We start from the raw sequence: 72089 nt of genomic DNA, 5'->3' as shown, positions 1-72089 counted from the left end.
ACACAGCAAACGTAAATTCTTATTTTCCTTATTTATCAATTGCAATAAGTATGCGGGCGTCAATACTAGTGCACGGATCTCGTATAACATTGGCGAACATACAACTTTTGGCTGTTACAATCATTTGCGAATCTCACTTTTAACAAACGTCTTATTGGCAAAGGCAAACTACAATTCCATTTTACGGGCATTAATCGCAAACACATATCACATAATAAGAGGGATATACAATCCACCTCTACACATTAAACACTCAGAAAAGACATTCCCTACTCATCTAGGAGCAAACTAGGTATTCGGGAAATAACAAGGAGTATCCATCTCCGAACGTGAACCGCCCTCTAATGGCCTTTGGTTTCACGTTAAAATACGCATACAACAATAAGTCCATATAAGGATGCCGCTCTATACAGCCTTTGGCATCTCGAGAATAGCCCTAACTCACTCATAATGCTCAATTGCCATTCGGTTGAAAGACGTATACAGCTCAAAATACTTTGCACACAATCATTTTGTTCGCTCGATGACCATTATCAATATCAACGTAACTAACAGATTTAAACTTGATTGCCTCAACACACTATAAGCAATGGAATCCATTAATTACTATTAAATTGTACAATAAACCAATTGCTTTCCATTATTTATTTATCTATTTATTTATTTTATTTATTTTTTTTTCAAATTCTCAATTCTCAAAATTCTCAAATTCAATCTAAATTTCGTTATAGTTGTGTGAGTTTATTGACAAGTGTTGATTCGAACAATATTTTCTCTCCTTGCAAACTTTCGAACATGAAAACAATCAGTTAAACAACAAAATAATTCGTTAATTATGATCATGCTATCCAAATGAACTGTATAGTGGATTCTATAGTGGATTCTATAGTGGATTCCTATAGTGGATTCTACAATTAAGATAGTGCGTTTACATCATTCAGAACTTATGAGTCCTATGTTCATCACGGCCCTGGCTGATTTGTTAGTTTACAAACTAGCATTTGCAACAGGCCCCAACAAGCGAAAGTTATGCAACCTCCATATCCCAAGGGTCGTATTGGTTGCCTAACCATCTTACCAAGTACCTCGAAGTTATACATCTTAATATATTTTTGTTACTTTTTTAAATTCAAAAAGTATCATAAACTAAAAATAGATAAAACAATTTTTGTTTTAATATAAAATCTTGCTTACGTCTTGCTTTCCGTTCGGGAAACATTTTATTATAAGCTTCAGCAAATTCATTTACAAAATTAAAGCAGTAAATAGCTATTTTGGATGTTATGTTACTTTAACATCATTATTTATAGAATCCTTTCTTTTTTTATTGTTATATCGTGTCAAATTTTTGAAACTAAATCACTTGGAGACTGGCCCGTATACAGGGGGTCTAGGGGCCGGGCCCCCCTAAATTTTTCTGGCCCCCTAAAAGTTTCACGGTAGGCTTGCAAATGAACTATAATATGGTGATAAACTATAATATGATTGGATCGGCCCCCCCTAACTTTGCCCCCCCCCCTACATTTTTGGTTGGCTACCGGCTTGCTTGGGGATAGCGTTCCGAACTTTAACAACTCACAGTTTAGTGATCTCAATAATGTTATATATATATATATATATATATATTGTAATCGATGTTTACGTCGTGGTTCGGATTAATTTTTCAATCTCATATTTTGCCCTTTCCTCCTCTTATTTTCCAGCTACTTTACGACGACGACTGATTACTGCCCATGCCTGCAATTTCGTTATGCAGTGGCTGGAAACACAACAGACGAAAATGCAGACAACGTAAATGGGTTTGTTAGGCTACAAATATAATGGAGTTAGATATTAATTTTTACAACAAGTAATTTAAATCACATCTGAATGGAAAAAATATAATATTACTGAATAAGCATAAACATTACATGCATGTGAGCTCAGAATGTACCTATGTTTAACAGTTTTTCATTATCAGTATTGAGGTGGCGTGGCTTAACTAAAACAACTCACGTATTTCTTCGGCTAGCCTGTGTATCACTCCATCGACGTCTTGGGTTTGAATCCCGGTTGCTGCTTCCTCGATGAGTATCCCAAGCTGGTGTCACGGTTATAATTCCTTGTCCATGAGATCGTCAACGACACTTTATCAAACGATTTCACTTATGTAAAGATTACTACGGGAAAGTGCGAATTATCTCTTTTCACATATACAAGACTTCACTAATTCTGATTTGACGCTCGATATATTAAAAGAATGTTTATATGCGTGTAACCATATAGTAGTGCTATAATTATAGGCAGCATGAACGCTGCTTTCGATACAGTACGACGAGCGCAAGAGTAAACGGTGACGTGGAGATGGTCCTTCCAAGGGTGCCGGAGCACTGAAGCTTCTCCTAGTTAGCTTCTTCGTATGAATGCTTGAGACGGGATTTTCCCGTTTATGACGTTTAATGTTGAGTCCAAGCTCTTTGGCTGAAGAGATGAGGATGCTTTGAATTAACAAATCAGAGATGAACGGTAACAAGACGAAGGTGTTATTGCAACTTTCCCGTTTTCTTGACTCAAAGACCGTTCACAAAGGAAACCATTGTCTCTGCAACGTTATGTCCAGATAAGGCTACGAAATCTACCGGAAGTCTACTAACACAGATGAAAAGACATGCCAAAGCGATGACAAAGAGTTTCTAGAACAGTTGGACCTATACGAGGGTTGGTTAATAAAGTTCAGAATAAGTCTATTTTCTCAATGTCTCTTTTAAATCGCAAAAATGAGCTGTAGGACGGTGACAATATATATATATATATATATATATATATATATATATATATATATATATATATATATATATATATATATATATATATATATATATAAATAAAGTATTAGTTTACTCACAAATTTAAATATTTGTGAATAAACTAGAACCGCTAAGTCGCTGATTTAATTATCCTGTATAAGTGATCGAAAATATATTAATTCAGAAATGAAAGAATAGCTTTGGTTTGTGCACGTTTGAGAGGAAATACGTACCGGGAAGTTCAAAAGGACTTTGAACGCAAATGTCATAATGACACTCCCACTAGTGCTAATATCAGACTATTGGTACAGGAATTCAATACCAGAGACAATGTGAAGGACGTGAAATGACCTGGTGGTCCAGAATGTCAGCTGACACTGTGCAACGGATAGCACACCGAAAGCATCAACCAGGAACCTAAGTCGGGAGTTGGGTGTATCAGAACCAACAGTGTTGAGGATTCTCCCCTACATCCTGCAAAAAAAAAAAAAAAAAAAAAAGATCTTACTACATCCAAATCTGGCATAAGCTGTAAAAGTTGGACTACACTGGTCACAAAGCTATGTATGTTGACCTGTTGCAAGCAATTGAAGAGGATAAATTGCTGGCGTATGTGCTCTTTGGCCGTGAAACCATCTTCCATTAATGTGGCATGGTCAACCAACAAAATTCCAAAGTGTGGACGAATTAACAGCCACATTATATTTTCACGGGAAACAAACCACTCCAATAGTTAATGTGTTGTTGAAGATGACGAAGACGAAGGTAATTGAATCATTCTTCTTCGCAAAATCCATAGTGACAGTCATTTTGTATTGAGATATGCTGTGAATGTTCCTTGAACCAGAATTGCAGCAAGATGACCCATTGGATATCGTGATATTCCAAAAAGATGGAAGCCCCTTCATTTCACACTGCTTGTTCGCGAATACTTGGAACAGACACTTATAATCACTTTGTATATAAAACAATACCCAATGGCCAGGACCAGATTAAGGGAGGGGCTTAGGGGGGCTATAGCCCTGGGCCTTCAGGTGGACAAGGGCCTCCACTCTGATCAAAATCTCAACAGACTATCTAAAAAGAATCATGAAGATACTTAAAACTCCTTTGTTTCGTTGGTCAACCACAGAATTCGAAGCTGGAACAATACCAATTCGTGGACCTCAAAGTCAGTAGCGTCCTTTCAGTTTTTTTCGGGGTGGGGGTGGGGGAAGGACAAGATTATTCAGCAACATTAAGTTTTACATTTTATTATTAGTATTAGTGTACGCTTTATTAAAAAAAAGCATGCTTCTCGAACTCAGGGTGGGCAGTTGCCTCGACTGTCCTCCCCAAATGACACCCCTGCTCCGAGAGGCTCAGTGGCAAACACGCGTGCTTGCTGTGTGCATGGTCCCTAGTTCGATTCACGGTGGTGGTATTTGGTTCAGATACAAACCGGAGAAATTGTAGGATCCCACTTTTAAACAGTAGGTCCCGTCTCATAAAATCTCAGTCCGAGGGTTTTCTCGAAGTTCTCTCGCTTCCTCTTACATAGACCTACTTGTTGCACCAATTAATTTATTATCATTCACTTTTATTGATCATCCTCATTTAGCCTAAAGGACAGGCTTGCCAACCGTGTGATAATTTATTTTAAGATAAGGATTAATAAGATAATTTAAGCCTTAATGCGATAATAGGTGAATATATGATACTTTTAGAACGCAGCTTTTTTAACTTTTAGAATGCACATAAATTGTAGATGTGCATTAAATAATTATAAAATACACACACTGAAGTTTTTAACAGTCATTCCCGCTCAAATAAATCAATAATTAACTGAGAACTGACAAATAGCAACGCTGCATCCATTCTCAAAATTCAGTTACGTTTACGACGGAGTGAAAATATTAATTGTTGTACAGAGTAATGTTAATATGGATGTTTTTAGAAATGATGAAGACGGTGACGAAATTTTGGAATTCGAAACTGAAGATTACTAGATAAGTTTGCGATATATTATTGCTGTTAGTAGTAGCTAATATTATACAGTAGGACGTCGATAATCCAAACGGCAAAAATCCGAAACGCCAAAATTCCGAACGCGGTCCGTAGAAGCTTCTTACATTTTGTCTTAGCGCTAGCGACAACTATTCCGTCGGCGTTGTGTGAAGTCAGTGTTTTTACAAAAGCTCATTCATTTGTAATTGTTTGTCATACATATTTTTTCCCTTAGGCCTATACAATTTAAGGTTTAAGTGTGAGTTACAAGAACAGTGTAATTTAGTGTACGAGCAGGTTCTTCAGAAACATTAAATGTAAGTAGTCTTACGTACGATATTGTAATTGCTATATGTACTGTATAACCACTGTACCGATAAAAAAGCATGCCGTACAGTATATTTAAGCCTAAATGACATTTTCTTGGCCATTTTCGAAAATTCGAACAATTTGAAAATCCGAACTACCTGTGGTCTCAATTAGTTCGGATTTTCGACTTCCTACTGTACGATAACTTTTGGTAATATACGATCATTTTAAACACGTAAATCCATAATTTTGTTTTCTGAAGTTAGCAACTCTGCTAAAGAGCATAACGGTAGAAAACTAGAAATTGAATGTCATTTTATAAAACATCGGTGTTGAAAAGGGATATCAAGCTCAAATTATTCCACTTAATTTCGCCTATGCTCATTTTGTAATCGTATAAATGATTGCACTTAAAAGTTCTAATTTTTGTTTTTTAAATTCTTTTGTGTTCTGTGTGCTGTTTCTACCACTATGTATTTGTATTACTACAAGTGAATTAGTTAAAAAAAAAAAGAAAAAAGAAACAAGGAATGCCTGCAAGTGTCATAGAAAAGAATAAAATAAACAAAGAAATAGCGACTAACCTTTTTCCCCGGAGATGAATACTCTACATGACTGATATCCGCATCACAACTGTAATTTTTTTTTTTTTTTTTTTTTTTAATCAGTGTATTTGAGATTAATCTGTGGTCACTGACTTTCAAGGAATCTAATTGTCTTATCAAGTACCTTCAGATGTTATCACTGAACAATTCCGTTTAGTGAAGTCTCGGCGCAATTAATGACATCCTACTTTTACGTTCTTTAACAAAAGATTTGTAGTGGTTAATCAACAAATTAGTCATTGACTAGACAAGAGTGATAGGATATTTTCATTATTGTCATCCAACTAAACTGCCAGGTGACATTGTCTTTGAAACGTTTAAAGTACGGAACAAAAAATAATAAAAATAAAAATAAAAAATAAAAATAAATAAATACACTTCCAAAAACACCGTTGAAAGCAATGACGATTTTGGTTGTTTATTTTTGTCCCGTACATTGTTTACAGATAAATATTTTACTACAATTGATACGAACTGAAATTATGTTTTTTCTTTCTTCTTCCTACATCTTCTACGTCTTCTTCTTCTTCTTCTTCTTCTTCTTCTTCTTCTTCTTCTTCTTCTTCTTATTATTATTATTATTATTATTATTATTATTATTATTATTATTATTATTATTATTATTATTAAGTATTCTGCCTATTGGCAGCTCCTGGGACCAATGAGGATTTTTTCTTGTATCCTTCTTAATTTTCAGTTTGAACCTGGAAACGTTTCTTCCATGTTTCTCGATTTTCAACTTCCTCTTTTAATTTCCAATATTTTCTTATATTTTTCAAATCATCGATCAATTGTGTTCTTCCTATTCTTCGCTTTCCTTCCATCTTTCCTTTTTCGCGGTATGAAGAAGACAATTTCTTCGCAAGATGTGTCCAATCCAATTGCCCCTTCTACAAAGGATAGTGGCTAGAAGCGTCCTCTTCTCTCCTATCCGTTTTAACATCTTCGTTTGTTACTGTTTATGTCCATTTTATCTTCTCCATCTTCCTCCAACACCACATTTCAAAGCTCTCTAAATATTTCTTCTCAAACGTCCGTAATGTCCAAGTCTCTGAACCATGAAGTCCAATACTCCAAATATATCTCTTGAGCAATTATTTTCTTTTTCCAATATTAAGGTACTTGTTAAAAGCGACCTTTTCTTGTTGAATGCTTCTTTGGCTATGGCAATTGAAGACTTTGGGGCAAAAACCCGTCAAGTCCAAAAAGTGAAAGTGTAAGGGAGATAGCTTCACAAGGGTTTCCTTTATCCGATTTTCTTTTTTTTTTTTTAAAAAAAAAAAAAAATTGGCACACATACAGTATACTAGACCGAAAATAAATCGACACGATTTTTTCTTTTTGTTTCTTTCGGAATATAGGTAAAGGGAGCAAAGGGCACCTTTTCAAAAAAGGACCCACTTGATTAAAAGAATCACTAGTAAATACGGGTTTTGCCATTTTTACGAGAAAGGGGTTGTAGGGGCAATGCCTCCTTCGAAATGAGAAAGGACCCCGCACCATCCTTACGGAAATTGCATTTCGGTGGAATTGCTTGAAACTGTGATATCTTGTAGATATAGTGTTCCTGAGAAAAAGTCTCAATGGGCACAACCACAAATCACTGACCGTTCGGCCACTAGAGGGCCACTATTTTGAAAGCAGCCGAAGATAGTGATATTCTGGATTTTGATGAAAATGACTTGCCTTAATCATCCGTCTCTATTAGCCTAAAGAGCATAATCATGGGACGTTAACCTGAAAAAAGATTTGATCCTACTTTGACGTATGTATAAATTCAGTCTCATATAGCTTCAATGTTGAACAGAGATGTTGAAGAGAGAGAAGAGAGATTGATCTATAAACAAACAGAAACAACAGCTCCTGAAGAAAATGAAAAAAGAAGAGGCAAACAGGTTTCGTTTCCGAACGCAAAAGTACGATAGGCTTTCAAACTACGCGGGTTTAATATTGAACGCGGAACGTGTAGATCTATTTCTTCCATTTTCAATAGAAAGGTAAATCAAATACAGAACATGCTCTTAAGACGCAAATTCCATTTCAAAAGCATTTTTCTCCCGCTATCTCTTATATTGTTTATTCTAAGGCAGTAGTTCTGAACCTATTTCCTTTAACGACCCTCATTTTATCACTTTTTTTTTTTTTGCCACTGACCCCTTATAATTTCTGGTTGGTTGCGCCTCGAAGAATCGCTATGTGTTAAAACTAGAACTTTTCAGGAGAAGCAAAAAACATTCCAAACTCTTATAAGTTTTGTCAAATACAAGGAAGCACTTGAAGAATATAATAAAATTGGTTCTGCGTATATTATGCACTGGACATTATTGTAGCTTGCTTCAACAGTATTATATTACTATTTTTGTGTTTACGTATCACCTTTTGCGCCTTTACAAGCACATAGAGGATTTGTATACATTAATCAATACGTACGTGATGAGAACCTGAAGCCTTAAATTTCAGTTTATAATTTTTCATTGTTGTGGCGAAACAATTGGATATTAACTTATCACATTACAAGGGACGCTGCCTGACAGCTTTCACGTTTATTTGCTCGGCATAACTCATTTTCGATCAACTACATTTCGGCAGAACTACATTTCATTGAATTGTGTAGGAAAGTTTTGGGGGGGGGGGACAGAGATCTAAGGTGTCCCGTATTATCATGGCAGGCAGGGTTTAATATTATGCATCACGAAGATTGAACCGGACATTTCCGCACTAGTGAAATTACACCATGCTCAGATATATCATTAGCTTTCAACTTTAATTGTATTTCAATATATACAGTAGGTGTTGTTGCATTTGTATTTTTCTGGTATTTCATTATGCAGTCCTCATTAGCTTCATATCATAACTATTTCACTTAAATTGATTTTTAAACAACTCTGCACCTGTTGAAAATGTTTAATAGAACTATTTTTTGTTGTTCTTAACAATATGTATAAAAATAAAAAAAAATATGGCTATCAGAACAAAATTCAAAATAATATTTAAAAATATTTTCTGGTATTAGATTCTATCTGTATTTTTGCTTATCCTCGCGACTCCTAGAAAACCATCTCACGACCTCCCTAGTGGTCGTGACCTCCAGCTTGAGGAACTCTGTTCTAAGGGAATCGTAACTATTTTTGCTTATGAAGGTGAACACAAAGTGGTTTCAACCTCTTCCGCTTTTAATTCCTCCTTGTTTCGTTGTGACTAGCAGGGATAGTGTCGAATACGAATAACATTACGAATTACGAATAACATCATAATATTTTTCACTATTTATAAAAGAAAAAGTCCTGGTTGACTGATCAACGCCTATATCAAACTGTATAAGGTAGAAACTTGAAATTTGTGACAGTCCATAAGATTTGTGACGAACTAAAAGAACTTTCTTCAGAAATGAAACGTAGAAGGGAGGGCGAAAGGTATTAAAACGATGGGAACGTAAAGAGGTGATGTTGCAATTATTATAATAAAATTCCCATATCTTGGCGTTCTTTAAGGTTAGAGACAAATGTAATTTGGTATTTACACTTCTGAAAATCCAATCGGAAAATGACCATTACGCGCAGATGGGAGAACAAGATAGATCTCACACAAATTAGAATACAAAGTAGAAACTGGATCCTGTTGGCAATGGAGAGCTTTTGTGAAAGCGGCATTGAACCTCCGGGTTCCATAGGCCATAATTAGTTTTTATAATTAAACACGTTTTTCAGTAGTTTTTCATATTTAACCTATAGAATTGAAGAAAAGGGATTGGAGATTGCAATTATTACAGTGAAATATCCATATCTCGAAATCTGTTAAGGTTGGAAACATGAAATTTGGTATTTGAACTTTTCATTTAACATAATTAAACCTCTTTTAGTGTTTCTTTTTTCATACCTTACCTGCACTAAGATTCCATATAAGGGGTTTAAATTTCATGCGAAACTTCGAGTTCAGACGAATTTTGTATCAACGACAGGAGGAGCGCAAAATACTGCTCGCTGTAACGCGTCGGTGGATTTGATATTCATCATAATCATTATAGGTATTCTGCCATTATTGGCAGTCGTCAATTGCCGCAACTGAGAAGCTTCCATGCTCCTCAGTCTTCTGTTAACCTCTTTGTTTTCAGTGCGATTTTTCTGTTTTGATATCGTGTATTAATTTTAGCCTCCTTCAACCCCTCCCTCTCTTTCTTGCTAGCATACCCTCTAGCACGTCCTTCATAATACGGTTGTTCTTAGCCAATGTACCGACCTTCTCCCACTATTTTTTAGGTTCTCTCATTCGTTTTCCGTTCGACTCAGCTAATTCTCTCCTTTCTTCTCCATATCCAAATTTCGAAAACTTCCAGTCGTTTTTCATTATTTTGGAGTAATGTCCATGTTTCTGACCCATACAGTGCAACACTCCACACGAACCATTTAATGAATCTTTTTTTCAACTCTTTATTTAAGGGGCCGCGGTGGCTCAGTGGGTTAACCCTCTCCGCTGGTCTAGTGGCTAGTACGTTCGCCTCTGGTGTACGGGGTCCCGGGTTCGATTCCCGGTAGGAGAACCTTTGTGATTTTAACTGTCCTCTATGTTTGTGTCCCTGTTGTTCTAGATGATTGGAAAAGAGTCGAGTAAAACAAGTAATATTAAGTAATAAGTAGTTCAAGTAAGATACTGAGGCACGTTCGGTGTCAGTTAACTTTTTTTTTTTTAAAAAAAAAAGTAGTAAAGCGTTCACTTCTGGTGCCTAGGATCTCGGGTTCGATCCCAGCTGCTGCCAAGTAAAATTTATGGTAGACAAAACCGTGTGCGTGGGTTACCTAGGGGTTCTCCCGTTTCCTCCTACTTTCTTCATTCCACTATTTCATTCCTTTCTTATAATCACCGTCTCCTTTAGCCTAGCCGGCATAATCGTGGGACGTAAGTCTTACAGATTTTTTTTTCTTTATTTAAGGTCCCACAAAGTAGTATTTTCTTTCTCCTGAAAGACTTCTTTCGCCATTCCTATCCCTGCTTTTATTTTACATTCACACTTCATATCATGACTAATAATACTACTCAGGTGCGGAATCTTCGGATATATCTGATAATTTATTGTCTTCACCATTTGGTAGTTCTCTAACAGCTACTGATGAACGTCCATCATAAAAAATCCCTGGATCAATTGCTGTAACAGAATTACAAAACGACTATAGTAGTTGTCACTTCCGCACTTCAAGAACATAAAAGTACCTGTAAACGCATGGTGTGACATACGTGGCACATACGTTTTTTTTTTCCTCACATTCCTCCAATACCAACATACAAAATTAGGATGGTATTGTTGGAAATACAGCTCAAAGTACTTATCTTGAATGCAATATTTTTTGTTTGGAAAACTGCGTACAATGTTTCGCCAAAAATTATTTTCACTGATAAAAATCCAGTTTGACAAAAACCAAATATCAACGCCCCCCCCCCCTAATACAACTCACAAAGAACATGCCAGATGACACCAAAATCTCTTATTCATACACGTCAATATTTCACATAGCAGACGAAACAATCATTTGGCACCTTTGATAAATTACACAAAAGTTAAAGTGAAAAAAAGGGGGGTGCCATATATGGTACGGCATGCGGCTAAGGGGTTAAACTGATTTGTAAAACATTTTTTTATATGCTGTAACTAGTGTTCTAAAAAAATCATTTTTATCAGATGGAAAATTTGGTGAAGAAACAACGTTTTTATTCTTTTTTAGTTTGGATTTCATTAGCTTTTTCTGCTACTTGCTGTAAAACAGGAAGTGAGATATTGCTGTTAATAAAATAATTATGAGTCACGAATAATAAATAAATATTTTGTCAGGATATCTTAAGGAAATTAAGTGAAATTTGAAAAAAAAATCAGTCGTATGTAGATAGGTTATATGCATAAGGGCTTAAATTGAAATTGTTATGCACAAGGGTATAACATTAGGTCCGGGGCAGTAGTTCTTGGTTAAGCGTAATAAAAACTACCTGGTAATTAATTAATGGAGAAAAAAGCTAAAAGAAAACAGTGCTGTTAGTTTCCCGGACGGAAACCAAAATTTTCCGTTTTTTTTTTCAGCCCTCAAAATCACTAGCTGTAATACAATATTTTTTGGCTTTGTACATTGTAGTTGGCCCCCTTCGAAAACGGCTGGCCTCCCGCTGGCTACACTCCTGCTCTGGGATTTCTAAGGGTTCCCCCTTTCCCACCCACATTATCATTTTAAATGTTCCTTTCATTAATTACCTGGGCCGTTGTTGCTCAGTGGTAGAGGCATCATCTCTGGTGCGCTGGGACCCTGGTTCGATTCCAGTTTCCCCCAAGTGACCTTTGTGGTAGATAAACACAGTGTGCGTGGATTCTCCCGTTTCCTACCACCTCATCACCACTGTCTCCTTTAGCCTCGGTGTGTAACGTGGGACGTTAACCTAAAAGAAAATCATTAATCATTTGCCCTCCTTAGCCTACAGGATATACAGTGAGCAAAGAAAGTATTCATCCGGCCAGAACTGAAGTGTTAGTACGCATATAATTTGCATTCAACTCAGTAATAAAAGCAAGAACGAAACACAAATATTTCATTACACTATCTATATATTTACTAAATATAGAAATTAAGTTATTTCACATTCGAAGCATACGAAAAGGTACAAATAAAATAAACTAAACATATTTCACGCCAAAAAAGTATTCGTCTACAAAGAAACATTATTCATCTGCAATGGCTTAGATTGTCGTCCCCAAAATTTTAATACTTTGTGGGTCCTCCTTTTCGCCGTATGACCTCCTGCAACCTCTTTGGCATTCATCTAAATTTTCTGTTGTTGCCCTGGTAATTTTTCTCCATTCCGTCAACAATGCGTTTTTAAGATCAGTTTTTTTTTTAATGTGGTGTTTTCGTATGTTTGTTTCCAGTGTGTGCCATAGATTCTCAATTGGATTTATGTCCGGTGATTGTGGAGGGGTTTCCATCCACTTCGGAGTATTGCATAACAGCCACAGCTTCGTATTCAGGGCAGTGTGTTTCGGGTCGTTATCTTGCGTTAATATGTAATCCCCTACTAGGCCCATTTGCTCAACACTCGTGGGAAGATGTTTCTTCAAGATGTTGATATATGCTATATGATCCATTATTCCCTCAATGAAACAGAATTCCCCAACCCCGTTCGCACTCATACACCCCCATACAAGTACTGATCCGCCCCCATGTTTCACTGTAGCTGTAAGATTCTTTTCCTCCAGCTCACAATTCTTTTTTCTCCATACCAGAACTCGTCCATCTGATTGAAACAAATTAAATTTGCTTTCATCAGTGATAACCACCTTTTTCCAGAAGTCGAATGTCTCGTTTCTGTGTGATTTTGCATACTCCTGGCGCTTCTTTCTGTTGGTTTTGCTGATATATGGTTTTCTGCGGGCTGTTCGGGCTCTATATCCAGCTTCATGGAGGACGTTTCTCACAGTTTGACCTGACACTTTCTTTCCAGACTCTTGTTCAAGCTCCGCAGCTATGACCGGTGCACTCATTTTCGGAGTTTTCTTAACTTTACGTAAGATGAGACGTCTATCTTGCTGCGTTAGTTGTGATGGACGCCCCGATCTCGGTATGTTTTTGTCTTTTAAACTTGTATATAAAGCTTTTAATGGTGGTAATAGGCCGACCAATCATATTACTGATCTCACTAAAGGATTTACCCTTACCAAACAATCGTATCATTATTCGTCTTTCCTCTTCACTTGTTTCTTTTGATTTTCGGCCCATTCTGTCTCCCCTGGTTGATTTCTGTTAGTTGTTCACTCCAACAGCAGCAGCACACACACACTTCGACTAGAGTTCACTAACTGACACAAACGTCTGCAAATAGTACCAAAAGACACGCGTTACGAAGGGTATGTTGCTTCAGGTAGATACAAGACGAATACTTTTTTGGCAGTAAATGTGACCTCTCTCTGCTTTATTGTAACCTGTAGAAAACAAAAGACAAAGTTTCATTTCTTTCTTTCTTTATTTTATGCTGGGACGTGTAGACGAACCTACGGGCATATTATTGTGTGATAAAGTCTTCGTTCCTTAAATATATGATTCGATTTATATTGTATGCGCTTTGAGACGAATACTTTTTTTGCTAACTGTAAATGTCGGACGTAAAACTGAAATATTTCTTTTCTTTCTTTTTTACCACTGTTTGCCTACATTGACATTAGTTTTCCCCCACAAGCGAAACAAAAAGCTAATAACATGTTTCGTTAGTTTCAACTTTTATTATTCATTGTTTTTTTTTTTAATTCCCTTAACAGTTAACGTTAATTTTACCATAACTTTACTCTCCTATCTTTCCCCGCAGCCAAAAATTAACCACTATGTTGTATTGGCCTTATAAGTGTAATGAATAATTTAATTAGACATAAAAAAAGTACAATATAAAAGCCTACATGCAATGTATTACTCTCAAGTTTTCAGTCAAGGCCAATCCGCCCATTGACCATGCATGAACAATATTAGTCGTATGTGGAAGACACTAATGTGTTAATTAATTATCCGGAAATGAAGCTTGACTGGGAAATACCGATGACCGAAAAAAGGAAAAACGCAGCGTAAAGACCCTATTCAAATTCCCAGAAAGAATAGGGCGAATTTCCGCTTGGGGGCAGCACTGTAGAGAGAAGCAATATGGATGACTGGAAGTGCAGGTGGAAGTGAAAACTTTCTGGTAACATGATCGGTACAAAGTAATCTAAGCAACGGAGGTTGACCTCCTCAAGACATGGATGAATCTGAACATTTAAAAATACGTCTAAAACGAAAGAATCTTCGAATTGTTCAAGAAAATGCGGATAAAATACATGCATTATTTGCTGTGCGTCTGACCGAAAAATCAGCAAGTGAGAAACAGGATGTGTCTGGTTGCGATTACGTGTTCCTAAATGTGGAACGAGAGAAAAGTGATAGAAATGAACCAGCAGAAGATACAATACAGAAAGTTAAGGTATGTAAATTAATTGAAATGTCATTGTGATTGATCCAGAATTACATATTATTGAACATAACGTATTTTTGCATACAACTTTGGCACATATCGGTCAGTTCAATTCTGGGTCTAGGGCAAACAGGATTCGGATCGAGGTCGAGTGCGATGTGAAAGTCACTGATCCCAAGTTTTCAATTATTCTTTTTGTACATATCCTTGTAATATTTTATATACACAAGTTTTTAAAAGCATCCAGTGTTATATGTGAAAAATTAACGTTTTCGAAATCAGAATGTGTTGTTTTGTTCTGATAAGCTCGTTACATTGAATGAATGAATTGTGAATGTGACATTTGTGTTTTTTGTTGAAAGTTTCAATTAAATTGGGATTAATTAGAATAAGTAGAATTAATCCTAGTGGTGTGATTTGATTGAAAATACCATAAAATTAACAGGGAGGATAGTGACAAACTATGTGTGGCGTAATTGATTGATTATTTTAAATCCTATTTCGCCAGATATGAAATTCTTAACTCTTACTTCTGTTATACATTGTGTAAGTAGTTATTTGTTTATATAAAAATGTAATCATTAGAAGTACCATAGGGTGGTAAATTGTGCACACAATGAAAGAATATTGGACTCTAGTTACGGGAGTTTTGCAAATCCTTTTGTTTAGTTAATTACGATTTTTTTTTTTTTTTGGGAAATGCTGGCCGACTTTCACTTCATTTTGCCAATCTAATGGAGAAGTGGTCCTTACAGTAGGGTCGAATTTTCCCGGATCTTTATCCAGGTCACAGAATCCAATAAAATATATAGATCAAAAGAAAACTAGTTTCTGTATGCATTTTTTGGAAATACTTCATTGTTTGTTCCAGAAGCTCGGGATGGATTATCAAAACAATAACGGTAAACAGTTGTAGATTTTTGGGACAATGTTTAGTAGAAGAGGTCCAGCTATTTTTTCTAAAGAATGTTATAATTTCGGTAGTTTCTATTCACTTTATGTTTCGGTTAGATTAGTTTATGTTAGATTATATTAGTGTAGGGGTCCAGCATAATTTTCGAAAAAAAAAAAAGATAGTATTTCGGTTATTTCTATTAATATTAGGTTCAAGTTAGTTTAATTTAGTTTAGGTTAGGTTATGCTAGGTCAAAGTACTTGCATTTTCCCTTTCTCCCGTAAATTTTGTATTTTTCACGTACTTCTGGGCCCCTTCTACTAAACATTTGCCGATTTTTGGTCAATTGAATAAATACATTATGTGTACTACAATATCGTACTACAAGCGGAGTGCCCAAATAACCAACGCAGCTCAGCTAACCTGAATTTCCAATGGTGAGAAATGTATACATTCGTAGTTGTATACATTACTTTTAAGCTCGAATAAATATGAAAGTTTGTTCCTATTATAATTTATGGTAAACACGGTTCTGTTTATTCAATTCATTGTTCTTTAACAGTTCTTTCTGCAGTCAGTTTAGGTCTGTTATCATGTTAGATCCTTTATGATTCGTTAATCAGTTCATTTGCCCCTAATCTACGTAGATGCTACAAAATGATTGGTTCTTTAGTGATAAGCTATTTAAGAATAATTTGTATTGGCGTTCTTATAGTAACATTTGAGATAAATAATTATTAAATATATTTGCTTAGAGGTGCGTATCTACTTAACGAATACTACTCTTGTGTGATGGGTTCCTTCCGGGATATAACATCGAGCAGGGCTGCCAATAGATTTCATGGACCGTAGACGAATTTTTTGAGGATTCCCCGAATTTGAAAATTTCGAACTTCAGAAAATCAGAATTGAAGAACACTTAGAAAAAAGTCATCTGTCTAAACTGTCCCAAAAATGAACCTACATTCTGGAGGATGCGTATATTTTGTAAATTTAGCGGTTAGTAGTTAATTTGTTATTGTATTATTATTATTATTATTATTATTATTATTATTATTATTATTATTATTATTATTATTATTATTGGTCATTGGCACGATTGCTTAGATTTATTTGGTTCATTATGCAATCAGAAGATGGGACCGTGTTTGTCAATAACTTTTCTAAAAAAAGAAATTCAACAATAAAACTTCTAGTTTGTAGACGCAGTTATTTACATCTAGTTGTTTGATCCGAAGAATGTTTATGAAGACAGCTTGACATTTAGTTCATATTCAGGACAATGTATTTGATGAAAAATATGTAGAGTCTTTGGAAAAGGGGAAACTCAGATGAAAGTTTATTATTCTTCCTAGTCAAGTATGTTGATGTTCTTTGCATTTTCGTAATGTTTAGTTACTAATTATGACATTTATCAGTGTGGGTTTGTAACACTATATTTGTCATTTCTAAATATATGTATAGTAACTTGGAGCATTATTGCATTCTACATTGACACACACAGTTTTTTTTTTTTTTTTTGGTATAACAGAGCGAACATCAGTGGGAGGTTGCGATGGCTGGGTAGTAGAGCATTCACGTTGTGCATGGGTTTTCTCGGAGTTCTCCCGTTTCCTCTCACCTTCTTTATTCCACCATTTCATTCTTTGTTATTATCACTGTCTGTTTTATTCTTAAATTTGATTTGAACTACTCACTACGCAAAACAATACGTTTACTGTAATAACTATTACCGTGTTAACAGTTTCACCAACTACCTACTTGGGCTTCATCAAACACTATCTAGTGTCTCATAAAGCCAAAGTCTCATAGAGACATATAGTTGGCTAAACTATTAAACGTTAATTAACAATAAACATGTTGTTTTGCTGGATGAATCAAATTTAAGTGTACAAGGTCAAAGCTTAGACAATAAAAAAACTCCGTTATTTACAGGCATAATCGTGAGACGTAAAATTAACATTTCGTTTCATGCTAAAATACGTTTATGAACTGCATTTTTACGAGGGAATAAAATTACTTAGTCTACCGTGTTATTTTGGACATGATGTCTGATTATGTTTCTAACAGATTTTTATCGTTTGGTCCAAAAATTCAACCTTAAAGAAGAGAAAGGATGAGTACTTTTTATTATTAAATATTCCTTTTGAACTGCTTATGAAAATAATGTATATATACATATATGTATATCGCATTCAGTCTCATCAGAGAGTAGATTTGTCGTTTAATGCATGAATTGAATATTGATAGTCGATTTCTTTTTACGGTCTTTGTAAGCAACGAGAACTGGACCTACGGTCTATAGTAGTGGTGTAGTAGTCTTCTACCGGCAATCGAATCCGAAATTCATAATTAATATGGAAGACTGTTTGGGGAGAGAAATGAAGTGTTAAACCGTCGCAGTGAACCGATCTAATGAGGCTGAAATAACTTAAAGCTCTTCGGTAGGCTAGCCCCTTCGTTTTGAACGGATATTATTTAGTTTCTCTTCCCAAATCACTTCGTAGTGACTCTGGCTCACTTAGTAATGAATACGGTTTCGTTATTTGTAATTGTAATGATTATAAATACAGTGGGACGTATGGCACAAAAACTACAGTGCATAAATACGAAGCAACTTGTGCTACGTGATAACTAAAAAGCACAAATGCTATCTAACCGAATCAGTGCAGAAGCGCAGCAAGGAGGGGGCGAGAGTTAGCGAGAGGGTGCGGCACGTTAGCAGTGGTGGGTATACGCATAGTCGAGGTCGTTTACAACAGCTCACTATAAGTCACAGTACCGGCTCCAGAGCCGTCGATAGATTTGGAGAACTGCTAAATGCCATGCTTTTGAACTTTTTAAGCTTAACGTGCCACGTTATGTACCGGGGCTAAGAAAGAACGGTGATGGTTGTAAGAAATGAAATGGCGGGAGGAAACGGGAGAACCCCAAGGAAACCTCTCGTGTTTGGCTGTCACATAAAAAAAAAACTTTTAATGAATAACTTAACGGCATCGAAAAATACCAAAAATACAGAAATTAAAACAGGTAGTAACTGTAAAATGTTATTAAATGAACTGATAAATGTTTCCAATCATCGTTTTCGTATAGAGCAAAAATTTAAATGCACAGTTTATGCTGTCATATTTGTTCAGTATCCAAATTTTTATACTATACGAAAGATCTTGAAAACCATTATTAGCTTGCTTGGTTCGATCCCAGCTCGCACTAAATGAGCTTTGTGGTGGACAAACGCCGTGTACGTAGATTTCCTCGGTATTCTCCCAGTTTCTTCATTCCAGCATTTCACTTATTTCTCATCAGCACAGTCTCCTTTAGCGCGACTAATTGTGAAACGTAAAACTTAAAAATTTCATTTCATTTTCAGAGTTATTAGCTTATTTTATAGGATTTTGTAAATACTATCTGGCCCAGTCGGTGATTTTTTTTTGTAGTGTATTGTATCTTGAAATTATTGACAAAAAAAAAAAAAAAAAAAAAGTGGGTGTCCTCAATGTGAAGAACCTTAGAACCTTAAAATTATCAGCTGATGATTGAATAATAAGTCCTGTTTAGCTCTTTCTTTGAGGTTGACTGTGTAGGGCTTATATATTTTAGCATAGTTCCTAATGGATGATTTAAGTACTCGATTGCAATCAGTATGGCAGCTAAGTAAAGAAACATGAACCAGGATATGTCTGAAGTTGAATTCCGTGCAACTGTGTTTCCATTTGCACAATCTTCGAATAATTAAAGAAGATACGATCCGTTCATATCTTTTAGTTTGACGCAATATATAATTGTTATAAGTTATCTGTGTTACATATTTCATTGGAATAGACCGAGCGCGAACTGACTCAGAAATATGTTGTGGTTGACCAGTGAGTTGGTCATCACGGTTGGTTATAATTACAGAAAGTTGCTTATTTTAGCTTTGAAACTCATCTCTGGTGCATGGGGTCCCGGGTTCTATCCCAGCTCTTGCCAAGTGAACTTTGTGGTGGACAAACACCGTGTGCGTGCCTTTTCTCGGGGTTCTCCGGTTTCCTCCCACTTTCATTCCACCATGTCATTTATTTCTCATCATCACCGTCTCCTTTAGCTTTGCCAACATAACCGAGGGACGTAAAACTCAAAGATTTCTAGCTTTGAAACTATCTATCTATCTATCTATCTATAAATAAATGAAAATCACTATATTTTTGACTTCGCACAGCTTCTCGATCAGAATTTCGACATAGATGAGGTTCGGGCCTGGGAGAGTTTTAATCATTTCATTTTGAAGTAACAACGTAGGGGAGGGGGGAAATAAGAAGATGCGAGACTGATCTCAATGAAATTTGCCACATACGTGAGGTTCGGGCCTGGAATAGTTATCATTTCACTTTGACGGTGCAACTTAAGGAAGGGGGAGATATAGATAAATATATAAAAATGAACGTGACTTCCTTTGTGACTTTGCACCGCATGAATCACCCGACCGATTTCAAACAAAATTTTCAACATAGATAAGGTTCGGGACTGGTAGTATTTGTATCTTTTTACTTTGACGGTACCACCTAAGGAAGGGGGAGATATATAAAAATGATCGATATTGGTGTCGAATCTGTAGGTTTTGGGGGTTGCTGAGACGAACAGTGTCACTTCCGATGCCGTTTAAATGCAAATACACCCCGTTATATCCAAAATGAAACGTATTCTCCCCGTGCAAAGAACAAGTACTCTGCTGGTAACTTAGATAAAAATAAAATGTGACCAAAGAAAACTAATGTGTTACGAAAAGTAGCGTACCTTGTGCTTCCGCGTTTATTACTTTAATTTTGAATACTTTCTTTTTCTCTGGGAACGTCATCACCATCATTTTTATAACTGTATCACCGAATCTTTAGTTTGACATCAATTGTATTTTTGTTTAAAAAACAATTAGTACAAAGTATGCAGTAATTATTAATTTCAATGTTTAATTGCTCTTGGGAATTGTCCCTGTATTTCCCATCAGTTCATTATTTTTTACGAAAAATTGTTAACATTAGCAATTTATTCGGAATTGCACAATATGTTTTTAATTTATGCTCTTCATAATTGGCCCTTAGTATATTTTTAGATGTTGTAAACATAATTCCACTGGGAGATTTAACAGTTCATAAATTTTTACGAATTTTAGGTCTTATGTGTTTAAGCACGGCTTGTGTAGTTTGTCAATGGGATTTCTTCTGGAAGAGCTAGCCCTAAACTTTTTGTTGACATCACTGTAAAATTGGTGCAGTGTGATATCGCAGTGGATATGGCATAAGGTGGGAACAAGGGGAGGACAGTGATCCGAAAAGCCGACTCCAGCTGACTGGAAAAAGATTTAAAACAAGAAGAAGAATGTTCTATGTACCGCATCAGCAGTTCAGTTTTGTTGTTCCGTGACATTTTCTCAGCAGATCGGAGAAATTAGAAACAATCCATCTCACTTCCCTTAAAGAAGTGTATTCATCTAAGTTTAATGCATAATTTACAGGTGATGTAAGATTGTAGTTAACAGTATCTTTGCTGAGAGCCTGTTAACGTTGTGTACAGACGAGCACAAAATTATACAAGTCGTCATAAAAGTCTTCTGTATAAGTTTATTTATTTATTTTTTTTAGCAGTAACGATTTTTTAAAAATGAGAATTTATTGCAAAGAATTTACATAACACAATTAATAAAATAATGGAAGAGAAAATTATGAGAACTGAGATAGATTGCCGGAGAGTTGCCCAATTTGCTGAGGAAGGTGTAACAGTAGACCGAGATACTATGGTAAATATACTGCTATTACGCTGTTTTATCTATGATTTACATAGAACGGGATATACGCGAGAGGTATCGTAATCATAGCAATAACCAACTTTCTTAGATATCTAGACATCGAAAATTTGTACGCTAATATTTGTGAACATTCTTTTCTACATTAGAACGTCATTATTTTATTCTCGAAGACTTAAACGAAATTAATAACGTTAACTTATGTGAAATGTTATGGGTTGAAATAACCAATCCCAATTTTAAAAAGAGCATTGTTATAGGTCACCTGATAAAAATTATGAGGAATTCAAAAATTGTTTAAATTTAATACTAACTAAAATTAATAGCGAAAATAAATATTGCATATTTGCAGGGTACATTAACATTCATTTGAATGTTGAGCACGAAAGCGTAGAGTACATACATATGTTAAACAGCAATAGTAACAACATATCTATAACGGTTCCCACCCTTATTCAAGGAAATACACGTAGTATAATAGATCACATTGGGACGAATATGATAAATAGTAAAATAGTATCAGGGGCAATAACAACATTCCTTAGTGATCACTTTCCTGTTTACATGTCAACGTCACTGACATTAGGAAATTTAAACAAAAGAGTACGGGAAGTTACTACTGGGGATTACAAGAAAATAAAGCAGAAGATAAAAAAAAAAAAAAAAAAAACAAAATGGTCCGAAATCGGTATGTACACTACAGCATGCCCATCAAAAGCCTTACAAATTATTCAAACAACAATAGACAAGTGTATAGAAGAATGCACTGTAACGAAAAGGTGTACTAATAAATACAACATACAAATCCAACCGTGGATAATGATGGCTATACTTAACTCAATTAAAAGAAAGGATACTGTTTGGTAAAGAAGTACTCAAAATCCATTCAATTTAGGGCTTCGCGAAAGATACAAGCAATATCGCAATACTTTAAAGAAAGTTATCGCGAATGCCAAAAAGACCTATTATATGAATAATCTGATAGAAGCAGAGAATAATATCAAGAAAAAATGGGAGACCATCAAATCGGTAATAAATATTCAAACATGCGGACATAAATATCATTAATGAACATGGAACCCTTATTAATGATCCGATAAAAGTAGCAAATGAGTTCAACAGTTTTTTCGTAGGAGTTGGGACGGACTTAGCGGCCAGTATAAAATCATTACCAGGGGACCTTTCTCACCATATATCTCGAAATGTTGAGGCAAGTCTATTTCTCAGGCCTGTTAGTGAAATTGAAATATGTAGCATAATTAGAGCTTTACCTAACAAATCAAGTACAGGACATGACAATATAAACACAAAAATTATCAAAGATTTTAGTAAGGAAATAGCACCCATTCTTGAACATACAATTAATAGAACTTTAGAAACAGGAATATTCCCTGATGGATTGAAAATCGCGAAAGTAATACCAGTGTACAAAGGCGGTAAGAAAACATGTAAAACTAATTACAGACCAATTTCGATACTCCCTATTTTGAGCAAGATATATGAGAAAGTAATCTATTCCAGATTAATAGAGTTCATAACAAAACATAAAATAATAACTCAAGAACAACATGGGTTTCAGAAAAATAAGTCTACACAACTTGCCATTAATAGTCTTTCAAACTACATCTCAGATGCTCTTGACGAGAGTAGTTATGCGATAGGTGTGTTTATTGATCTTAAAAAGGCATTCGATACCGTAAATCACAAAATATTACTGCAGAAACTACAATGTTGTGGAATACGGGGAGTCGCTTTCAATCTTATGAACAGCTATTTAAAGAATCGGTTGCAATACACTAGTGTGAATGGACACACATCAACCACAGCACTTGTAAACTGTGGAATTCCTCAAGGTTCCATATTAGGGCCATTACTGTTCCTTTTATATATTGACGACTTACCATGTGTATTGAAACATTCCCAGTGCTGTTTGTTTGCGGACGATACAGTTATATTCACGAAAGGACCAGAGCTTAAAACAATACAGAAATCGATTAATTTTGAGTTAGACAGATTATCACAGTGGTTTCGAATTAATAAATTAACTTTAAATGTTGACAAAACTAAGTGCGTATTTTTTAGAAACAGACATAAAATGCAAAACATAAATAACTATCCTATTACAATAAGCTCTCAAAAAGTAACAGTTGTTGAAAACATAAAATACCTAGGTGTTTGGTTTGATGAGCACTTCACATGGGAGAAACAATGTTCTGAAATCAGGAAAAAAGTTTCGGTACACACTGGGTTATTGTTTAAAATATCAAAAATGTTTCCGGAATCTATCGCAAGAATATATTACTATGCATTCATCCACCCATACCTTTCATACGGAATTGAAGCCTGGTATGGAAACTTAAGTGCTGAGCTTAAATATAAGCTCCTTGTTCTTCAGAAGAGAGTAATAAGAATAATAAAAAATGAACATTTTCTTGCACATACAGAACCTTTATTCCATGAACTGAACATACTAAAATTAGATAAACTTTATCTTTACAGGATAAATTGTCTAATGTACAGAATCCTCAAGAAAGATGCAATTATATTTTCAACACAATTTGTTGAAATAAAACACTCAGTTAGTACACGTGCAAAGACAAACAAAGAACTTGAAAAACCAAAACCACGATTAAATTATGGCATCAAAAGCATCAGGTACCAATGTATTAAAGCCTGGAATGCCCTTCTCCTAGGTATCAGAGAACTACAAACTTTTAGCAAATTTAAAAAACAGCTGAACGAGTATTTAAAAAATTGAGACAATACCATGTTAATGTGTCATTATTATTGTTATTATTTTACTATGAACTAATTAAGTGTTAATAACCATGTAACTTTGTGTTATCTACATATATTAAGTATTTATCCGCCATCCTATAATATGTAAATAAATTCTGAAAGGGAGAACCACAAACAGCAGAAGCTCGGCCTCTCCCTGAATCGCTATAAAGATTGTTAAGTAACTGTTTTGTACTCATATACATACTCTATTGAAATTAAAAAAAATAGAAGTTTGGGGAATAATTTTAATATGCGTTATTCTTGCGTACGTTTATTCGTGTCTGTTGAAACTTCTGAAGGACTGACTCATTACTAAGCATTTACAAATATGAAAAGGGCTATTTATGTAGAGAATAGATGATCCCAGCTCCAGTACTATGTCCTCCTAGTGTTACGTCACAACTACTTCCGACTTCGGAAAGCGAAGCAGTTTTCATTCATGACTCGAGCTGAGGTCATGGACTTCCTGTATTCGTGGTGGACTTCCAGTATATCCTGGACGCATACCTACGAATATACTGTCTCATCATATTTGTCAATGCATGAACTTACGCCATGACTAGTGACAGGTAGTTGACTTCAGTGCTTGGAAACAATTTCAAAGATAGAATTACATAGCAGTTTTACAGATAAATAATTCATTAATTAATCACAATTGAGTTTTGAAATATCCAACGTTTCACTGTAGTTTGAAAGTCATTTCAAGAGTAATGAATTAAAAATACAATCACGGACAAAAGTTCAATAATGAAGTTGAATAGGGTCCGTAACAATACTACATTAAATATTAGACGCAGTAAATATACTAGTATGTTAACAAATTATCATAAACATGTCTCATTTAATATCTTCAAATAATTATGAAGTAGTCTTAGATTGTAATTTACTGATATTATCTGGAATGTGCTGTATATTTCGACAGAATCCACGGTTTTTCTTTTAATAGTAGTAGTACCTTTTTCATAAGATGATACAAGCTGACTTACTACTATTGATAAAGGACAATCGTGTATTTTGTCCGAAATATATAGCTCCAGAGGAACATGTCAGTAAATTATGATATAATGTTAAAAAATATATGTTACGTTCGGTAAGCAACTTCATTAAGTATTATATTTATTTATTTAATCTGTTCAAAATAAACAAATAGGTAAATTTGAAAAGCACAGATGATTGTTTTGTCAATATAACATGACTGTCTTACAGGTCCATGCCTTCATTTGATTTTGAATTTTACTCAATTAATTTTTCTGTTTCAGAATTTCGTAGATTCGCTGTTCGACGACGATAAGAGATCATGTGGAGGAGAGGATTCCAGCTATGACTCTGATTGTGACAACCCGGATATCGAGAGCCATAACGATGTCAGTCGAACAGTCTCCGATACATTGGGCGAAGAGTACGCAGAGTATGTATCTAGCAGCTACAACGCCAGGGTAGAGTTCGCGTTGAAATTGGGTTACACAGAACGATTGGTTCAAGCAGCATTACAGAAGCTCGGACCAAATCCAGGGCAAAATGAGTTGCTGGAGGAGCTAATTAAGTTAGGTGCGAAATCTCGACCGGTTGATTTTCCAGCAGACAACGAAGAAACGGAGCAGTTGCAAACACCACAGGATGATTCAGCAAATCTTCGCCCAATTGTAATAGATGGTAGTAATGTGGCTATGAGGTGAGTGTTCGTTCATTTCTTGTTGATCTTACTAAAAATATACGAGGTTAAGTCACAAAATAAGTTATGGGTAGAGGTGTATGTGTGTGTAATACTCCAAAAATGAAGAATAAAGCTTACTTTGTGCACATAAAAACCAAGGACTTTGATGCATATGTCCTACCTCTAACAATGTTTTATAAACCCCTCTTGGAAATAAAATGCGTGTTCTACATATGAAGAAATTCCTTCACGTCTATCTTCACTTAGTCTTTGATTCCAAAATGTGATGCCGCAGAAAGATTGGAGTCGCTCGGTACAAAGTCGGGACTGTACGGCTGATGGGGATGGGGGCTTCCTATCGAAGAGGGCAAGATAGTTTTGCGTTGCCGCTGCGTAGTGTTGTGTTGCATTGCTCTTGTAAAGGAAAACGGATCTTCCTCGTAGCTAAGTGGTTCGCATACGCGCTCTTGGTGTGGGAGACGCGGGTTCGATTTCCGGCTGGAGCTCATGTGGTTCGGATCTCACGTTAAGCTGTAAGTTTGCGCCTCATATAACCTCGCTGCTGAAAGGGACGTTAAACAAAATCAGATCTAAAGAAGAACGCCAGATGTAAGAAGGCTCTTCCTGAAAATGTCACGCTTCATTCCTCTCAGTCTGACAATATCGCCGAGCATTGATTGCTGCAGTCTCCATGTTTGCCGGGTACAGAATGAGCAGCTCATCCGAATTTTCTGCTAACATTGCGATAGCACTATATGTAGGATCTTGGTTGTGAAATAAAAGTAAAATGAAACTTTTAGCTTAATGTTTAAAATGAAACTTTTAGCTTAATGTTTCACTGTTGTGCCCTTTACGTTAAAAGGGACGGGAGGATTGTGGTCGTACGTTACAAAATGATGTATGGAAGTTCTCGTATTAAAGCAATGGCTTGTTTTTCCTATTGTTTTACAGTTTCTGAGGGGAGGAAAGAATGAGAGGAGACTTATATTCTGACTTCTTGGATATCATATTAAAACATACCAAGAAGTTAATCTTCTGTGTCCATTAAGACTTCGGTATGAATATCGTCCTTCCTAATTAATATAAATTAGTACTTAATATAACACTGGAATTTCTTTCGATCTAATATCTTTATTAGTCCGTATTAGATGCCCATTCTTTTTCGTGTTACCGTACATCTCATCAGTTATATTTATTTATTGCAGTTTCCCGTCATTTTTTAGCACCGATGCTACATGAAACGTGGACATTGTACAGCTTCAAATGAAATCCGAGCCACTGTAATGCGTTAAAACTTAAGTTCTCCCAGCAGAATTCGAACCTGGGCCCCACCGATCAAAGGCGCGCGCGCTAAACGCTAGACCAGCGGGAAAATCTTTTTTAGCTACATGTATGTTCCATTGTAGTAACTGCATGAAAGTTAAAAGAATGCGATATATGTAAGTCCTTTACTGGTATCGAAGTAATTGCGAGAATCAGGGTTGAATTGCGTACAACTCGTTCAAATGAATTCCATAGAAGTTAGTTAGTACCATTCAATCTTTCAAGGCTTAAATGACACAATGTCAGAAGTATTATAGATAATCTACATAAATTGTGTGTAATTATTTCTTGGTTGGTGTAATAACTTGTAGATACTGTGGGATGCATACTTCACATAAATAAGGAATTTACTTTCTATAGTTCAGTGCGCTTTAGGGTCTGATCGGGAACCCTCCTACCTCAAACTGGAAGACATTGCTGAGACATTATGTAGTTTTTAGTCTTGTAATAACGAAACATTCCATCAAGAAGCACTAAAATATTTAACACTCAACATTTAAACTGTGTCTATTGATTTTTAAGGTGTAAAATGTATTGGGGGAAGATTTGTCTTCTTTAAGATATTTTCTCTTCTTGCTAGCTTGTTTCATGATGTGCACCATTCCCTTGGAATAATCCAGTTCAATCTATTCCAACTATGTACAAAATTTGTTTTAGTTTCGAAAATGATATTCATATTAGTTATACTATGACAGTCCTGTAAATGAAAGACCGTTTTCATAACTAAAACAAATTTTGTTCGTAGCTGAACAGACAGAACTGGATTATTCCAAGGAAATATTACACACCGTGATAAGTTAGTGAGAAGTGAAAATAACTTAAAGAAGACAAATCATCCTAAGAATACATTTTATACCTCTGTATTTCTGAACTAACTTGGTCTAAATTAGATCTTCTGTATTTTGTAGTCTCGGAATTGTCCATTTATTTTAACAATGTGAAACAGTGCTTTCGTTTGTGGAGTTGTATATCTTTTCTTCCTTTTGAAGTGACTCTTAAAATATTCACAAGTATGCAAAATCAGTGCACCGTATTTATTTCTATCAGGTGGCCTTTGCGGATGAGTCGGCAGACACGTCACTTCTGTAAGCCAGGGTCTTGTGTTCGAGATCAAATGGAGGACAATTTCTTTCGGGTGCAAACCGAATAGTGGTTCGAATCCCATTTTAAGCTTGTAGCTTCCTTCATATTGTTGCATAAGGACGTAAATACTAAACGAACTTGTTTCTATCCCTATGTAATCTAAATGAAAAATGCAAATGCGTTAAAAAAAGTTTAAACCAAAAGATCTGTTTCCTTTTGTTTCTTCCTTTAGGAGGTTTAAAAAAAAAAAGTTTGCTTGCTTGTCATTTGTAATTTCTTCCGTAATTTTAATTTTATGTTCTGACGGTAGTTACTCGATGGCCGAACGATTCGATTCGATTCCAGTTTTGCTAATTCTAAGTATAGGATATGCATTGAGTAGCTTAGAGATAAGATATTCCTTGTATTCGAGGGGTAAAAACTTTTTTCAACAGTTTCGATGGTGTCGGACATCCTTCACAGCTGCACAGCTAGACTAGTAATTTATAGGTGGATTCTTTCCGTCTTTGGAGACCTTTCCGTATGAAAAATAAGGAAGTTAAATTTTCACTGTCAGAAATTGTATTGACTCTTTATACCACGGTGGTACTAATATTATACCACATTTTATATACCACCGTGCTTCAAAGAGTCAAACGTGATCCCTTGGAAAAAATACGTTATAAAGTGGAGATATGTTTCACTTTCTTGAAGATGGACCTACATTTGCAGTAAAGTTAGTGCATTTATTTTCCTGTTAAGACAATTGATGAATGTTGTCTCAGAAGAGAAAATATGTAAAAAAAAATCTTGAAATTGGCACTCGTACTTTCAGGTTTCATCACTGATCTAACAACAGTTGAAAAGCGCCCAGCACTATGTGCGATGACTTAGTTTGTATGTAGCAAATTTTTATGTTACAGAATACATACATTTTCTTGTACTTTAAGGAAACTAGTGGTGAAACAATTCGAGAAATTTTTAATTCTATTATGATTTGATGTATTGAAGTTTTTGTTCATTGAGTGTTTTCTTGAGTTAATAATTATGTCACTTTACCTATGATACACATTCCCTTTATCTAGATTCAAAGCAGAGCAGTTCTTATGAAGAGTGATTCAATAAAATCCAAGTCGATGGAATAAAAGCTTCAATTCGTTACACTTCTACAAATTAAATACTCTGCAAATTGCCAGCTTCCTTAAGTATAAGAAAAGACTCTGCTACATAAAACCTAACTTCTCACGTACAGTACGGTGCGCTTTTCAGTAGTTGGTTAGGTCAGTAAAGGAACCTGTCAAGATATTAGCTCACCTCACATATTTTTTTCTTATGAGACTACATTCATAATTTCTGGCTAAACAGGAAAATCAGTGCACCGACCTTACTACAAATACGTGGAAATATTTAACTCTACATTCAAGAAAAGGAACAAATTTCCATCTTATAACTTATTTTTTCTGAGAGATCACGTTTAACATTTCTAACATTTTTGGAAGCGAGGATTGTACTTATCTTATTTCTCTTATAAAGGGTCACCACGGAAGGAAGGAACTTATCGTTAGAGTCTATTTCACTTGTGCTCTCGGAAACTATGCGAACTATAATTTGACCCAACCCCCGCCGTCCTCGGACGGAGGAAACCCTCCCTTTACTTACGGAAAGGAAGTGAATGGCCTCTGTGTTGCCAATTTGTCATTCAGTCGTTTGATCTTGACTAGTGAAGATCATAGGCTACTTAAGACTGGCTAATAAGACAGATCACAGCGAAGCCCGGGAAGTAACTCATTGTGGCAACGCTTCCGCATCCAATAATTGAAAGATCTCGGCCACAGCAACTTGTTCCTTCTCTTTCGAGGGAGGTGCGGGAAAACACATATCGACAGCAGCGCCAGCAGGGGCACAGTTGAAGACATTGAAACAGATGCCAGAGAGCATCGAAACTTTTTGGGCGAGTTTTTACTCCCCGGATGCAAGGAAGATCTTTTCTGTCTTTGAGCCAGTTTAGTTTGTTCTAATTCCACATCTTTCAAGCTCAAGGTCACGGATTCGATCCGAATTTGGGATTAGTAATGTAGTAGAAGCAGATATGTGTTGATTTTCCTTTTGCAGTTAGTTTACGAAGGTGGATTGGAAAGTTCGTGACCTGACCTACAAAATTAGATTATATTTGGATAAATGATATTTTATTTTCCACGTAATCCCCCACGACCGAAATACATTTACGCCACCTCTCCGGGAACGCTTCTCATACCATTTTTAAAAATGAATCCTTGGGCCCTGCAAGATATCCCAATACAGCACTTTCCACCTCTGCATCCCAAGAAACTCGCAGACCTCCCAAAAAACTTTTTCAGGTTTCTAAACGAGTAAAAGTCCGAGGGAAATAGATCAGGCGAATAGGGCGGGTGCGGCAACAGTTCGAACCCACAGGAATGAATGCCTGCCATGGATGCAACGGAAGGGACGTGTGAACGCGCAAGAAATACCATTCTTCGCAACATTCCTGGCCTTTTAATTTTGATGTCTTCATACAAACGTCGCAGAAGAGTGTAGTAGTATTCAGAATTGACAGTCTTTCCCTTTTCCAAGAAATCAATCGGGATAATGCTCCTAGCATCTCAAAAGAATTGATGGCATGGAATACAATAGCGCGGAGTCTTCCAATGTTTCTACGAAGTCCATATGAATTTCCTATGGTGTTAAGCCCTTTCTATGCAGATACTTAATGATAACTCGATGCTCGATTTTCTTCATGTTACAAATTTCCATCACTTTTGTCGACTTAGCGCCTAATAAACTCCTCACCTGAAACAATAGAGGAATGAAATTTTACAGAGCAACTATCAACGGCTATAGCTACGCAGCTAATGTATACAAACATAAAATAATTGTTCCTTCCTAATCAGGCCACGAACTATCCAATCCGCCCTCGTATTTTCTTCTAACTGTCGTTTTACGAATAGTTTCTTCTTCGTTATAAACATTTCTACTTCTGCTTGAGAGCTCTTAAGAAGGGTTACCTGATTGAACTTTACATTCTGTTTTTTAGCCATGGCAATAAAGAAACGTTTTCCTGTCGAGGCATTAAGTTGTGTGTGGATTGGTTCAGAACGAGAGGTCATAAAGAAATCACTGTATTTGTGCCAAAATGGAGGAAAGAATCGTCACGCTCTGATAACCGTGTCACAGGTACGTAATTTTGATTATTTAATTTTATCAGTGGAAAAATGCATTGAAAAGATTTCAGTTGAGTACACGACGAAATGACTGGAAACCAGGAATAAAAATAGATAGCTTTCTGTTTGAGCCCTCCTTCATTCATTACTATCGTTTATTTGCTGTCAGAAGCACAAAAATATATTTCTCATATTGGTAGCAATCTGTCATGACTAAATTGTTAGCGTTCAATATTTTCATGCAAGAAACTAGTTTGACTCATGGTGGGTATATTATAATTTCGTTCCTCATACATACGTTAAACTATGTACGTCATACATAATCTCGCTGTAAAAAGAGTTCTTCACATAATCTTATGAGCATTAGGCCTATATATCGTACGTGATTTACAGAACGCATACCATCTTGAATAAACTTGTCAAGGAGGCAGACCTGGACATACTTAGTACACTTACTATTTGAAGAACAATTTTAATAAAAATTTTACTAATTGCTGTTTGGAGAAAAATTTTAATTTTTTTTTTACTAATTGCTGTTTGGAGAAAAAAATAAATAAAAATTTTATTAATTGCTGTTTGAAGAACAATTTTAATAAAAATTTTACTAATACGTATTTGGGGAAAGAACATAGTTCACAGTGATCTTGAGAATCAGGAGAAGGAATGGAAAGTCAGGAAAATTAAAATGCTCCTGGAAAGTTAGGAAAATGCTTCCAAACTACTGCAGTCAGGGAAATTGTATATTTTTGTTTAGAAGAGTCAGTGAAAATGCAGTAAGATTTTACGAAAAGTATTCAGATTGTTCTTATTACTGAAGTGTTGTTAACGGGCATTAAATTAAAAATTTAGATGCGTTATAACAAGAAACTAAGATAGGTTTATTGGTTGTAGACAGTCAAGGAGATTATTATTATTATTATTATTATTATTATTATTATTATTATTATTATTATTATTATTATTATTTTGCCTTTTGGCAGGTCCTCGGAGTATCTTTGCGTGTGTGTGTTTCAATTTTAGCTTTAGGCCTAGAAATCTTTCTTCCACGTTTCTCGATATTCAGTTTCTCTTTCAACTACCAATATTTCCTTCTGTTTTTGAAATCGTCTATCAGTTGTTGTTCTTCCTATTCCTTGCTTACTTCCATCTTTCCTTCTGTGATGGTATGAAGAAGAAAGTCTCTCCGCAAGATGTATCCAATCCAATTGGCCCTCCAGAAAGTGTCATCGTATCTTCTATCCGTTTTAAAACATCTTTATTTATTACTCTCTCTGACTATTTCATCTTCTTCACCTTCCTCCAACACCACATTTCGAATATATTCTCTGCAAATATTTCTTCCCTAACTTCTCTAATGTCCAAATCTCTGAACCATACAGTCCAGTGCTCTATATATAGCACCTGACTAACCTCTTCTTAGACCAGTATTAAGCCTACTAGTTAAGAGTGATATTTTCTTGTTGAATACTTCTTTGACTATGGCAATTCTTGACCTCTTTGGTGCAGTAAGCGACTCTCGTCAAAATACTTCCCGCGGGAGTAATCGACCTCTGGAAGTTCTCTTTGTTCTGCTCTGACCCATAAAGGCGCGTTTCCACGGGATATTCTCATGACTTTCGATTTTTTGATGTCGATACCCAGTTTTACGTATTATAACATTATCTACATATCTGATCTTGTTAACGATCTATCCTCGAGTCTTGAAATCTCCAATTATGAGGTACAGTATGTTTACTTGTTTTTGTTTGAGTGTATTCAGAAAGCCGAGATGTCCAATTAGTGTACTAATATTTAATTGTATTGCTAATACAGGAAGTGTTAAGTGAGTATTTACAGTAAAAACTTAAGCTTATAGTGTATTTAAAAATAAAATAAAATGGTGAGCGTTGGAAGGCTATGAGAATGGTGGAGGCCGATTAGAAGACTTTTTTTCTAAACCTATCAAAAATGATATTGTCGCCAGTCAGAAAATTTACTTACAAGCAACGTACAGAACAAAGCAGGATCAGATCCGACTCAAACTTCGCCCAGAGGACACATATTAGAAAAGAAGAAAAAAAAAAATGCCAAATTGGAGCTGCCCCCATCCAGAAACACCAGAGATATGCTACGCAACATAACGCACCATGCGACAATATGATATAAGGTAAACGTCGCTCGCAAGATACCCATTTATGTCGAAAACGGAAAGAATGGGCAGCACAAAGATGATATCAAGATATTTGATATGCTATAACATTGACTTAGCGGCCATCTTTAAAGCCGCGATCTTGGATATAGCGTAAGGTATTGAAATGACAAACGGAGTGTGTGATATATCAATGTAAGGTAAAATGCAAAAGGGAAGCCAATGATGTAACCGCGAAAAACATATGTATAATGTGTGGACGGGATGAAGTGTGGAAGACTCGGGCAAAACAAACGCGTGTTTGAAGGACAGAATAATAGGGCAAGACCCCATGACAATGGTACGCGACAAGTAACTGCAACAGTGACTGTGTATGGAAGTGCATCCGCCTTGACAGATTATGCCTTTCGAGGATATTGGTATTCCGTTTGTGACAGTGAAAACCACAGTTGCAACCCGCGATACGAGTGCTCGTTTGGAGACTACATAAACTACAAAGGACTGTTTCTTATGGAACAGCAGATCGGCAGATCGCTCCGGAGTGTAGGAGATGATCTTGGATTGGTGATCAAAAACACGACCTACCCGAGATTGAAGCCCACTCCTGGACAACGTTTTGTACATTTCTTGTTCAATTTTCTTGATGTTTTCTGTGAACAAGGGACATTTCGACGCACGTTTGTTTAAACAACACTATCTGAAGCAAAGTGTGTACGGATGAGAAAGCCCAGCCAATTTCTAGCTTACATTTCTTTACGAATGTTTCTTTTCCGTTGCGCGGTTTGCTACACTGTTTTGCGACGGTCCCAAACAGTCACAATATCAGGGAAAGGCAGCGTTCTGCATTGACTCAATGAGTTCCGTGAGTTGTTGCAGAAGGCTAGTTTACCACACAATGAAACGACTCGAATTGAGTCTATTGGTTTCGAGAGTCATCCACATTCACTTTTGTTATATCGTGGTTGTTCAAAATCTCCAGCATGTTTTCAGTTGTTTGTCGTTTGTCCACTGTTGGTTCCGTCGATTGGATGTACACTTGTTTTGGAAGTACACATTGCATTAGTAACATCGCATTGAGGTGGTTAGCCATTGCAACTCTGCATTGGTGTTTGTAGATGAGCGATACTGCGGACACATTCACTACACAGAATATTGCGCGTTTTGGCTTGCGTATACCACAAACACACTATCACTTCTCACTGACCTGCCCCTGCTGTCACGTTCACTTCATTTCATATGTGCCAGTGAAACCAGTAGATACAATTCGAGTCGTTTCATTGTGTGGCAAACTAGCCTTCGAATGGGAGATTGCAACAACTCATAACTCATGGAATTCATCTAGTCAATGCGGAACACTGCCTTTTCCTGATATTGTGACTGTTTGGGACCGTCGCGAAACAGTGTAGGAAACCGCGGAAAGGAAAAGAAACATCTGGGCTTTCTCATCCGTACACACTTTGTTTCAGATAGTGTTATGTAAGCAAACGTGAGCCGAAATGTCCTTTGTTTACACGAAACATCAGGAAAATTGAACAAGAAAGGTACAAAACGTTGTCTAGGAGTGGACTTCAATCCCAGGTTGGTCGTGTTTTTGATCACCAATCCAAGATCATCTCCTACACTCCGGAGCGAGCTGTCGAATTGCTGTTCCATAAGACATAGTCCTTTGTAGTTTATGTAGTCTCCAAACGAGTACTCATATCGTGGGTTGCAACTGGTTTTCACTGCCCCAAACAGAATCCCAGTATCTTCGAAATGCATATCCTGTCAAGGCGGATGCACTTTCATGCGCAGTCACTGTTGCAGTTACTTGTCGCGTACCATTGTCGTGGGATCTTGCCCTATTATTCTGTCTTTCAAACACACGTTTGTTTTGCCCGAGTCTTCCACACTTCATCCCGTCCACACATTACACATATGTTTTTCGCGGTTACATCTATGGCTTTCCTTTTGCATTTTACCTTACATTGATATATCACACACTCCGTTTCTCATTTCAATACTTACGCTATATCCAAGATCGCGGCTTTCAAGATGGCCGCCAAGTCAGTGCTATAGCATATCAAATATCTTGATATCATCTTTGTGCTGCCCATCCTTTCCGTTTTCGACATAAATGGGTATCTTGCGAGCGACGTTTACCTTATATCATATTGTCGCGTGTTGCGTTATGTTGCGTAGCATATCTCTGGTGTTTCTGGATGGGGGCAGCTCCAATATGACATTTTTTCTTCTTTTTTATTATGTGTCCTCTGGGCGAAGTTTGAGTCGGATCTGATCCTGCCTTGTTCTGTACGTTGCTTGTTAGTCATGGGAATTCAGGGAAACCAGTATCAGTATTTCAACGTGAATCATGAAGAATTATTAGTAGATGCAAGTTTGAAGTTAAATGTTAAGTATATCAGTTTGTGGACTTACAATAAAGATATACTAGAATCAGTGAAAGACGAATTCCTTTTGCAATCAGGAAAGCCATTTTTGCTATATATTTTGATGTTATTTAAACTAGTCATTTTCTCTTTTGTAATGCATACGATACCCGTTTTGTTTTCCACTTTAGTTTCATGTTGTTGCAGTTTTACAACCGAAACTCCACACATTAGATGGTATTAAAAAGGTACAACTAAAAATGGTGCCCACGGACTACAGAGCATTATTCTACAAGTCAAAGCGAAAAATATATATAGTTGTGTATCTTTCGGGTCCTTGTCTGGAGACGCGAATTCCGCTATGTGACAATATCTCAGATAAAGAACCTCCAAGAAGATCTATCAATCCTTCAAATAGTTACATTGATTCTTTACAGATGGCATTTACGATATAATTGTCTGTGTGTGAAAGTAATGAATTACTTTCTTTTAATAATATTGTTGTTGTCTTGTATGTTTTCTGTATGCATGTATTTTATGTTTTAGATCCCGAAATTCTTCGTGAACTGGAGCGTGATAGGTTGCTTGTGTTTACTCCGTCGCGTGTTTCAACAAAAGGCAAGCGCATGGTGTGTTACGACGATAGGTACATCTTACGCCTTGCAGCTGAATTGGATGGCATTGTTGTTTCGAATGACAATTACAGAGATCTAGCCCAGGAGAGCCCTGAGTTCCGGAAGGTTATAGAAGAGAGGATACTTATGTATTCATTTGTTAATGACAGGTAATGCTGTTTGTTTGGATTGCAGTTACTGTACACTTACATTCAAACTGTGTATTATTTTAAGGTGATGGTCACAGTTCGGAGTAGAAATGTCTGTAAAATTAAACAGGAAAAGGAAATACGTACTTACGAATGTGTTTAGTCGATAACTTGGAGCGAACAGACAATTTGAAACAAGTCTTATGTGACGTGGAGAGTGTCAGATATAAAAACAATACCGTCTTTCTCTATAAGATATTTAGGGTTGTATTTAATTTCGTTTTAGGGAGCTCATGTGGTTCGGACCACGTCTCATATAGCCTCGCTGCTGAACGGGATGTTAAACTCAAAATCTAGTCTAGTTTAATTTCGTTTCAAAGTTCCTGAGAAAAAGAACATAACGGGTATATTATGACGAGAGAAAGATATATGAGAGACTGACTGACAGACTTCAAGCGTCTCTGTTCTTACCTAAGATAGCATGGGCTGCATGGGCTCAGTGTTAAAACGCTTATAGGTGGTACGAAGAATTGTTGGGTCGCATGTAATCTTGTGGTAGACAACATCGTTGTAGTTTGTTTTCTCACGGGTTTCCCTCTCCTTCCACTTCCACATTTCACTAATTCTACCATCAGTCACTTACATAGTTCCAACCGTGGATCGTGGAAAAGAGAAGGGTTAATTTTTTTTTTACATGCATACGATATACAAAGCGTGAAAAGTGCACGACTGGACCGAGTTTTGAACTCATGTCTCCGACTTTCCATGCCAATACATTACTAATGCGCTATCCAGTCCGCTCTCGAGCAACAATATATTTCATCACTCTTGAAGTCGGTACTCACCTGCTCAGACCAAGTAGACTGCACCACAACTCCTGTTGTACTTGAACAATGGGTGAATGAGCATCGACTTCAAGAATAGAATGTATTACTGTTCAGGGAGCGAACTTGGTAGTTGTAGTAGTTAACGTATCGGCACAGTAAGCCCGTGACCTGGGTTCGAATTTAGATCCTATTGTGTATTTTTTGTTTGTATATCGTTGAATTAGTGAAATTAGTGTAATTTAAAATCTGTTATTTATCGCACATCATCAGTTCAATGGCTAAACCGCAAATGTGTACATTTTGTCAGTTTCACTTAAATGTAGTTCGTATTACTTGGAGCAGATAGATTCGAATGCCAAAGTCTCGTATGTAAAAGATACATAGGTGAACACACATTTAACCAATGGCAGCAACATTTACCTAAATATAAAAGCTGATTTATCCAGAACTTGAGTATTAAAATGCTTGTAACTCAAATTTAGCATATTCGCGGTTTTGGCATTGAGCCAACGATATGAGCGTACATGTATTTGTAGTATTGTTATTTTTAACATTAAGGCCACATTTTGATTTGCTGTACTGGGTTACCAGCAGAAACGGTCTAGAATAAAACATGTCAATCTGTGTGTTACGATGTTATACGACTTTTGTTCAACAGATTTGTAATGTTGGTTGTAGAAGTACAAGGGACACAGTGATAAAACGGGAGATGTCTCAGTGCGTCACGCTAAATTCCTAAGAGCAAACAATCTTGTCAAAACATGTTATTACGTGAACTGTCGCTTTCTGTTGTGTATAACGAGGTCCTTTAACTTAAAAACATGATATGAACTTAGGTCAAACTTAAAGAAAGAAGAAAGAAAGAAAATAAGTATAAACAATTTAAGTTTTTAATTAAGCACGATTTTAACTTATTGCGTATAGCAAGCCGAAAGCCTGGGAGCAACAACTAGTTAATATGAGGGATGATCGAAAAAAGGTACACTGTAACTTAACGAAAATTTATTTGTAGATTAATAACATTTTTGTCTTTGTGCAGGCTTGAAGACTTCGGATTCTCATTATGTACTATACCCGAGAAGCGAATATTAAAAATGATGACTCGTCTGGAAAATTGGTCAAGAGTAGAAGTGAAGTGAGTAGTGGGGCAGAAACACTACACCTGCTGACATTCATAGGAAGATTGTAGAGGTGTATGGGGAGGGCTAACTTTTGAAAGCAACATGTAGGAAAGTGGTGTTGTGCCTTCAAAGAAAGACGGACCAGTATTGTTAATGACAATCCTGGACACAGCGGTAGACCCATTACTTAAACCACTGACGTTACGCTTGGAACGACTAGAGCACACCTTCTACTGCCCTGACCTAGGCCCACTGACTTTCATCTTTTCGCTGTTCTAAAGCAGAAAATGGTCAGCAACCATTATCTGGCATGTGATTATGTCAAAACCGTTGCCTCACGGTGGCTACGAGAACTTGACGCGGATTTATATGCAAATGGTATATAAGATTTTGTCTGCCGTTGTGTTAAGTGGTTGAACAAAAATTGTGATTACATCGAGAACTGATGTTGAATGCCGTCTATCATCAGGTGTGTTGATCTTCCAGCCATGTATCACACATAAGCCATAATAGGCTTTGTAACCTCAATTTTTTTTCTTTATCACCTCTCGTAGTAACTTTTGGAGTTTCTTGGTGATTCTTATACTACATTTATATGCGGACGTACGCGGCGGTGCCATCTTAACAGCATTTCCCTCGGCAAAACACTGGCAGTGTTCTTAAAGCTCCTAGGACTAAATTTTATACGCAATATATGTAATTTTGCTCCTTTGGTCACGAAGCAAATAATCATTGGATGAATTAAGACGGTTCTGAGTCACGGAGAGAGATAGTTTGTGTGCTATGAAGTAACTAACAAGAACAAGGTTGCAATTACAAACGAGTATGGCTTTTACAAAACTGTTTTTATGCTGTAAAAAAATCGTTCTATATTCGGGTCAATTGGGTATATGATATATTCTGAAGAGGTTAACAGATTACAATAGCATGTGGCAGTCCTCGAACAATGTATATTACTATTAATTTGTAGACTGCTACTTTATTGAATTTATAATCTAATCTCATGGTTTTTTAAAAAAATTATTTATTTCTTTATTCTAGATTTATGCCACCTGATGATCCGCTAGGTCGCTCAGGTCCAACGTTGGAGAATTTTCTTCGTAAGCAACCAAAACGCACAGAACCGTTACCCCCTTGTCCGTATGGGAAGAAATGTACATATGGAAACAAGTGTAAGTTTCATCATCCTGAGCGTGGGCCTCTTCCACATAAGTCTGTTACAGAACGTTTGGTTGAGCATGCACAAAAACAAATTCAGGAGGTCAAAGCCAGAGGAATACGTAGTCGAGATTCTAGCCCAGGTAAGACGACTTTTTCTTTATTCCAATATCTTAACATGGTTTAATACACATGTTTCGGGATACACATTGGATATACAAACGGTTTGTGTACTCAAAATTGAACTTATTGTTGAAACAAATGCTCATTTCTTAGTAGAAAGGTGTCGTATCTTGAATAACTTAAAGTAGATTTTTCCGTCATGATATTTATATTCATTTGTCTGCATTTTCCAAACTACACCAGGGTAAGTCATATGTGTGGCAATGTTCAGCATCCGACTCCCTCTGTACCACAGAAGCCTATTCGGCGAAGTACATCCCATCTCATTGTATAGTTCTTCTCTAACGTTCCACCAATGATATAAGCCCCTGACGATACCAGGCTGCAGGTTTTAAAGCAAAGAACTCAGTATTGCCCATTTTCACATCATCCACGGAATGGAATATTCTGCCCTGCAGGAAGTGTGCCATGGAACGAAACAGATGAAAATCAGATGGCGCACTGTCGGGACTGTAGAGGGTGTTGTTAAAATTTTCACGCCATTCATGTTCACAATTTTCTAGCGGACCCCTCTTGATCTGTGGCATGGAGCGTTGTCAAATTGGAAATGTCGCTTTAGGTACACCAGTGCTGGATAACACGGCGAACAATTTCGTATACCCGTAGCAGCTGTTCCATCATACAATGTCCCATCTACGGCCATGTGGAACGAGCTCCCAGTGCACAGGACCTACGAAATTCCACCACGCACACACACACACACACACACACAATTGTCTTCTCTTCAAAACGCCCTTTTTGAACCACAGGCTGCGCCTCGGTACTCAGTCGAAGCCATTGGTTCCCGGTTTCAGGATAACGAGGAAAGATCCACTTTTCATCACATGATGATCCTCCGACAAACCTGTTATTATTTGGATTTTGAAGCAGTTCTTCACACAGGGTCACACGTTGTTGAGCTTGAACTGGAGTCAACTCATGCGGAACCATTATCGGTTGCTTGGAGCGAAAACCAAGTTGATACAGATGACGAATGACACTGGTTTGTAATGACTGGACCTCATTTGCCAACTGACGGGTACTGGGTTTCCTTCCACAGCGTTCAGGAGGGCATTGATATCTGTTGTGACAAGACGTCCGCACTTGGACTTGAAACCACTTTCTAGCTGTGGACAGGTGGGCAGTACCTTTCACCTTCTAGAGCACAAATTTCCCTGGCTGCTGCTGCACTCAACACCTCTCTCCAGTAATGGCGCAGGAGCACACGACACACAAGTTTTTCGTCAGCCATTGTCCTGCCAACTGTGTATTCAACGAATAGCTCCTCCTACACACCGTTAGCACTATGGTAAGACAGACACGTGACTCGCGTTCTGCCACACCACCTGCAACTGGTCTACATGTTGCACATGGTTTTCCGGCATTGCTTGTGCGGAATCACACAACGCTACGAACATGTGACTCACTCTGGTATTATGGTAATATGAACACGTTATGTTGTATTTCAGCTTTTGCGGCTGATAAATTAAACAACTTGTTTAATGAGAGGAAAATGTTTTTACATAGTAAAGTGAGAACTTTGTCGTGGTTATGTGATTAGCGTACTCGCATTCGGCTTGGGAGATCATGTGACTCAGACTTGGGTCATATCACGTAGACCGTTCAATTGTTCAATGTCTATTTTAGAAGAGGCAACTCAAATAGTCAGAGATTATAAGTGCTAGCTGACCAGGGTTATGAAAAACAATTAAAAATAAGTGGATAAAATTGGGTTTTATTAAATTTTCTATGTACGTTCAAAGCTGTGTTCCTACTGAAAATACCGTTTAAGCATCATTAATGTTCTTTTGTACACATCAAATCATGGATTTCCCTTGTTGCATAATCGGAATCCATGAAGCACTATCAGCATTTCGTGGGACTCACGTTGCACTGTTGGCTTTCGCTTATGTCGATTTCTGGAAAGAATGTAGTAAACAATTTTCTAGAACAACAAAGAGATAGGTACTTCCATGTAATATGATATTATATAATAGGAATAGAACCCTCTATTAATGTTCCAAAAGCGGTGTGCAGCGGCAAGGACAGAGTAAAAGATGCGACTCATCTTTTACCTGTTCTAAGAAATTAGTTGTCCAGCTTATTATTATTATTATTATTATTATTATTATTATTATTATTATTATTATTATTATTATATAATTTATTTATACTTGCTGCTGGTTTATATCCTTGAACAATATTTTATTCTCTGCACAGTATTTCGTCGGTTGTTGAAAAGGCAAAAAAAAAAAAAAAAAAAAAAAAAAAACGCTCATAACTGCTACAGTACGTGTTTCGGAAAATGTACAGAAAGCTAGTTATATGGTTACCGATCGTATCGTAAAGGAAGAAACACACAAAATAGCTGAAACGCTCTTAAAAGCTGTTTGTAAAGAGATAGTGAAAATGTTCCTTCATTCAGAAGCTATCGTTGAAATTTCTAGAGAGAGTACGGTGGCTTAGTGGTAGAGCACATACCTGTCGTGCCTGGAGTCTAGTTTGATCCCCGGCCAAGTAAGTTTTTGATTGATTGATTGATTTTGAGTTTAAGGTCCCGTTTAGCAGCGAGGCTATATGAGACGTGGACCTACTGATTAACGTGGAATCCGAACCACATGAGCTCCCGCCGGGAATCGAACCCGGGTCTCCCGCGCCTACGCTAACCGCTTAGCCAGGAAGGAGCTCAAGTAAGTTTTTGGTTGATACCATCGTGTCCGTGGGTTTTCTCTGGGTACACCCGTTTCCTCTTACACACTCATTCCACCAATTCTTCCATTATCATTCACTTGTCTTAATCATCTGTCTCCCTTAACCTAAAGGGCATAATCGTGGGACCTTAAACTGAAAGATTTCATTTTGAAATTTCTAAAATTCTCTCCCTTCTGATATAATTAGTTGCTAAATTCACTTTCAACTTTGAACTAGGGTTCTCGACGTTGAATGACTGAAATTAAAATTCCAGAGTAGGAGGCTGCAGTGGCACAGTGATAGAGCGTTCACCTCTGGTGCGCGGGGTCCCTGGTTCAATCCTAGCTCGCGCCAAGTGGACTTCGTGGTGAACAAACACTGTGTGCGTGGGTTTCCTCGGGGTTCTCTCGTTTCCTCCCACTTCCTTCATTCCACCGTTTTATTCATTTCCCGTCATCACCGTCTCCTTTAGCCTAGCCGGCATAATCATGGGACGTAAAACTGAAAGATAAAATTTCAGATTAGGAAAGACTGAAATTCATCAATCATCATACATTGTCAACGATTCCTCCATGAAACAGGTGGTTACGTGCAGTTAAGCAGGCACAAGTATCATGTTGAAAGCAGCAGTATAATTATCTATATATTATTAGCGGTGTCTGTGAACGAAAAACTTCAGATCCAAATTGAAAAATTGAAAGTGACTATGTTTATGACTCAATCTCTTGAACTACCCGACCGATCTCGATCAAATATTTGCCGTAGATGCAGTTCTGGCCTGGGAGTGTTTTTAGCTATTCACTTTGTCGGTAGAACTTAGGGTTGGAGGGGGGATTATAAAAAAAAATAAATAAAACTTAATAACTTTAAACAAACAACCAATCTCGATCAAATTTTCAACATAGATGACATTCGTGCCTGGGATGGATTTTACCATTTCACTTTGACGGTACAACGTAGGGATTGGGAGGAGGGGGAGATATACAGAAATCAATAAATTTAAAAATAAAAGTGACAAAGTTCGTGAGTTAATAATACTTGAATCATCCGATCGATCTCAAATAAATTTTCAACACAGATGAAGTTCGAACTTGGGATTTTTTTTTTTTATTTCATTATTTCATTTTGATGGTAGAACTTACGGGGGGGAAGGAGGGTAAATATATGAAAATGAATAAAACTTTATAACTCTTGAACCACCCGACCGCTCTCGGTTAAACTTTCAACATAGATAAGATTCGGACCTGGGATGTTTTCATCATTTTACTTTGACGGCACAATGTAGGGGAGGGGAAGGAGGGACATATGAAAAAAAAGGGGGGGCTGGGATAGTTTTTATCATTAAACTGATCTCGATCAAATTTTCAACATACACGACATTCGGGCCTGGGATAGTTTTTATAATTTAACTTTCACGATGCAACGTAGAGGAGGAGGAGATGATAAAATTTTCAACCACCTGACCGATCTCGATAAAATTTTCATCAACCTAAATGAAGTTCGAATCTGAGATGGTTTTTGTCATATCACTTTGACGCGTAACTTAAGGGAGGGTGGAGAGACATTTGAAAGCAAGGTGAGATACATTTGAAAATGATCGAAAGTAACTGATATTAATGTCGAATCTGTAGTTTTTGGGGTCGCTGAAATGAACAGTGATACTTCCGATACCGTGCCCCGCAACATGAGGAGGGGAGAGGGATATATAAAAATCACCGAAAATGACCAATATCAAAGTGCGGTTTAGTAATAGTAAAAACGGAACATATTACTAGTTTTCCTTAATTTAACCCAGCGAAATCAGGGTGCGTGTTAAATTCGAGTAATTATCGAGAAATTCTTAATTAAAGATATTATTAACGTGTTATTAAAACTACTTTGCTAGTCATGAATATTTTTAATTTTGTATCGTATTCAATCATTCAGACAACAATATTGTCCTGCGCTTGCGCAGGACATGTGGGTTTGCTAGCTTACTTTAATAATAATAGAAATGTGTAATTTGTACAGTAAAATAACTTCATATATAAATCTTAAATTCGTTACACTTACCTATTGTAATAAATTGTAACTCATGTTCATAAATTATTAACAGATGCATGATTTGATTTGTTTAATATTTTAATAAAATACATAACAATAAAAACAATAATAGGTTAATTACAATATACATTTGTATTAATTAATAGTGTCGTAATACACGGTTTCGAGAGAAATAACTTTGAGATTTGCCATGGTGTCTTGGATAGTTTATACTGTGCCATGAATTAAAACAGTTTGCGGAACACTGCCCTATTACAACGATATGGTATATTTGTAACACTTCCATTTTTCTTATAATCTTGAGTGTCCCTATCACTGCGAAATTAAAATACTGCTAATTTTACAGTAATTATGTGTTATCTTCAGATAGATAAAAGATAATCGAAAAGTGGATCAAGACCTCCCTAGACGATGTTATTTTGCATGAGATACCGCTATTACGAGTCACCTAGTAGCTTTCCGTTTGCAGTTATTTAGAAACGCGAAAATAAATGCCCATTTTCTAAATGGCTGGAAATCGAAAGCAGATAAATGAGTCATGATAACGGTATCTCATGCAAAATAATATTGTCTAGGGAGGTCTTGCTCCACTTTTCGATTATATTTTATCTATTTGAAGATATCATACAATTATTGTAAACTTAGCGGTATTTTAATTTCGCAGTGATGAGGCCTCTTAATTATTGCGGGGAAAAGGTGTTGCTTAAAAGTGCACAAACTGTGATGACGGTGTAGAAGAAGAGAGATATAATATATGATATCTAACCGCTGTTATTGTAATACCAGATTCATCGTTTTTCGGGGTTGCTATGACAACCAGTGGTTGTTGATTGTGATACTGAGAGAGAATATAGATAATGAAAGTCTAAAATCACTGTGTATTATTTCAAAATGGTAAGTGATTGATGATGTGTGATTTCATAGTACGTGATATCATATAGTCATTATATTAGCGAACTGGGAAAAGTAACGATTATATTTAAGAAATTATCGTTATACTATTGCATTCAGGATTCAAATCCTCGAGTTAGCCGTCCTGACTGAAGATTCCTTTAGTTTACCTGAAAATACACCAGGGAAGTACCTATATAGTACCTCAAGGGCAAGAACCAGGGATGAAAAAACTTTTTTTTTTTTTATTTATAGAAAAGAACAAATGTTACAAATGTTTTTCCTTTTTCTTTTGTAAATTTCATTTCCAGTTGTCAGTTTGCTTTCTTGACGATTAAAGCCTTTTTGGAATACACTACAATCACATTATACGTCACATACTCCAGCAGGTACGCAAGAATTCGTGAACTTCAATGTAAATGAATATGTACAAGAAATGAATCTGGAAAAGACACTCCGTCACAGAAAAGCAATTCTCATTTGAAGCAAACCAAGTGCGGAACAAAACCTGAATATAGAGAGGAGGGGGAAGCAATAAGATATTTTCTTTTTCTCAATATTTGTCCATGGATCGTACGGCCTAGATACCAATAACAATTATGAAAAATTCCTCTCTCCCCCTTCTATTGCCAAGCAAAAGAACAAAATATTGTCACCCACTTACACAAACTTCAAATCATGTCATCAGCCTTTATTTTTGTCTCCCCTCTTGCAACAATGCTTTTCCCGTTGTTATATTCCTAAGGAATAAAGAGGAAGCAAGCGTAGTTTTCTGGAGCCTTTTATTAATAGATGGTATATGTGTGTGTAGCAGCGTCATACATGCTCGTAAAGCGTGTTAATGGTGATCATGTAGTAAATAATATGTTTGGTTTGTTTTCTAGGAGAGCATTTGAAAGGAAAGTCACTTAGTCTACCGCTGCCATCTACAACTAGCGATAAAGAATCAGTGAAGACAGTGATTAAGAAGACTCCACTTTCACGAACCAAATCCAATATACCGGAGAGCAGTCATCTTGCTGTGCCCAATATGCAGGTATCAAAAAGCAAAAGCGTAGAGAATGTAGCAGAAAGTAAGCTGACCGCCCCTGTGGACATCGGAGCGTTTCAATACACAGCCCCTCAGCCTCTTCCAGAGTATAGTCAACAACAGCAATTCTGGAGTCACCCGGAACCGTGGACGCAACACACATCATTCAAAGGGCAAGGATCGGGTCTTGTATATGGGGATCAAAGTGGACACGTGGCTGTGGCCAAATGCATTTCTGATTCTGACGCAACCACCAACTTAGAAGGGGCAAATTTGCATCGGAAACTACAGCGTCAGCTAACCTTGAATCCAACATATGATCCACGTTTGTATCAGATGCGTGGCTTCGTTCCTCCATATGCACCTCCAGTTCACGGAGACTCACCACAGTCACGACCTCCAGATACCGCCGCCGAGTTGACTGATCACCATTCTTTAGTACGCCATGATAGTGCTGGACCTCCTGGTCAATATGGCAACATAGCACCCGGATGGGATCATCTGACATCTCCCCATCATGCGAGTGTCACTCGGATATCGTCTGATCCAGATTCCTTCCGCCAATGGCCCGCTGCGAATCCACGGCATATGCAGAGGCTGAGCAGCACTTCAGATCCACAGCTGAATTTATACGGAGCTGGGATGCCAGATGCTCACCTGGTGTCGGATCCTTTTGAGGGCAGCCCTTGGCCTCCTGCGGCTCCTCCACCTGTCCTGCCTAACAGAGCACCGCCCATATGGCCCCAACCGCCGTTCCCAATGGCTCGGTCAACGTCTGAAGAGGCGCGCAATCGTCTCTATTATCACCTGTCCTCTTTATTTCCCGCGAAGCAGGTACAAGCTGCTATGCAGCTCTATCCAGATGAAACAAATCCTCAAAAGATCTGTGCTGCAATTCTTGCAATGTTTTCAAAATCTGAATGTTAAAGAAAAAATATATATATATTTAAATATATGTAAAAGGATACATATACGTTGTACTAGAAAAACTGTTAATTTGTTTCAACGAGTCCTTGTATATAACGAAAGTTACTCGAAACAGTGACATGCCAAAAGAGGATGTTCTCTTTGAAATAAATTAACAGAGTTATGTGTAAATAATTTGTTTAATGACCTCTGCACAGTCAGAGAGAAAGAGTATTCTGAAAAGAATATCAGTGGCTGCTGTTAGCATGCAAATATATATATATATAAATAACTGTATATGTATTAGATGTTGGTACATATGGTTTATTGCTTGTATGTCGGAATGTATGTTCGTATGAATGAACACCTTTGTATTAAAAGGAATCATATATATGTATATGAAGATGCATTATATAAATGTATATTATTATCTAAAAATCTGGTACTTCGTAGGTTGCAGCATGTTGTCTGGTACACGATATATGCTGCATATTTTTCTCTTCTACTTGGAGATAATATATGAAAAATAAAATATATATCTATGATTATATAACATATTACTAGTTAATTTAATTACTGTGTTAGATGATTGAGCAGCCATACACTCATCTAAGCCATGTCGTAGCAGATTTTTTTTGTTTTATTTTTTTTTACTTAAATTAATTAATTAATTAATTAATTAATGGAAAGGGGGCGACTCTGGACTTGGGTTCAGTTTCTCAGTAGCTCTACTGTCTTTCCATTCACACTCACTTTTCTTGTCTTGTCTTTAAACATTCCTGGGATTCGATTCCAGCTGGATATCTGGAATCCGTGCATTAGTTTGCAGATGCGTGTTTGAATGACATGAATATGGTGATCATGTCGCTAAGAGGTGATGTGTTATAGCTTACCTCAAAGTGTTTTCTTGCATTACAAGATGTGTATGTAACTTTTAGGAAAAGTAATGATAATTCTGAGAAATATCAAAGTAACTGATTGTGAAAAAAAAAAGACATTACATTTAACTTAATTAGTGTGTAATTTTCTTAATTATTTCCTAAAAACGTTAATACTACTACTTCTACTAGTACTAATCAATACTAAAAAATGAGAGACTTCAATTTTATAGGTGAAGACGAACGAATCCAGAAAACCAAAAAGAAAGAAAGAAAAAAAAGCTTCGATACTCAGCTGTCATTCGTTGCTAAGTAATATTTATTTCTTTGAGCTTTTGTTAACTCTTAAACAAAAGAACTCTTACTTTAATAGTAGAAAATGTTATTCAGTATACTGTCTATTAATTAAATTATTTAAATAGTAACATCATAGCTTTTTCCATAATTTCGTAAGAACGACTTCCATAAAAATTACACAAGTTCTGAAAGTAACCTGAGCAGATCTTTGACGTCTATTTCGAATACGTATACAGGGTGTTTCAAAACAGGACCGACAGCGTTTAGGAGGCGATTCCTGACAAAATAAGACGGAAAGTGTAGACTAACCCGGATGCTCAAATGCTTCCTTTCGGAGTTATAGGCTGTCGAAAACTTGAAAGAATGAAATTTAAAGGTTCATAGCTCCAAAACTATGAGACTTACCGTAGTCGGGTCAAGACTTCACTTAGAAAATGTTACGTGCGGTATTCAAAAATACACGTTTCACAATCCTAAGGCACTTACGCAGCGATGTTTATTATAGAGGCAGTTTGGCTACGGACATAATTTGAAGTACTCAACAACTGCCTCCATAAAAATTGTTGCGGAAGTACCACAGGATTCTGAAACATGTACATTTGGATAGGACACATACTAGTTTCTAAATGAAGTCTTGACCCGACTACGGTAGGTCCCGTAGTATTGGAGCTATGGACCCTTAAATTTCATGTTTTCAGCAGCCTATTAACTCCGAAAGGAAGCAATTGTGCACCCAGGTTGGTCTATACTTTTCATCTTATCTTGGTGTCAGGAATCACCTCCCAAACGTTGTCGGTGTTGTTTTGGAATACCCTGTATACAGGCTTTTGTTATTCAGTTGCTGTACGTTCTTAACTGTGTGTAAGAAGATATACGTTACCCACGCAATTGTTTCTTGTGTTTTATTAATGATTTAATAATATTTTTTGTGTATTAAACTCTCTTGACTGCTGATATTAGTACAATGTTTTCAAAGAAATGTAAGTTTTCTTTCTTTTTAACCTTGTAAAATTCTTTAAGTTAAAATATCTTCAGTAAAAAAAATGTGGGGAAAAGAATGTTCGTACAGGTTTTTATCTCAATGCAAAGCATAGATATTTAAAAATATAAATACGTATCTTGCCTTGATTTACGTAGCAAATGAAATTGTATGTTTGTACCATGACGACTGCCGTTCTGTTAACGGTTACGCACTTATTACAGTGAACGATGAAACTTGACAGATTTCCGATAAAATGCATGTTTATTGGAAATTGTGTTAGTGTTTCAAAGACATAGACGATGTACGATTGAAGATTACATTTAAAGTCTTTCTTCACCCGTATAATTAACTTCGATTCGCGTAGAGAAATATGTACTGCAAAACATAGGAAGTATTTTATTAACAGTAAAATATCTGCTCGTTGCAGTTTATAATTTGCACATTTTATAATAAAAGTAATGAAGTAGCATAATCTGTATTTTAAAGAAAGAAAAAATGGATGAAAAATTGTGATAAATTTGTAAATGTATTAGTTAACTTATTTTTGTTTTAAAACAATTTGTAATGGCATGTTTAATCTGTGTAGCTCCAACATATGAAAAGTTTTGGTATTTACAGCTTTTGGACAGGTATTAAATTTTGGTATCTATTGTCACTAATGAAACAGAAAGTAATTAAGTTAGAATTGTGTGTGTTTAAAATGATCTCGAAAGCTAACTTTTGCTGTTAATTCAAATTAAATAAGAGTTTGTGCGAAAATAACTACAATGTGAGGCGGAATTTAATTCGTAAGTCTAAATATTCCAAAATATTGGAAGAAAATTTTTTTGAATTTTGTCTTGTACCAAGCTATCAAATCTGGGTTACTATATAATCCAACTCTCCAAGATAGTTTTAAATTATTGTCCACTCTTCTTGAAATATCCAGATTGACAGAAGAAAATTACGTACATTTTCTTCATTTGGTCGTTTGTTCTTAAGATTTTTTAAAACATGTACAGCCTCTGGCGTGAAATTTAATTCTGGGTCAGAGGCTACACGGGTCGGGTTTGAATACTTTGCTATAGAATTGCCAGTGATACGTCAGGCGGGAGACCGTTGTTCAGTTCCTCGCAGTCCACCCCATCATATTTGCACGTGTCGTGAACTCGTTAGATTTTATTATGCTTTCGGAGATCATAATGTATGTAACTTTCCAAACTATGCCATGTAGTTACAATTTTCAATTATTCTGACAATAGTTTTATGTAATAATTACTTTGAGTTATGATCAGTTGAGTAATTTTGATTTGTAACCAGAGATTAAACACGTACTGTTTAAAGTTAGATTGCCATGCTTCAAGAATCTTGTAGCCGTCATTAAAACATTTTGAAACCGTATCTTTCTATTTACTGATTACACATTAGAACTTTCTGAAAACAAAAAAAAGATATCTCTACAAGGTAACAAACATGCAGCACTGCACTCTAGTGGACAAATAGTGAAAATCCTCATTAAAAATGTGTATTTTGGTGCGCTTAGCCTTCTTCGTTCAAAAGAATCCGTTGTTTCAGAAGCGGCGAAACTGTTTTTTAATTTGTGTCAGTAGGAGGGCGATAGCAGGTAGCAAGCAAGACGACCCAGAAAGTTGCACATGGTTTGACTCCTTGCAAGAAAAGGAAAAAGTTGTATGTCCCTTTCAAGACTATGCTTACATGGAGAAATATTGTAGGGTTGCAAGATTTTTTTTTTTTTTTTTTTTTTTAAAGGACAGCTACAAAATCCTTGCAACATGGCAACCTAGCTGTACTGGTATGAAGAGAGAAAAAAGACAATATTACTGCATTTACTATTGATTATAATAAGGTATAGTATTGAAGTGAAAACCACAAACTTTAAATTGAAATAGTTTTGGTACTATAGCACGAAAATTGGTTCACTTTAAAGTGGATTGTTTTCAGTTAAGTGTGTGTACTTTACCACAATTAGGAATAAACAATTTAATTATATTTATAAGGTGGAATAGTATTTCAACAGAATTTCGACTGCATGATTGTTCATGCTGCACAGTCAGCTTATTTTGGAGATCTTTAATACTTTAACAATTCCATTAAATTTTCTTATTTGTCTGAAAGCTATATCTCAAAAGTTCTTCGTTTACTGGATGTGGTAATGTTGAGCAGTGAAAGAAAGAAAAAAGTATATATATGCCTTCCATAATTAAAAAGTTGCAAACAATTAATTTGTGCTCAAAATTTGTTCTGTTCTACGAATGCGCACAACTTAACCTCTTAAGAGTACTAATACATCTGTTTCTATAACCTGTTTTGTTTGTTATTTATTTATATAAAGCTGTTTCATACTACGTGTAGTGTTTAATAACTATTTAAACAATGTAGATTTTCACTTCTTTATATGTTACATGAATGTTGAATGATGTGCAAGGTACTATTTGTACGTCTCGAGTACAAGAAGCGGACTCTGTTGTTAAGTAGTGCATTACGTTTGTCTTTTGTTGTTACAAAAAAAATATGGGCTTACTTTCTTCCCGTTTGTTGTATTTACTGCTGGAAAAAAATAACTTTTTTTTTTAAATAAAAAAGACAACTGGTGAAAGATTTTTCATTGTGGTGTTCTTTTCCAATCCTTGTAGCAAAGCGTGCATTGGCGAGTATAAGTCTATTCATTTCCAATTCATATAAACTGAAAGATTAAAAACTACTCACCAAACTGCACGTACTTTGGTAGATATTGTTTGGAAGATTGTTCCACTTACGTAATACTCTTAATAACATCAATCTTGCACATTCTGTTAAGATTAACACTCACCTATTATGCGCCAGAAGAAAGAATTGTTTCGACTCTGCAATTAAATATATGAAACAGTAGAGTGGCCAAAAAACTTCCTGAAGACGATCATGGCACCGATGGCTAAAAGATCGAACCCACAATTGTCAGAGGAATATAAAACTATTAGTCTCATATCTCACACAGCAAAAATTTTGCTTCGAATTCTGAACAGAAAGTTTTCATTTGTTTTGGAAGAACAAATGAAAAAAGCGGAAAAGGAACAGTTCAGGAGAGGTAAGGGCACAAGAGATGCAATTGGATTATTAAGGGTGATCGGAGAAAGGGTTATATAGAAAAAGGGAAAGAGGTCTATGTTTTATTTAATGATCTAGAAAAAGCTTTTGGTTGCGTGGATTGGGAATTGTTACAAGGTGTAAAGAAGGTTATTTTGGAATGAAAGATCGAAGACTCATAAAAAACTTGTATATGAACCAACAAGTAAGTGTTAGAATAGGGGAGGAAATGACAGAAAAGAGTGCAGTTGGAAGGAGAGTACGACCGGAATGCTGTCTTTCGCCCACATTGTTTAGACGAGACAGTGAAAAAGAGCCTACATAATGAAGACGGTATTTCGGTAGGAGGTAATTGGTTAGATGTATGCGGTTTGGAGATGATATGGCGCTTATTGAGGAATCTGAAAAGAAAATCAATAAGATGTTAGAAAACTTGAGAAAGAGCTGTGAAGAATATGGGATGAAAATAAATGTTACAAAAACAAAAGCCACTGTGATTGGAACGAGGCGGTCGGTGTCAAATATAGAAGTAGGAGAGTAGGAAATAGAAAACGTGAATAGTTTTCGATACCTGGGTAGTATCATTAGTGATGTGAAGTGTGAACCTGAAATTAAAGGATAGAAATGCGAAAGAAAGGAGGAAAAGTATGTTTTGGGGACCTTGAATAAAGAGTTGATAAGAAGACTCGTAGAAGGTTTCGTGTAGGGTATTGTATTGCGCCAAAATGATGAGAAACGACTGGAAGATTTCGAAATGTGGATGTGGAGAAGAATGAAGAGAATTAGCTGGGTTGGGCGGTAAAGAAATGAGAAGGTGTTAGAAATGATGAAGTAGATAATAATTTTAGATATTATTAAGAATAGGAAGAGAAACTGGATGGGACATTGGCTAAGAAGGAACTATTATCATGAGGGACGTGCTAGAGAGTATGGTGCCAGGAAAGAGAGGGAGGGGAAGGATACTATTTGGTCTAGGAATTAATTCGTGCGGGTGGACAAGAGATGGCGCAACGAACGGAGCGTCCCACAGTTCCGTGTATCCACACATGTGTTGCAAACCCCTGTCATCGCGTATCGTTCGTAGTATAGGGCAGTGGATTAAAGCGTCAACAACACCAGTTTGTAGTTAAGTGAACATGGCGCAATTTGTGCCTGATAAAGTGTTTTTGCGGGGTGTCCTGCTGCATTACTTTAACATGCAGAAAAGTGCAACTGAAAGTCATCGTATTTTGGTGGAAGTGTATGGTGACCATGCTCTAGCTGAGCGAACGTGTCAGAAGTGGTTTGCACGGTTTGGAAGTGGTGATTTCGGCTTGGCAGACCAAGAGCGAGCTGGACAGCCAAAAAAAATTCAAGACGAAGAATTGACAGCATTGCTCGAGCAGGATTCGTGTCAAACGCAGGAACAACTTGCAGCAGCATTAGGCGTTGATCAAACAACAGTCTCCAAACGCTTGAAAGCCATGGGAATGATTCAAAAGATGTCACATTGGGTTCCACATGAATTGAAAGACAGAGACGTTGAAAGACGAAAAACCATTTGCGAATTGCTGCTTCAACGACAGAGCAGAAAGGGGTTTCTGCATCGAATTATTACGGGTGATGAGAAGTGGATCCATTACGAGAACCCTAAACGAAAAAAGGCCTGGGTGAAACCAGGTTAACCAGGTCCATCACAACCAAAACGAGATATTCACTGTGCAAAGGTTATGCTGTGCATATGATGGGATATGAAAGGTGTGGTGTACTATGAGCTGCTGCAACCGGGTGAAACTATGAATGGAGAACGTTATCAACGACAATTAATGCGTTTGAAGCAAGCTCTGGCCAGAACACGACCAGAATGGGAGAACAGACATGATAAACTTATTGTTCAACATGATAACGCTCGCCCACATGTCGCAAAACCGGTCAAAACCTATTTAGAAAATGTCGGATGGGAAGTTTTACCCCAGCCGCCGTATTCACCAGACGTTGCTCCTTCGGACTACTACTTGTTCAATTGCATGACCAACAATTTGATTGGACAGCGGTTTACTTCTTCAGAAGATATCGAAACATGGGTCTCTGACTGGATCGCTTCCAAGGATGAGGACTTCTTTCGCCACGGAATCCGTACATTGCCTGACAGATGGGCGAAAGTGGTGGCTAGCGATGGACAATATTTTTCTTAAGGTATTTATGTATTTTGTGTTTGTACTACAGCTTCAATGTGTGCGTACCAACCGCACGAATTAATTCCTAGACCAAATACAATTAATAGACAATATCAAAACGGAAAGATCGTATATGAAGACGAAAAGGTTAGCGGGAGACCGTGGAGCATGGAAGCTTTTCAGTCGCGGCAAGAGATCTGCCAATAATGGCAGAATACCTATGATTATTATGCGCCCTTAGGAATCTTAACCGAATTGTTTTAGAATCACGCAAGTGGGAATTGCAAATTGTAATGTTAATATGTTCGTCCGTTACTCCACAAGGTAACGAACGGAAGAGATTTTTTGCAGTAGATAGCTAGGGTGATTATCTCAGCGGAGTTCCTTAATGGAGTCAGTCCGTTAACCCCTTGCACTAAAATGACGAGTCTAGTTCGTCATGGCCACCCGGTGCCAAATCGCACAATGACAAGCTACACTCGTCATAAAATTTAAACTATTTGTAGCATTACGTAGGGTTACTATATTGATGTTTTGAAAGTTATATAATGATAAACCATCTATAATACACTTTTATAACTTCAATTATCAGGATTCAGAAAATAAATCGTAGTGGAAGAGATTAATGTTTTAACGGTGACTTAGATCTGTCCGTTACTGCACACGGTAATTTGAACGAAAGTGATTTTTGAAGTTTTTTTTTTTTTTCTTCTTCAATTAACAGCTAGAGCGATTATCTGGACCGATTTTGTTAACCCCTTTAAGTCTTATGGGATAAAAATGACTTTAATGATAGCTGTTCATATCCTATTTTCTATTATGAAAAAAAAAAAAAAAAAAAAAAAAAATAGAACTTGCACATTTCGCCTGTAGATGGTAGCAAATATTCTCCAGCGGTTGACGTCTACCGGATGAAATTGGAATTTCTAGCTTGTGCATGATCCATTTTACTGTCTACCTCAGTTCAATTTAAATTTTCTCCCTCATTACTACTTTGCAGTACTGCAGTAATTTTACACATGTTTCATTTAAAAAGTTTCACTTCACTTCTGGAGGAAACGCTTGTAAATACAGTAGACTTCCGAGTATCCGGCCTAATTTTATTTTATCGTAATTAAATGAGGAAGGCAAGGCGTTGCATTGGCAACATTGCCAAGGTATTGGAAGCGGGCGTCTGCTACGATCCTCCTACGTGTCGTGCAAGTTGTGACGGGAAAAGCAGAGTTGGACGAGAGTTGAGTAGGACTTTCTATACATATCCACTACACTTACACTTTTTCCCTTTACACGTTCATACATTCCCTTCTTTTTTCCACACTTTTTTCCATTCCTTTTCCACTCCCCACTTTTCTCTACCTTTACCCTGTCCATCTTGGCCTTCAGCCCTCTTTAACTGTTCGAACTTCTCTCCCGATTTTGACCTTTTCCCTATTGTGCCATACTTCTCTCCTGATTCGACTTTTTCCCGATTGTGACATTACTTTTTTCACGTATTTTTACTTTATCATACTTATTACTTTGTACATGTTTTATGACTGTACTCATCTTATTACTTTTTATCATTTTTCCACTAATCAAATCTTTACATTTTACACGTTTAATTACCTTTGTAAATTGCCGATAAGTCTTGTTCAAGACAGTGGCAACGTTATTTTGCGCCACTTTTGTGACGCTTACTACAAACAAACAAAGCAGCGTTCTGCTTCTTGTTCATTGTTTCTTCAGTGTATAACGGACCTCAATACAGTACGCTTGCCGCTGTTCCTGATTATAAATGTACCGGTACAGTCCGCAGCAAAAAACCTACAACATGAGCATGTAAGTTTATTGTGAAACTACGCCTAACAGTGCAGAGAATCAATATAACGTCTCATCCTCATCACACTCATTTTGGAGCCAAAGACTTCGTCGTTTCACAATCAACTTACATGCTCATGTTGCAAGTTTTTTTTTTTTTTCTTTCTTTATTTTGCTGCGGACTGTACAGTATGTACAGTACTATATTCGTAATTTTTTCTTGGGGTATGCTTAATATTCATAAAGAAATGAGTTCATAGAACTCCAGCCTATTCGGCTTTTTTGTTATCCGGCCTGCCCTCCGTCACATTAGGCCAGATACTTGGAGTCTACTGTAGTCACATACACAAAACTTATTGAACGTACAGAACACATCTCAAAATTGTGTTGTTGCCAGTGTTGTTTTGAAATACCCTGTATATATATATATATATAATTCAATAACGAACCTTTTAAGTTCCTTGAACATCCTCAATAGTCAATCTATTATTAATTATTTTCTTCAGAATTATGTAATAGCCAAATGCGCATGCCAAAGTAACTCAACTCCGTGTTTCAATAAATTCGTGATTCGGTAACTAGATTTGGAATATTTTTTTTACACATGACACAATTATAATTAGATTTTTTTTTTTATTTTGGCTCTAAGCTTCTAATAATAAACAGTGTGTGCAGTTCAGCAGTTTTGAGAAAAGTACAAAATATTTGTAGAGTTAAAAAAAATCATCGAACTTACTGTAAAGATTAGACTTGTACGAGTATTTCTCTACAGATTTCGTTGTCGTAATGCGTCTCAATTAGGAAATAAAAGCTGGTACATTATTCTCCTGTACCTGTACATCAATACGTGCGCACAATAGGTAATACAGGGTGTTTCAAAATGAATATCGGAGTTTTAATGCTTTGTAGTAATTATTACATTTAATGTACAATTATACATCAAATGAAAGAGCAACTCAGTGTTCAATGGCTTTTTGCTGCAAGTGTTCAATGTGAGCACCACTCGTCACACTGTATACATCAAATCAAGTCGATAGGCGAGTTTTTCACAAACCTTGATCAGTGTGGTTGGATTAACTGTTGCAACAACTGCTTCAATCCTCTTTCTTAAATTCCTCAATCTCCTTAAAATTCTCCACATAGATGTCACTGGAACTGCTAATTCACAACCAGCCTTCCGGAATTGATTTCTTGAGGCTACTCGTGAAAGACTCTCTCACTCGTTGAACACGTTCTTCAGTCACTCTTGGTCGTCCCGTACTCTTCCCTTTGTACAGAGAGGTGGTGGTTTCAAACTACCATCTACGGATGTTATTGTCACTTGGTGGATTGCAATTGAATTTAATACAGAAAGCACGTTGTACTGTAACTCCAGATTCAGTCTTTGCAAAATATAAAACACGAAAAGCTTTCTCCTCACTAGCAGCCATCTTTGCTAGCGCATGCGTGTGTACAAAACTGTTTGAGTTGCTCTTTCATTTGGTGTATTATTTATAATTGTAAGTAAATTATAATAAACACTACTAACTAACTAACTAACTCTATGGCCTTTGGAACCCGGAGGTTCAATGCCGCGTTCACAAAAGCTCTCCACTGGCTTCTATCCTTAGTTAACTGCATCCAGTTTCTACTTTGTATTCCTATCTCTGCGAGATCCATCTTAATATTGTCCTCCCATCTGCGCCTAGGTCTTCCTAATGGTCGTTTTCCGATTGGTCTTCCAGTCAAGACTTTGAAAGCATCTCTACTTTCTTCCATTCTAGCTACATGACCCACCCATCTAAGCCTCCTAGACTTGACGACCCTAACAATGTTGGGTAAACCATATAAATTATGTAGTTCCTCGTTATGAAGTTTCCGCCTTAAATAATAAACACTACAAAGCTTTAAAACCCCGATATTCATTTTGAAACACCCTGTATAGGATATTTTGGTTTATTGACCTTAAAACAGAAACCTGAGACATGTAAAAAAAAAAAAAAAAAAAAAGAGCACTTTACTTGTGGAGATCTTTTTTTCCTGTCGTATGTTTTTGTCAATTGCGTAGTGCGAAAAAAAAATGCATGTGTTTCGTTGGCTTTGTGACACAACACAATTAGAGAAGAGAGGTTCGTGTGAAATAAGAATGAACTCTCATGTAATATGGGCCAATGAAGAAATTCAGCAGAACATTTCTGGCAAGACCAATTACCTCAGAGAACTGTGATACAGCCGAATACTTCTGAGATCTTCTAATATAAATGAAATAATGGTATTTTGTGTTATAATAACAGTGGAAAATAGTGTTATAATAAGTCTACGAAATCACACCAGAACTTGAGGGTGTCTAAAGGTTAAAGTTCGTTTACATAATTCATTATAACTAGAGACCGGATATTTAGGCATTAAAAACCTGGAAAAAGGCAGGCAAATAGGCACTAAAGTTTAAAAAATAGGCACTAAAATGTAACTCGAAATAATTAAGATAAATACTCAATACAACAAAATATAAATTCAAGTCATAGATAATGTTAAAAAAATATAGAAACATACTTGTTTGTTAACATCTTCTTTTATTGTATATATATTAAAACGATGCTCGACATGTATATTTGTAAATACATTCTCTACATACTTCTCTACGCATAACAATCCAAATTTTATACACTTTATCAGTACATTCACTAGTCCAAAATTTTACAGCACATTTATCAGTACATATAGCAGTCCAAAGTTTTACATCTTATCACTACAAACAACACTTATATTTCTCGGAAGAAGCAGAATCCTTTCTTGAAATACTAAATTATATATTTCCCCCCAATAAAGTCTTATTTTGAAGAAAGTGCATAGAGTAGGCAACATTAGGCACTAACGCATTAATGAAGAAATGGGTGAAATAGGCAAAATAAAATTGGCTTAAATTGAAGCTCCCCATATAAATTTTAAAACTTTATTTTTGATTATATCTTTAATATTGAAGAATAGGTATTTTGCCAAACATCCGATCTCTATAATTATAACAAATGAAACGATATGATCAATAAACATTAATCTTCTACAAAATATATCCCAGTCCAGACATAGTGAAAGCGAGTTTTTTAGAAATTTGTTCTATTGAGAAAATTTATTATTTCCAATGTAAAAACACTCCCAACAATACATTAAAAATCTACGAACTACAAAATTCAATCCTACTTAATGGTTTAATATAAAATTCTGCACCGACACTTTTCGTTGGTTGCAGCTCTTGTTAAAATCCTCCCGCGAATGCGCCACTTTTGTAAAATTACTCCGTTGGCATCCTGCAGCACAAGACAGCAAAGAGATTAAGATTGGTCTGATTGAGTCGCCATCCAAGTAGAATGGATTTGGAAAAGGATGGGAGGTTCATTGTCAGGAAGGGAGGACTTTCCAAGAGACGATTCAATGTGTTCGAAATTGTCATTTACTAGATTAACGCTGATATTACTAAGGGAAATATCAGTGAAGAAATATTATGAGATTTCCTTCTTAGCCCTTTGGTTATTTAATGCATAATTAGGATATTTATCTTATTTTTCAACATCAAAGTAAACAATATAAATAAAATAAGTCTTAAAAAATGTGTTGATCCTGTACGTATGTTTAACTTCAACTTGAAACTGTATTATTTCAATTTATGACTACTATTCTTACGACCTGTTATAAAATATAATCTCCTGGTTACGATTGTAACTTCAGTTAAGTGCCTATCCGGTTTGTCATAAGGATCAGATTGTGTCACGTGATCAGGTCAGAAGTTAGGTTGCGTGCTTAAAACCAGTCTGGAGATACCAAATCCAGATGTGAAATATTTTAAGCCTCTAACCTTCGCGTTGGGTCGCCCTGGGTAATTCGCAGATGATGTATAAACTTTATCACTATTGTTTACTCAAACAACTTGAACTTTTGACCATGTTCTATCCATACTTACCTTACATGCTATACATCGTTTTTAAGCTCTTCATTGTCTTTGCTATAATCTTTAGCCATCTCCTTATGATAGTTTTTGAGATATGTGGACGATTTCATTTTTTGCCCTGATTTTCTATTGACTTTATTTATTTATTTATTTATTTATTTTTTTAACCATCCATTTTAGGACAACTTACTTTCGGAATATAGAATCTACATAGTCTCTTCTAGATTTAAGCTGAATTTCAGTCTTTCCCCCGACGTCTGTTTACATAATTGAAACCGGACAGGCCGTTTCTTTCATCTATGTGAGATGTACAATTAATAACATTAACCCAATAAATATAGGTTGTTTGAAACTTTATATCATCTTCTAGAAAAACTGACTTATTTATTTCCTCTTTTCCTTTTAGCTGTAGCTTACGCGTGATAAACCAACCACTTTACGTTCACTTCAAGAAACCATAAATATAATTTTTAAACATTAACAAATTAATTAACAAAAAAATAAATAAAACACTGCTTGCTATTACCAACCAATGTAGTAACGTTTATTTGTATTTTAATTAATGATCACTGTCTATTTGTCACTGAACTTTTGCACTGCGTTTCCGATCGCAAAGGAGTACACTGCAACTTTTTTAATTGTTTGTCACGTGAATCTTGCTCTATAAACGTATTTTTACGCGGTTAAAAATTAAAGCATTCCTTTTCTGTGTGAGTCTTCATATGCTTCTTTAACGTCTGTTTTATTCTGAAACATTTTCTGCACATGATACATGTATATGTTTTCTCCCCAGTATGAATTTCAAGGTGTGACGTAAGAGTTCTACCACCTTTACAAGACTTGGAACACATCGTACACCAGGGTGTCTACTAAAATTTCAAAATGAAATTTCGGAACATTTTCAAGAGCGAAGTTGGATGCAAACTAGGCCGAATTTACATGCATGCGATTTGGTAGCGATTTTGTAGCGTCTAAAGCCGACCATAGACATCTTCTGGTGGTAGAACAAAATTTTCCAGTCTGTACTTATATATGTACAGATAAAAAAAAAATCGTGACCCAAAAGCTAAATTTCGTGACTTTTTCTTGACTTTCATGACCGCTTTCTCATTTCTTGACTTTTTCGTGACCGATACACACCCTGTACACGTAAATCGTTCCTTACTTTTACGCACTCGTTCCTGTTTCAAATGGTTATTAAAATTCTTTGCATAATATTCCGTTGAACAGTAAGCGTTTTCACCTAAATGATTCTTAATATGATTTATCAGACAAACTCTCTGTGTAAAAGTGGTATTACAATATTCACATGCGAATTAACTTTCTGATTGATGCAAATTTGGATGTTCGTTCAGTGAACTTCTATGTGGAAAGCAATCTTGAAGTTATACGTCCCACAGTTATGCCGGCCACGCTAAAGGAGACGCTGTTGATGAGAAATGAATGAAATAGTGAAATGAAGAAAGTGTGAGGAAACGATAAAACACCGACAAAACCCACGCACACGGTTTGTCCACCACAAAGTTCACTTGGTGCCAGCCAGGAGCGAACCAAGGACCCCATGCACCAGAGGTGAACGCTCTACCCCTGAGCTACCGCGACCCCTTCTATGTGCAAAGTTCTTGCCAGAGATTCCACAGCAAATAAGTGGTCTCTTAACCATGAGAACAGTCAATTCATCCTTTGTAAAGAAGAATTTTTCACAATCGGTACAAGTAAAAGGTTTCAGCAATTTATATATATATATATTTTCATGTTCATTGTGATTCTCTTTGTGTGAGAATTTTCTAGCGCACATCTTAAAATCATACATCTGAATATTACTATGCAACTGCATATGTGTAGTAAGTTCAGATTTGCATAAGTTTGTTTTCACAAACTTCATAATTGAATGATTTTACTTTAGTGTGGATCAATTTATGCTTCTTTAAATGATTTTCATCACAAAATGTCCTATAACACTCGTTACATTGAAATGGCCTGTCACTCGAATGTATTAACATATGCCTATTGAGTTTGCTCTGTGAATGAAAATATCGGCTACACTGCAAACAACAAAATGGCTTCTCTTCACTATGGATTATTACATGTTTTTTTAGGTCACTTTCTTGAACAAAAGCACGATCACAATTCGGACACTCGTATGGCGTTTCCCCTCTATGAATTTTGATGTGTTTATTCAAGTAATCTTTATGATTGAATTCCTTCTCACAATGCGGACATTGATGTTTTATTCTGATTTCAACATGTGTTCTTAAATGTTTATTAAGAGCATTTTTATAATTAAATGAAAATGAACACCGGTCACAGACGTATGGTCTTTCACCCGTATGAATTCTTTCATGAACTACCAAATGCGCTTTCTGCGAGAACGATTTTTGACACTGCATACATGTAAAAGGTCTCTCACCAGTGTGAATACGAATATGTTTGTACAACACACTTCTGTCCGAAAATGCCTTTTCGCAAAATTTGCAACTAAACGGTTTTTCGCCAGTGTGAACTCGAATATGAGCATCAACAAGCTTCTTCTCTGAAAATTTCTTTCCACAAAAATTACATGCAAATGTTCTGTCCCTGTGCGTTCGACTTACATGCTTAGCAAGTAAAGGTTTTCCACTAAAGTGTTTCCCACATTCTTCACATCGGTATGGCTTTCGTTTATCATGAATGTTTACATGTTGAGAAAGACAGATTTCCGTTGGACAACGTTTTTCACAACACGGACACACGAAGTCCTCTTGTGGTTGTTGATATTCTTCAATGAGAGGACAATCTTCCTCTTTTTTAATGAGGATCGAACCTTTATACGTATTATGAGCTTCTGTATCAGCGTCTTCCCTGAAATATTTAAAATTATCATTATCAATACAAATTAACCTAAATTTATTTGAGTCGACTGGCCACATTTTGGCAGCAGAACGATAGTGAAAATTTAATTTTCGCATATAAATCAACTCTCTGTATGTATTTCTCAAAAGCAATTTCTAAGCTAACATTATATACAGCTTTCTTCCACTACTCCAAATAGGTATTAGTATTACAGGTTAGTTTTTATTATTATTATTATCAGTGTTCAAATTGGAAAAAAAAAAAAAAAAAGAACAGAGGCGGCATGTTTTATTGCGATTTTGATTCGACATACCGGTTATCTAAATGTTGAAATGCACTGAAGGTATGTCGCCTAAATGATTGCATTTCTATTTACATAATGACTGAAAACCATTGGAGAGCTTCTCTGTAGTAACGCGGGGGATGGAGGGACTTTGATCGCCGTTAACAACTTTCTGAAATATATATATATATATATATATATATATATATATATATATATATATATCCTTATGTTGTATTATAGAGAATTGTAAACGAAAATGCTCAATAACCGAATGAGGATATTAACAATTTGGCTCTGTTGTGGCCCTTTATGACGCCCACTTTAGTGTTTCTGTCATTAGAAAACAGTGTAAGAAAAATGGTTGCAACATCAGTTTAAGGGGAATAAAAAATGTTATTAAAAAGTACAAGGGCAACGAAGCTCCACCATTTGGATCACCAACGAAGTTGCCTACGAAGCGGGAATGCACCAAGGCCACCTCCACTATGCAGAGGAAACTTCGCAAAATGGCAATGCAAGAAAATCCGCCAACACAAAGGTGTATGGCTAATCGTCTTGACGTGTCTTTGGGGACTGTGAATCGGACGTTACACCATCAACTCAAGCTGGAAAAAGTCATGAAAGCTCGCGGCCATCTTCTCACGGATGCCCACCAAAAGGAAGGAAAGTGTAACGCCCGGAAGCTGTACGAACGGCATCTGGCAAAACAAAGGTGGATGTACGTCGTAAAGCTCGATGAAGCATGGATTTACCTTTCTGACTGCGGCAAACCGAGAGCCATCATGTACCGAGACAAAGGCGCCAAGAACTTCAGAAGGTGGGTCCGTGTCTGTAAGAATCCTTCCCAAAAGGGTTCATGGTCGTTACTGGCTACTGTTACCGAGGTGAACTGAAGATTCGTAGGGTGGTGAAGAACTGCAAAATAAATTCGCAGTATTTTCAGGAGCAGATCATGCGGTCGATCTACGAGCATGAGATTCCAACAGTGTACGGAAATGATGCCAATCTGGTGCGCATTCACATGGACAAGACCTCATCACATACCTCACGATCGTCCCTCGCATTCTACAGGGAGATGGAGGAGGCACGTGGTATACAGGTGATAGCTTTTAATGAGGTACCTGTTAAATCTCCAGATGCAAGTCCTATGGACTATTGTGGATATGGATTGCTGAAGCGGGCTTTGGGAAAACGGCGTGTGACAACTGTGGAAGGACTTTGGAAAGCTGTGCAAAGGGAATGGGACAAGATTCCTCTCCCAGTTCTTCAGAGAAGCCTATTACAGTGGAAATTACGCTGTCGGGCTATTGTTAGGAACCAAGGGAAGCGCATCAAGCACTTATGGACCTAGCGCCATGGATTCTTCTAAATTTTTAGGTAAGTCGAAATTGGCCAAATGTAGACTGAACAACCTCTGTAAATTGGGATCCATAACGCACTTGAAGAGGGAAAATTGGGAAATCCCGGGAAAATTCCCTCCCATCACCTTTGGATCCCTTTGGAGTGGCCCCGGGTAAAATCACACTATCCAAATATGTCTCGAAAAATACAATAGGGGATAAGAAATGATTGTACCAAGTTTTTATTGATAGAATAGGTATGAGGGGAAAGCGTGCGTTGTTATACAAGCTTTTCCCTCATATCTATTCCATTTATCAATACAAAACGGTACAGTTATTTATTAATCCCTATAGTATTTTTCGAGATACATTTGGCTTGTATGATTTTACCCGGGGCCACTCCAGAGGGGTCCAAAGTGGATGGGAGGGATTTCTGGAGGGAACTTTCCCGACATTCTCCCAATTTTTCTTGTTCAAGTACGTTATGGATCCCAATACATAGCACCTCTGGAAAGCTTGTTTCATGCTGAAGAGAACTATAAACCATGACTTTCCAATGAACAGTGTTCATGCAGTAGCTATTTCACTGCGAGTCTACGATTTTCTTCATACTAACAGGGTTAATGGGCCCCGGAGACTTACTCTGTTGTCCATGGCACCTAATTTTTTTTTTTTTTTTTTTTTTTTTTTGTGTATGAACATATATTTGTTATGTTTATCGAATGGATTAGGTTTGATTCGCATGTTCGGATGACTTCATGTCCGTTCCTTGTTAGAACGCTGAAAAAAAAAAAAAAAAAAAAAAAACTTGTCTCTACTTCTTACTGTTTGGTTTGATACCTGTCGATATACAGACAGAGTCGTTCTATAATATCTTCTATATGTATGCATTACATATTTCGGAAGTCTGAAAAATACTGCCACCTGACAGCACCCAATAAGCATCAACTGCAAGGTAAACATGAAGAGAAGTAGTTTACTTCGCTCAGAGATATTACAGAGACCATTAACAAATATTTATGTGGTCTTATCCTCTCTCTCTGTGTTAATAAACATTCTACAAGGAATGATTGGGTTATAGTTTTGCTTCCATGCAGATAAATGTTAATACCGGAAATGGCTAGTTTTAACCACTTCCGGTTTGAATAGAGTTAATAGCGGCCATGAAACCTATGCTGTGGACGCCGAATCGATTGACAAAAACCGTAACTCGATATTTCTTACCGTTTTTGCTTTGACACCTGTGTACAGACGGACAAAGGCGTTCTATAAGACTTCCGACAATTCCGCATAGCATAGTCTTGATTCTAGTCTAGAGCTGAAATAGTCTTGGGATTTTCAACATCAACGACCAGAATAAGGAATGACAAAAGTAGAAAACAAGCATGCTCTGTGACAGGTGGTCCAAGCCTACTGGCGAAGAATGAAGAGGAACGTAAGATAAGTTTCTAAATGCCTTTAGGTACCTATGAGTGAATGAGGAATCGCCCTGGAAAGGCCAGTGTCTAGCCTCGGGTCCTTCTCTCCTCCTGGCCTTTGTTTTCTTCCCTACTTGACTTGAGAAATTATATACTACATATTGTTTTGCTTGGTGAATCCTTTTCCTCCAACTTTCAGGAAATCGACTTAAAACTATTGCTTTTGCAGAACTCCACTTTCTTTTAAACCCTAAACAGAAACATGACGGTTGAAATTTTCGGAAAGTGTTGCTATTTTTCACTGCTTGCTTCTATTAAATAGTGTATATTTACAACGAAGGTGAGGGGGGGGGGGGGTACACGCGCACACTTGCACCTCCCTCTAATCCGGTCCTGCATATACATAGTTTGTAGAAGTGCCTTTGTAGTGTAGTAGGTAACCTCCCTATGCCAAAATGCTAACTGTACATTAAAAAAAGCATATTCCTACCTACAAACAAACCTTTGTAAATTCGTGAAGAGAAAACATTTTGTATCGAACCAAAGAAAAATATTTCAAGCAATCTTTTAGCTCGACTATATTATTGATTTTTTAATTTTTTTAAAATTTATTTTGTTATAGAAAACAAACAAACAAACAAACAAAAAAAAGGCCTATTTCTCAAAACTATTAGTCTGTATTACTACTGTGAAACTTTTCAAAATCAAATATTGTTCAATTGTATATCCCATACAATCATGCCAAATTGGAGGTATTAGCATAGCATTATTCTAATGTTTCTGCTTTATCATAGTTTACGACTAGTAGAAACCATTACAAGCCTAACAGCTTTGAGAAATAAGCCCTTGGTGGTACTAACCGTAAAACATCTTTGTTATCTTCATTTTCCTCATTTACACATTTATTTTCCTCTTTGAACTCATTTTTCACAACTGAACTTCGTATATATTCCTTTGAATCCCAATTATCAGGATAAAATTCAACTTTATTAGGCGCTTCCTCATAATATACTTCTGATTCAGCTTTTACTTCGACAAATTCAATTTTTTCTGTTTTGATCATTCTGTGGGACAGTTGACATTCTGTCTGAAATTCATGTTTGTGCACCAAGTCGAACAAACGCAACTGAAAACGATAACGGACGTGACGTTACCTGAAATAAATAAAGCAAAACAGATAGGCAGATTATTCGCTACTATCTACTTATCTATCCACACTGATGCCTTTACTGTCTATTAAAAATAATGTAGTAAGTTTTACTTATATTGTGCTTGCAACACCTTAAAAAAAATATACCATGAAAATCATTTGAGCACATTTTGTAACACCCCGACTTTCTAGTTTATTAAAAATTAAACAAAATTTAATATTATATGTGAATGAAAATTCACTACAAAATAAATAAATACAATAATAAATAAACATATCTAACTCTACACGCCTTGGTAAAAAGGCTCCATTTCAATCAGTGAGTCCCTCGATGACGAAAGTATTCCTTTTTTAGTACAATCCGAACTAACTAACTCTATGGCCTATGGAACCCGGAAGTTCAATGCCGCGTTCACAAAAGTTCTCCAGTGACTTCTGTTCTTAGCAAACTGGACCCAGTTTCTACTTTGTATTCCTATTTCTGCGAGATCCATCTTAATACTGTCTTCCCATCTGCACCTAGGTCTTCCTAATGGTTGTTTTCCGATTGGACTTCCAGTTTAAATTTTGAAAGCGTTCCTATTTTCTTCCATTCTGACTACATGACTTACCCACCTGAGCCTCCTAGACTTGATGACCCTAACAATGTTTGGTAAGCTGGATAAATTATGTAGTTCCTCATTATAAAGTTTCCGCCATCCCCCATTTCCGTTCCTCTTGGATCCGAATATTCGTCTCAGGTCTTGTTCTCAGATACTTTCAATCTATGTTCTTCACTCAGAGTAAGCGGTCATACAGAACAACAGACATGGTTATAATTTTATATATTTTAAGCTTCAAATTCCTCGCCAGAGTAAGCGACGAGAAAAGATTTTGAACTGAATAATAATAATAATAATAATAGAATTCCCTGCTTTCAGTTGACATTTAATTTCTTCGTGAAATGGTTTTGGTTTGTTAACCGAACTTTTTATTTATTAACTTTTGTTCAATGCAAACTTACCAGCAATTATATCAGGGACTGAATGCACAGCCAACCTTCCTATTTAATACAAGACTAAAAATGTTAAAAAAACAACTTTCGGCGTATGGCGTCACTTCATGGTAAGTTATATCTTTCAACCATGAACATTTTGTAGGTACTTATCACCTATTAGTTGAATATTTCTACAAACAGGGTTTAATAGTCTGTTTCTTTTATACTTAAGAGCTCCTTCGTGGCTAAGCGGTTAGCGTACGAGCCTTTGGCATGGGAGACTCGGGTTCGATTCCCGGCGGGAGCTCATGTGGTTTGAATTCCACGTTAAAGAGTAGGCCCACGTCTCATATAGCCTCGCTGCTGAAATGCAACAGCGAAAAAAAAAAAAGATGATTATTTAAAACAATATAGCGTCTATGAGGGCATTCGTACCTAAGTTTATGACTTGTATTGATCACCCTTTACTAAGGAGTTGGGTAAAGATCGGTCTTTTTTCACCTATGACAGTCATAAAAAGTAAAAGTGTTCATAAAAGCCAGTATACCGTATGAATGTGAAGTTCAAACATTAAATATTGCATCTATGTAAGATGCACATGAAAAAGATTACAGCAAGTCACATAAAGAACCAATGTGAAATGACAGTGGATTATATGGAGCGGAGTAACGAGCTTTACAGAATTTGGACGTGTCGAAAGAACGCTTGAAATATGGTTTTTCGGCTACTCAATAACTCACATAATTTCCTGTACCAGCAAAGAAAGTTAGACGTATCTATTGTATTATTTTGTTGTAGTGAAGCTTTCCCTTTTGTATACCATGGACAACGAGTAAAGATGATACACTCCAGTATTTATGAAGAAGACCGCAGTCCATTGCTTTCGAGCTCATGACGACATTGAAAATTAAGGTACAGTCGACAAATTTCAATTTCTGCTTCAATCGTGATAATAAGCAACCATATAAGTTATTAAAATTTACACCTATTTCAGAGAATTGGATAGAGAGGTCATGTACTCTCATTACGGAACTCCCTCAACTGCATGCTTATCATTGATATTTTGCGGTTACATTTCCCACCCCTCGATTCATTGTCAAATCCCAATTAAGGATCATCTTGTAGGAAAAATTCTTCTAATAAATTGGAATGCAAGATGAATACGGTGTGATGAATGTACATGGAACAAAATTACGATGCTATAAACAACTAGCATGAACATTCTATTCGTTAAAATATATATATATATATATATCCGTTAAAATATAAATATCTGTAATTTTATGCTCATTCTAAATAATATAGGAGTAACATTTTAACTTGGTCCTGTTTTATTTCAGCAGTAAGTTCGTTCGCGCGACGGGAAAATTATGGAACCAAATATACAAACTGATTCACCTTATCTGAAACACGAAGGAGCTACCATTAATCATTGTTACAGAAAGAATTAATTATTGTTCCAATTCACAAAGAAGGCGACAAAAGTGATTGTAATAGTTATCGAGGCGTCTCTCTTGTGTCAACATCCTATAAAATCCTCTCAAACATTTTGTTAACAAGATTAACCCCATACAGAGATGAAATTATTGGGAGATTATCAATGCGGATTTAGGTTAAATCCTAACACTCTTAGGGTCATTTAGGACAAACAACTTTATGCTTTATACAGCCGCATATTATACTATATTTTTCCTTACAGTATGCTTTTTCTTAAATTATACCTTAATATGCAGTTCCTTGAATTATACTTCACTTTTACTTATTTCTATTACATATTTGTTTTATTTTACTCGTTTTTATTAGACAAGCATTAACAATGTATATGAAACGATTCATTTTTCCCACTAAAAATTACATCAATACAACACACTACCTCATTTTGTGCAAGTTTCCTTAAGCAGTGTTTCGAAGAAGAAACACGTAGCTGCACAGTAGACTTCTCATATTTAATAAATTCAGAACAAAGAATACAAAATAGATTACCGCCTTCAGCTTTGAAATGGCCAGTTGGGAATTTTCTTAATCTCTGAGATTGCATATGCTTTTTGATTTTGGCATCTTGGAATAAGTACAACCAGTCTTAACACAAAGTGAGGACAAAGAAATCCTCTGAGCGGAAGGTGCTGAGAGAGGAAGAATTCGAACTTTTCATCGTTACGCATAGAGGCAATTGGCAGTTGGTTTCCATTATTTGCGACATTGATAACAGCCTTTGTTGGTGTCTTTTTTTTTTTGGCACAAAACATATTAACATATTTTTCTTTATTGTACACATAAACTGGGTTCTGGAATAAAAAGCATTAAGCATTACGCTTTATGCATTATATCTGTAAATTATGTTTTATTATCCTTATGAGATTAGAACATTTGGATACCGGTATGTAAAGTGGTCAAAATCACAGATATGGTACCAACTATAGGAGAAAAATTCCGTTATGCTTTTACTGCTTTGTGGTTGCCCTAGTCATTACTTGTAGGAGGTTGAGGTGAGCAGGTCATGTGGTCAGAATAGAAAAAAGTAGGAGCGCTTTCAAAAAACTGGAAACCCAAACCGAAAAAGATTATTAGGAAGACCTAGGTGTACACCGGAGGACAATACTAAGATGGATCTTGCAGAAATAGGAATACAAAGTAGAAACTAGATCCAGTTGGCTAAGGATAAAAGTAAATGGAGAGCTTTTGTGAATGCGGCTTTGAACCTTCTAGTTCTATAGGCCACAGAATTGGGTAGTTAACACAAGTCCTGCTAACTTCTTCACAGGTTTGTTGACTGCAATTTTGTTCTATTTCAGGCTGTTTATAAAATTCCAAAATGAAATTTCGTGACTTTTTCTTTACTGAACCATAAAATTTCGTAACATTCTCAAGAGCGAACTAGGCCGAATTCTCATGCATGCGATAGAAGCATGCTTTGCTTGCGATTTGGTAGCGTCTAATGCCGATCATAGACATTTTTGATGGTGAATTTTGACGTTTTATAGAACAAAAGTTTCCAATCTGTGCTGATATTTGTAGGAAAAAAAAAAGTGACCCAAAATTTAAATTTCGTAATTTTTTTTGACTTTCATGCTCATTTTCTGATTTCGTGACCGATAGACACCCTGTATTCTATTTTGTGTTCTTAACTTGAAATATGCTGATGTGAATCACAGACTCTACTAATATATACTACGAGCATCTGTCATGTTGTCTTTTGCTAGCCTACAATGTTATTGTACTTTACTTATAAATAATTTTTATGACTAGACTTAGTTACGAAAACACTAGAATTAGTTTTGCTGATATCTCAGTGTGTAATTATATTCGCATCATTTTTGTTAACTGGAGTTTGAATCCCTAATTATTAGGTCCCATTGTTTGTCTAGATTGCCTTTGTCTAACTTCGATTTTGGTTCTTTCTTCCTGGCAAAATATGACTCGTCTATCGACCTTTCCACTAAGAATGGCGTTTACCCTTTTGATCGAATGTTTGGTGTTACTTACGTATTAGGATAAACTTGACCCTGCTTGATTCATATCTTTGTTGCCTCTTACATGATCTTTTATCCTAGTTTCTGCTCCTTTTTTTTGTCATTCCGATATT

At 36.4% G+C, this 72089-nt stretch overlaps 2 protein-coding genes across 6 annotated transcripts in view; one reads left to right on the top strand and one right to left on the bottom strand.

The window, feature by feature from the left end:
• The first annotated feature begins 14314 nt into the window (after positions 1-14314).
• On the top strand, positions 14315-52162 carry LOC145663126 (uncharacterized). 2 transcript variants are annotated; one of them, XM_081729415.1, is made up of 6 exons: positions 14315-14659; positions 25362-25774; positions 31194-31333; positions 36364-36601; positions 39570-39829; positions 46358-52162. In XM_081729415.1, exons 1-6 carry the CDS (start codon positions 14438-14440, stop codon positions 47428-47430), a joined length of 2346 nt encoding a protein of 781 aa, XP_081585541.1. In that variant the 5' UTR covers positions 14315-14437; the 3' UTR covers positions 47431-52162. The 2 variants fall into 2 exon arrangements, with proteins under 2 accessions (XP_081585541.1, XP_081585542.1); XM_081729416.1 differs by lacking the exon at positions 14315-14659 and adding an exon at positions 15055-15196.
• Positions 52163-59120: 6958 nt separating this feature from the next.
• LOC145663125 (uncharacterized) overlaps positions 59121-72089 on the bottom strand; it is a 15250-nt gene continuing 2281 nt past the window's right edge. For all 4 annotated transcript variants that reach the window (XM_081729413.1, XM_081729411.1, XM_081729410.1 and 1 more), the window contains exons 2-3: positions 67241-67534; positions 59121-63345 (exon numbers count right to left, since the gene is read on the bottom strand). In XM_081729413.1, the coding sequence (XP_081585539.1) occupies positions 62355-63345; positions 67241-67443 (1194 nt within the window). In that variant the 5' untranslated portion in view covers positions 67444-67534 and the 3' untranslated portion in view covers positions 59121-62354. The remainder of the gene's footprint in view (positions 63346-67240; positions 67535-72089) is intronic.

Source organism: Thermobia domestica, chromosome 10 (genome assembly GCF_964235325.1).
Source record: "Thermobia domestica chromosome 10, izTheDome1.hap1.1, whole genome shotgun sequence".
Taxonomy (NCBI): domain Eukaryota; kingdom Metazoa; phylum Arthropoda; class Insecta; order Zygentoma; family Lepismatidae; genus Thermobia; species Thermobia domestica.
This window is presented reverse-complemented; position numbering and strand designations above follow the sequence as displayed.

Excerpts from the sequence above, each read along its gene's own strand:
- LOC145663126 (XM_081729415.1), top strand. The coding sequence starts at position 14,438 with ATGGATGAATCTGAACATTTAAAAATACGTCTAAAACGAAAGAATCTT. Across the intron at positions 25,775-31,193 it reads GGTAGTAATGTGGCTATGAG|CCATGGCAATAAAGAAACGT; the intron begins GTGAGTGTTCGT and ends TCTGTTTTTTAG. Across the intron at positions 39,830-46,357 it reads TAGTCGAGATTCTAGCCCAG|GAGAGCATTTGAAAGGAAAG; the intron begins GTAAGACGACTT and ends TTTGTTTTCTAG.